General features: G+C 40.3%; 1 protein-coding gene, 1 long non-coding RNA gene and 3 pseudogenes across 4 annotated transcripts; 2 read left to right on the top strand and 3 right to left on the bottom strand.

The window, feature by feature from the left end:
- Positions 1-5,133: 5,133 nt before the first annotated feature.
- On the bottom strand, positions 5,134-9,006 carry LOC143654913 (NADH dehydrogenase [ubiquinone] 1 alpha subcomplex subunit 5-like; annotated as a pseudogene).
- A 3,435-nt stretch (positions 9,007-12,441) lies between these two features.
- On the bottom strand, positions 12,442-16,345 carry RNASE1 (ribonuclease A family member 1, pancreatic). Of its 2 annotated transcripts, none has more exons than XM_077127312.1 (2): positions 16,324-16,345; positions 12,442-13,160 (listed from the first exon to the last, which is right to left on the bottom strand). In XM_077127312.1, exon 2 carries the CDS (start codon positions 13,143-13,145, stop codon positions 12,675-12,677), a length of 471 nt encoding a protein of 156 aa, XP_076983427.1. In that variant the 5' UTR covers positions 13,146-13,160; positions 16,324-16,345; the 3' UTR covers positions 12,442-12,674. The 2 variants fall into 2 exon arrangements, with proteins under 2 accessions (XP_076983427.1, XP_076983426.1); XM_077127311.1 differs by lacking the exon at positions 16,324-16,345 and adding an exon at positions 13,920-14,041.
- On the top strand, positions 14,777-48,528 carry LOC143655820 (uncharacterized). 2 transcript variants are annotated; one of them, XR_013162276.1, is made up of 3 exons: positions 14,777-15,085; positions 34,107-34,273; positions 48,265-48,528. It is a non-coding gene; the product is annotated as an uncharacterized LOC143655820 (long non-coding RNA). The 2 variants fall into 2 exon arrangements; XR_013162275.1 differs by lacking the exon at positions 14,777-15,085 and adding an exon at positions 15,122-15,246.
- Positions 42,804-43,829, bottom strand: LOC143654912 (aldo-keto reductase family 1 member B1-like; annotated as a pseudogene).
- LOC143654911 (high mobility group protein B1 pseudogene) lies at positions 45,480-46,450 on the top strand (annotated as a pseudogene).
- Positions 48,529-72,089: the final 23,561 nt, after the last annotated feature.

The following is a 72,089-nucleotide window of genomic DNA, read 5'->3' as shown; positions in this document are numbered from 1 at the left end:
CCCAATTGGAACCATAATTGAGTTTTCAAAAGGCCATTCTATCAATCCAGCTGCTCCTGGATAATGGGGAAAATGGTAAGACCAGAGAATTCCATGAGCATGTGCCCATTCTCACACTTCATTTGCTGTGAAGTGTGTTCCTTGGTCAGAAGCAATGCTATGTGGAATACCATGATGATAGATAAGGCATTCTGTAAGCCTGCATTGGTAGTTTTGGCAGAAGCACTGTGTGCAGGGAAAGCAAACCCATATCCAGAGTATGTGTCTATTCCAGTTAGAACAAATCACTGCCCCTTCCATGAAGGGAGTGGTCCAATGTAATCAACCTGCCACCATGTAGCTGGCTGGTCACCTCGGGGAATAGTGCCATATCAGGGGCTGAGAGTGGGTTCTCTGCTGCTGGCAGATTGTTCACTCAGCAGTGGCTGTAGCCAAGTCAGCCTTGGTGAGTGGAAGCCCATGTTGCTGAGCCCATGCATAACCTCCATCCCTACCAGCATGACCACTTTGTTCTTGAGCCCACTGGTCAATGACAGGAGTTGCTGAGGAAAGAGGCTGACTGGTATCCACAGAACGGGTCATCTTATCTACTTGATTATTAAAACCTTCCTCTGTTGAAGTCACCCTCTGGTGTGCATTCACATGGAACACAAATATGTTCATGTTTTTAACCTACTCAGAAAGGTCTATCCACGTACTTCTTCCTCAAACCTCTTTGTCACCAATTTTCCAATTATGGTCTTTCCAAGTCTGACCAACCATCCAAACCATTAGCAACAGCCCATGAGTCAGAATACAAATGCACCTCTGGCCAGTTTTCCTTCCAAGCAAAATGAACAACCTGGTGCACTGCTCAAAGTTTTGCCCACTGGGAGGATTTCTCTTCACCACTGTCCTTCAAGGACACCCCAGAAAGGGGTTGCTGTGCTGCAGCCATCCACTTTCAGGTGGTACCTTCATATCATGCTGAACCATCTGTAAACCAGGCCCAAGTTCTCTCTTCCTCAGTCAATTCACTCTAAGGAACTCCCCAAGAAGCCATAGCTCTGGACTAAGAAAGAGAAGGCAGTGTGGCAGAAGTGGAGACCATGGGCATTTGGGCCACTTCTTCTTGTAACTTACTTGTGCCTTCAGGACCTGCTCTGGCCATATCTCATATATACCATTTCCATTTTCCAATGGAGTGCTGCTGTGCATGCCCAACTTTATGGCTTGGTGGGTCAGACAACACCCAGCCCATGATAGGCAACTTAGGTCTCATGGTAACTTGGTGGTCCATGATTAAGCATTCAATCTCTACTAAGGCCCAGTAGCAGGCCAAAAGCTGTTTCTCAAAAGGAGAACAGTTATCTGCAGCAGATGGTAAGGCTTTGCTCCAAAATCCTAAGGGTCTGCATTGTGATTCTCCTATAGGGGCCTGCCAAAAGCTCCAAAAAGCATCTGTATTTGCCACTGACACTTCTTGCACCATTGGATCTGCTGGATCATATGGCCCAAGTGGCAGAGCAGCTTGTACAGCAGCCTAGACTGTCGCAGAGCCTCCTCTTCTTTTTCAGGTCCCCACTCAAAATTAGCAGGTTTTCTGGTCACTCAATAAATGGGCCAGAGTAGCACACCCAAATGAGGGACATGTTGTTGCCAAAATCCAAAGAGACCAACTAGGCATTGTACCTCTTTTTTGGTCATAAGAGGGGCCAGATGCAGCAACTTGTCCTTCACCTTAGAAGGGATGTCTTGACATGCCCCACACCACTGCACACCTAGAAATTTCACTGAGGTGGTAAGCCCCTGTATTTTTGTTGGATTTGTCTCCCATCTTCTGACATACAAATGCCTTATCAATAAGTCCAGAGTAGTTGTTACTTCTTGCTCACTCGGTCCAATCAACATGATATCATCAATATAATGGACCAGTGTGAGGGAGAAATGATCAAGGTCCCTACAGACAAGATTATGACATAGAACTGGAGAATTGATATACCCCTGAGGTAGGACAGTGAAAGTATATTGCTGACCTTGCCAGCTGAAAGCAAACTGTTTCTGGAAGTCTTTACTAATAGCTATTGAGAAAAAAAGCATTTGTCAGATCAATAGCTACATACCAGGTACCAGGGGATGTATTGATTTGTTCAAGCAATGATACCACATCTGTAACAGAAGCTGCAATTGGAGTTACCACCTGGGTGAGCTTATCATAATCCACTGTCATCTTCCAAGACCCAATTGTTTTCTGCACAGGCCAAATAGAGTTGAATGGGGACGTGGTAGGAAACACCACCCCTGCATCCTTCAAGTCCTTAAGAATGGCAGTAATCTCTGCAATCCCTCCAGGAATCCAGTATTGCTTCTGATTTACTATTTTGCTAGGTAGGGGCAGTTTTAGTGGCTTCCACTTGGCCTTTCCAATCATAACAGCCCTCACTGCCTGATTTAGAGAGCCAAAGTGGGGATTCTACCAGTTGCAAACTGGAATTGTCTATTCCAGAATACTGTCTATACTACAGAATGGGTCCCAGGGCCCACTGGACCCACTGTGAGATGGACCTTAGCTAAAATTCCATTGATTGCCTGGCCTCCATAAGCCCCCACTCTGACTGGTGGACCAGAGTGATATTTTGGGTCCCCTGGAATTAATGTCACTTCTGAACCAATGTCTAATAATCCATGAAATATCTGATCATTTCCTTTCCCCCAGTGCACAGTTACCCCAGTAAAAGGCCATCGATCTCCTTGGGGAATGCTTGGAGGAAGATGAACAGTATAAATTTGTGGCAGTGAAACAGGGTTCTCCCCCAAAGGGACCTGGCCTCCCCTTCATTCAAGGAGCTCTGGGTCTGCAAACTGTCTCAAGTCTGGAAATTGATTAAGGGGCTGTGACTCTGTGTTTTTGTAATTTGTGTTAGACTTCTGTTCACTTGACCTAGAACTCTTTTGTTTATACAGCTTGAACAGGAATTTAGTAGATTGCCCTTCTATTGTATTTTTACAATACATGATTTAATAGCCAATGCCACAGATCTCTCTAAGTCGTATAATTTTGACTCCTGCTTTGAGTTTGCTGTCTATTATAATAGCTACATCTACCCTGTCTTTGGTGATTAAGTGCTGCCACCTGACTTCTGCCAATTCAGGATCCCATCATCTCCACTGTGTTTAAGGATTCCAGCTCAGTGACAGCAGTTCCTACAGTAATATCTGACCTACAGAGAAGTACAACTACAGAGCTCTTCAGGCATGATGGTGCTAGTCTCACAAACTTATTTCTCTCTGTTCTGGTAAAATGTGCGTCCTCCAGACATTCCTGGGGTGTAAGATCAGGCTTTGCATGATAAATCCACTCTAACATTCCAATCTCTCTAAGCCTCTGGATCCTCTCATCTACATTATACCAGGGCAGTTCTGGCATTTCAAACCTAGGTGATGTTGGCCACCTTTTGATCCATGTTTCAACCAACCATCCAAACAAATTGTTAATACCTTTTCTAACTGTAACACTGAATGCAGAATCTGTACTAGCGGGCCCATATCAATAAATTCAGCCTGATCTACTCTTATTTTCCTCCTACCACTATCCTACACCCTTAAAATCCATTGCCACACATATTCCCCTAATTTCTGTCTATATAAATTGGAAAATTCACACAGTTCTTTTGAAGTATAACATACCTCCTCATGTATGGTACTTTGTATCTCACCTTTAAGAGCCTGCTGGGACTTTAGTCTAGTTGTAAATTTGGAAGAAATGAGGGGTGGTGGGGGTGGGTCATGAAAAGAATTAGAAATATCTTCCAAGTCATTTGCTTCAGGGCCTTCATTTGCAGTTTCATCTGGTGGAAAAGGATTAATCACTTTAGGGCTAATCCCTTCAGGAGGAGGTTGGGTGGCCAACTCCTCAAGGCAGGCTGGAGGTGGGGTGGTTATGTCTTCAGGGTAGAGTATTACAGGGTTATCTAGAGAAGACTCAGCATGACCTAGAATTTCAACCTCACCCCCGGCATCATTATCAACACATATGTTGCCATCCCTTTTTTCAGGATCCCACTCCTTTCCAGTCAATGCCCTCATTTTAACAGCAGACACCATGCAACATTGAGATTTCAGTTTATGTTGTAAAGTTGCTACTCTACAATAAGATTCTGAGTCTGATTTTCAGAGATCTCAAGTCTACAGCTACAGGAAATAAGATTTTCCTTCAGGACACTCATAGAAGCTTCAACATCTGCCTGACAGCACTTAAGCTTCTCGTTTGAAGCCTTAAACCCTTCCCTTTCATTCCTTAATGTAGCCAGTGTATCTAACAACAACCAGCCAGCATCTCTATACTTCTTATTTCCACAAAACTCTGCAAGGGTATCAAAAATTATCCCCAAGAGCCTGACTTCATACAAGTGAAGCATTAGGAGAATCGAATGGTGATATTTTGACCATCTCTTTTGCCAACTCACTCCATGGATTGGGAGTGTCATTCTGATTATGGGAATCAGAGTCCTTCTTGCCTTTGAGTCCAGTCAGAGTAGAAAACCATTCATAAAAACCCAATTTTACAATTCTGTTTCTTAGGAACCACTTCTAGTACCAAGATGCATTAGTTAGGGTTTTCTAGAGGAACAGAATTAACAGGAAGCACTTGCAAATATAAAATTTATGAAAATGTCTCACATGACTGCAGGAATGCAGAGTCCAAAACCTGCAGGACAGGCTGTGAAGCCAACGATTCTGATGGAGGATCTGGATGAACTAATATTGCAATACTGGTGGTCAATGAGAGGGAGGGATATGGGATGTATGGTTTTTCCTTTTTTCTTTTGATTTTTTTTCTTTCTGTAGTGATGCAAATATTCTAAAATGGTCGTGGTGATGAGTGCACAGCTATATGATGATATTGTGAGCCACTGATTGTATACTTTGGATGGACTACATGATGTGTGAAGATATCTTGATAAAAAATTGGTACACAAGTCCTTATTATCATAATTGTGAAGTAATCACTAATTTTAAGAAGTCCCCTAAATATGTTTTATATCAATTTTCTTGATTCTAAGATGTCAATAATATGGAAACATTTTTAATAATATATCAGGATATTTACTTATATCATTTTTCCATCAACATATCAAAGTCACTTAATAGTGATTATATTGGCCATTTCCCTTGATTGGTGGGAGGTTCTTCCACTGAAGGTTCCCATGGTTTCTACTGTATTATTTTTCTAACCAGACTTAGTTCACCTTCAGCCTGAAGATTCACCTCTTCTATTTGACCATGCTGAAGCTTGTCTTTAGTTTTTTTTTAACATTTGGTTAACAGTATTCAGATTCTCATTTGCAATCTGTTCTGTATACTTTCCATATGCTACATTTTTTTAGAGATTTGCTCAAGAACATCAAAGATCTTTGTGTACAATATTCTTAGCCTTTGATGTGGACTATCACTTACAGCCAATCCCTTAAGGCCAGTGGTCTTCTTCAGAAAAACTTCTATGACAGCACTGACAAGCCAATGAATTGCAGCTCTCTCTCTTCCTTCCATTTCCATGTGAGATTTCCACAATTCCACTCTGAAGACCATAAAATAAAAGCAGTACTCATCAGTTTGTTCCCATTCCTGAAATGAAGAAGGAAAGAATGGAGATTTCTCTTCTGCCTTCGCTGCCACCAAGCTCCAATGCTCTAGTCCAAGATGTATGATGGGACAATGTGTGGTTTAGGAGATTAGGGGATGAGGGGTTGGCACACAGAGCATTGATCCAAGAAATGAGAAGTTTCTATCTAAGAGAAATGCAATAATTGGTTGGAGAGTATAAAGAGAAGGTTTTTAACAGCCTTAAAGACCCGAGCAATGGTATGGGTCATCAACAGATTTAAGTGTCTGTACCCTCTGTTTGGCTACTTTTTGAAAGTGAGAATACAATAGATAAAGTTATTTTTGTACTACTCTATGACAAGTGTTCATGGGATGCCTACTAGTGGTGTTGGGGATTTCACAGACAGAAGTTAAATTAAAAAACATTGCACTGAGGAAAGAATTGATTATTTTACCTCTCTTAGTGTCTTGATTGACTGAAGGAATTGCAAGGAGACGTAGAGGTTGTAAAAACTGCAATGTACATCACACCATTGAGCTTAGGTAAAATACCAAGACTTGCTGTGGAGTGAACCCACCATTCCCAAAAGCACAAGGAAAGAAAATGGAATTCTGGATAAACTGGAGCAACAATTGCTGTGGGGAAAGAAAAAAAAAAGATTTTCCCCCTTCTCCTTAGGAGTGTCCTGAATTGCTTACATCCTTGCAGGCCAGTAGTCAATATTCTCATCACAAACGACCAAAGGAACTATGCACCTAACTGCCATCCTTTCTGATCTTGCTTTTTCATCACTTTTTACATTCGTGTTCCATCCATACTAATTTCTTTGATGCTGTACCCATTCTTCCCTCTACCTTTGTTTTTCTTTCTTCTTTCCCCTCTTCATTGCCTTTCTTAAAGCTTCCTCATTTACTCAGGCTCTGGCTGAGAACAGATCCAACTAGTAGGCCTAGCGCTCAGAGGCATATCACTGATAGGGGAAGAGTAGGAAGGAGAAGGAGGATTTAAGGTCTTAAGTATTATTTGAGGTTGTGTGGTAGGTTTTGTTTGTCTGCTTGTTTTTGCATATGGATGTCCAGTAAGATGCTCCAACACCATTACTGAAAAGTCTGTCCCTTCTTCACTGAAATGCTTTGCACTTTTGTCAAAAATCAATTGTCCTTATTAGTGTGCGTCTGCTGTTACACTCCTTATGCTGTTCCATTGATCTGTCTATCTTTATGCCATAGATGTTTGAAGCAGCTCTACTCATAATGGCCCTGACTGGAGACAAGCCAAATTTTCTTCAATACAAATGGACTACTATTAGTTAGCAATAAAAGGGAACAAATTATCTATACACTCCACAATTTGGATAATTTTAAATGCATTATATTGAGTAAAAAAAGTCATTGTATGCTTTTTTTGAAAAGACAAAATTATAGTGATCGAGGGAGTACTTTGGTGATGAAACTGTGTTGAATTCATCTTTGTGGTCATGGTTATGCAAATCAGTATGTGTATTAAAATTCTAGAATTTTACACCAAAACATTAATTTTACTGTAAAACAATTTTTTTAAATTAAAAAAAGAAGAAAAAACATCTTGGAAGCAAGGCACAAAAGCATACACCCTGGGAATTAACAGACTGGATTTCTTTTCTCCATTCTTGGTTTCAGACCTCAATTTCTCTGTCTTAAGATGAAGATTGTGAACTCAGAAAGAGCCTTTCTATCTTGCTGTTCCTTAATTCCAAAGATCTATAGACGTAATCATGTGCATATTTCTGTGCACACACACTCATGGTCCTAGGCAAACAGATTTTGTCTTTGTATTCCAACAACCCTAGCTCCCTTGACCCCAAAGTCTGTAACTGAGAAGTTAAGATTTACCAAATGATTATGATAACTGAACAATTATATAGAACTTTCTTTTCACTTTCTAGTGTATCAGGATAGCCAGAGGAAAATACCTTAAACTGCTGAGCTTTAATCTGGCTGCCTTGATCTTTGATAATGACTGTATAACTATATACAGCCTTTATCTTGTGATTATAAAAACCCTGTAACTGACCTTCACTTGTACCCCTCTATCTTGTTTTCCAACGTTAGAGTCTTGTGATCAATAAAGACAACCCTAATAAGTCAGCAGAGAACTAATCCACTCCAATTCCAAAAGTATCTTGTGAAATAAAGCTGGGTCTAACCAAAATTGGCCTGTGTGACATGTGCAGTAGCTTAAACTTTAAGCTATAAGTGAACTACACTTCATTATAATACTGAAAATCACACCCATCATCATATTAAGGCCACCATTCTCTTACACACGTTCTGTGACCTATCTTGTAATCAATCTGCACATGCTTACTGGAATTTGGGGAGACAGAGTTTTAGGCCAACAAGCCATCTGATCTGCTTCAAACCTAGCAATTAACTCTTTCTCTCTTGAAATCCCAGTGTCAAGACCTCTGTTAGAAGAAATAAAACAAAGCAGTTTCTTTGTCTAAGAGATTTCAAATGAAGACAGGAAGTCAAACTGGAGGTCACTTTTATGCAATCTCAGCTGAATATCACAAACTACCACAGCCTGTAAAGCCTCAAGCAACAATGTTCCTGAAAACCCTAAGGACACCTGGATATCATACACGAACCACAAGGTAAAGAGTGTCAATACTATCTAATGTGAAAGACAACTGGAGTATTCCAAATATCTAGCAACCAAAGACAACTCGTAGATTGTTTTTCTTTAAAAACCCTCATCTGGAAATGCCAAGGCAGGACATGATTTAAGTTTCTACTTGAATCTGTGCTCCCTGAATTGCAATTCTAAAACCCAAAATAATGCCTCTATTGCCATATAGCATAGTTTTTTATTTCTCAGTTGATACCTCCCCTTAAAAAAATAGCTTGGCAATATTTGTTGTATGGAGAGGGGACGTTGAGGGAGGTGGGGAAGAGAGGGTGCCAAACATGTTGGCCTGATGCACGGCCCAGCTCTCCATCTCCTTTGGGCATCTGTTTCCCATGAAGCTTAGGAAATTCCTGTTGCCTCTTTGCATTAGTCTTTGCTGTCTGTGTGCTCTGAGCCAAGACAGAAACCCCCTGGGCACTCAGAGACCAGGAAGCAGAATGAGCCCAAAGGGAGGCTAGCTGCCAGTTTTGATTCTCAGAGGCTATCTAAAGTTGTCTGAGAACAAAATCTGCCTGAGAATTGTATTTGAAGTTTGCTAGGCTGATCCAGACATCCAAACATGGCTACATGGTCAGAGGATAACACTGAACTAAACCAGAGCTTCTCTGACATGACTTTCTAGCACTGTCTACCCACCCATAGCCAAACCACTGTACAACACTGCTAAATAGAGGTGAAAGCTCATCTAAAGAGTCATTAGTGTACGTGAACTTTGGGATTACCAAATCCACCTTCCCCACTTTACCTCCCATTTCTCAGATTATGAAACTCTGATCTCAGAGAGCGATACAGACTTGCCTTAGGGACACAGGGGTAGTCAATAGTAAGGCTAGGACTAAATCAGGGCCTGGGGCCCTATTGCATGCATCAGGGAAGGTGGAAATGAAAGAAGGAAATGGAGCCTTAGTATAGGTCCTGCCCAGCCTTATAGCAAGAAGAAACTAGAGAAGGAATGATAAATGGGTGTGGTAGTCACTACCTGCACTAGTAAAATGTACCGAGTGACTCTGTCCATTCAGATTAACAATGCCTTCTTATTTATCGTTAAGAAGACAATAAGGGAGTGGGAAGGAGACACCTTCCCCACCTACACTTACTGTAAGCCACACACAAACCAAAAGTACCTATGGATTTACTGAATGATTTGCAGACATACCATGCAATGGATTCCCTTAGAAAGTGGCTCCCAGGAAACAGTTTTGAGATACTTCCAGGACATTGTCTAGTCTTAGGAAGGTACACTTTCCTCCTTTACCTGCCAGTTAGGACCTCCATCAGGAATCAGGAATCGTGCTGATTCTGTGAGACAGAATGTAACTGCCCCATATTAGTGATGGGTTTCCGAAAGTAGTACTGAAGTCTGCTTCCCTGGGGATACAGACCTTGGGCATATGGATTTAGAGCTCCTTAGTGTTCCCACTTGCTGTGTGAGGTGGAATCCATCAAAGGAGGCAAGGGTGGGAATTGGGAGCAACATTTCATTTCACAGTTAGAGAGAAAGTTCAAAGCGTAGTTACTGGCGGAAGCACCATAAGGGAAACAAGAACAGATTGTGACTATCATTTGCTCTGTTAATTAAGAGACTGATTTGTTTTTGATGTAGGGTAGGGCTAGGCTAGGGGACAAGTGATTACTGGGACTGCAGGAGATTAGCCATCCAAAAAGCAAAAAGGCAGAAGACATTATAATTGTGTCAATCTTCATAAAGTGGCCAGGTCCCAGGCATAGCTGAGATGTGTTGACCTGTCCACTGAGTATGTGTAATTCCTGAAGATTGTTTGGTTTGAGGAATCTATTTAAAATTAACATGATTCTTCTTAGAAGAACCACTGGCAATGGTCATTTTGGCCCTCAAGCAGGTACCTACCTTAAGATTTCAGCTATTCAATTTTTAAATTAATCTACTTGGGGTTATTCTCCCAGAGACCCTTTATCTGTGGGGGTAGCAATAGCTCCCAACATTTGTTCTACAGAACAGAGCCTTCTCATCTGCTGCCAGATGACTAAAGAATTCCTCTCCCTGCTTGCACCAAATCCCTATGGGCTAAGGCTCAATCTTTCCTCTCTTAGTGTCCTATTCAGACCGCTTTCTTGTCCACAGCTTCCTGGCTGTGTGCAGTCTGCACCTCTGACCTCACTGTTCCACAGCTGGGAAGGTGTGGGGAGCTGGAAGCCAGAGCTGGTGAACAGCTACAGACACCAGCACAGCTAAACTCCAAGTAAACTTTTTTGAGAACTCCACTAAAGTGTTCCATGGCACTCGCAGGAGCTTTAGGTCTGGGAACAAGAGTGAGATGAACATAAGAAAATTTTGTCTAAAGGAGATACACTTAGAAACTTGAGGTTTCCTTTTTCTCCTCCATCTTCACTTCCTGTTTAGGACTCAGATCCCCATTACCACAGTGCCATAACTATAAACATTTTTGGGTCCTGCCTCAACAACCATCTTACTTTGGCTAAGCCACTTGCCTCAACATTAACGCTTGGCCTAGTTAATAAGCAGCTTTCCAGACCTGGGGAATAAACTTCTCCAGAGCCCAAACCCATGTCTGGGGCCACCACCCATACTCCTCACCCAGAAACCACTCCTGGTCCCAACGATAAGTTAACCATACCCGTCACCCTCAGATGCCTGTTTCCTTTTCTCTTTCATGTGTGTTTGCTTTATACTGACCTCTCCCTAACTCCGGCGGGAAATCGACTAATGCAGTAAGGGCACAAGCCCACCAGTTCCTCTCATTCTCCTTGTGTATTCCCCACCTGCACACCAGGACTGATTGTGCATCCCGTCAACCCCTCAGGGCACCCTCTCTCAGAAACCCATAAGTAACAAACTATCTTTTCTCATGCATGATGGCCTCCGGTTCCCATTATGTCATATCTGACCTCCACTTGGGCCCAGATTTAAAATTCAATTTAACTAATTCAAAAATCCACAGATAATCCCCATTACACAGATCTCCACGACCACAGATATTGGGTACCCTCTCAACCACAGATCCCCTTCCTTAAACTGAAACCCCCAAGGCTAAAGATTCACTTTACCTAAGAAAATCACAGTCACTTCCCAACATCTGTAAATGTGGCATAGAAATACAATGACAGAACTGGACAAACTGGATGGAAGTAGAGTCTTTCTCTGATTCTGTGGCCTCTTCTAGAGTCAGAGGCAGTTGATAACAGGAGGTCAAATGAAATGATTAAGTGGTGAAAGACATCCTGAGTTTATTCCTATTGTAGGAGTTTGTAGTCCATTGGCTACAAAGAAGTGTAGCTAGGAACTGAGCTGAGTCACAGGTCAGGTATATTGGGAACCTCTGAGAGAGTGTGAGTGTGAGAAAGTGTGAGTGAGCTCAGGCAGAGAGCCACGACTCCACAGCACTTAGTGAAGGAGGCAGATGGACATTTTCTTCTTGAGTTCTACTTTCGCAGCAGAGAACACAGTGAATGGAAAGTCAGGGGACCTAGGTTCAAGCCCCAGCTGGGCCGCTAACTAGCCAACTGCCAAAAGCAAGTAACTTACCTTTCCGAGATCCAGGTGGCGCCTGTGTAAAACATGGGCATTGTGTTAGATCAGGGTTGGCAAATCTGTGGCACATTCACCCTTTCCCGTCTTTGTGCCTTCATAGAGGCTATTGCTCAATTACATCAGTATTTAGAATATTTTCTCTAGCATTCTAGGCTGGACTTACAATTAATCAGCATCAGCTCAATTGGAAATCTACTTGCTATGCCTCAATTAGATGATTTCTAATGTCCTTTCTAGCTGTAAAATTTAGGATTCTGAATTTCTAAGTGAGACAGAGCCAAAAAGCCCATTTTTTCTGATTCAGTTACAGCTCACTCAGAAACAGGAAGATGAAAATGTAGGATCCTCCCTATCCCGAGGCTGACCAGAGTCTTCCTGAGGCCAAGCTGGCCTTCCCTCCATGCCAGCGTCTCATAGTCAATCCACCCATGATGATAAGTCCTTGACCATTTTCACCCGTTCTTTCCTTTAAATCTAAAATGCCCCTACTTAACAGCTTTATACTTGGAATCAAGGAATCTATGTCATAGTCAGGAAAGTTACCACCTCAGGTCATTAAAAACCAAGAGTCCAAAGACTCAAATTTATAGTCCCTACCCCTCACAGGAATACAATCACAGAAACAGTACCTGGATAGGGAAATTTTCAGGAATCCAGATAGTTGCAATTGTGTTTTATTGAGAGAAACTGTGAAGGGGTTAATTTATAAGGCCCACTTTACAACCCACACCTCAACCCAAAATCCACCAAGAGGCAAGTTTCAGAATGCGGAAGCACACGTGTATTGGGGCAGAGTCCGAATTTGAATTATTTTTCTCCGGGTAAGGAAGGAAGAGAGGCAAAGCAGATGCTGTAATGATGAGGTGGTGGGGCCATTTCTCCACTCTGGCCTCACGTAGAAACCTCCACGGAAGCATCAAAGTGGACAGGCACATATGGATTCCCCTCACAGGCTATGATGATGGCTCTATTCATTTTGCTGGTCCGGTACAAGCAGTTGGGGTACTTGGAGCCACTGGTTTGGCGGCAGTCTGTGATGTGCATGCTGGAGTCACTCTGGTAGCAGTTATGCTGCCCGTTCTTACAAACAACATTTCTCTGGAGGCAGACAGCCTGGACATCTAGCAGGGGCTCGTGCACAAAGGTGTTTACTGGTTTGCACCTTCCCTGCGTCATATTCCGGTGCTTCATCATTTGGTTGCAGTAGTTGGAGTCACTGTTGGGCGAGCTACCTGAGTCCATGTGCTGCCGCTGGAACTTCATGGCTGGGGACTCCTTACTCAGGGAAGGCTGGGCAATCCCTAGCACCAGCAGCACCAGGACTAGCAGTGGGAACAGGACAAGGGACTTCTCTAGAGCCATGGTAGCCTTGCTAGTCTGGAGGAGTTTATAAAGGAAAGGGAATGAGATGAAAATGCATCCCCTTAGAAACAGAACCCCCAGCTCCCACCAGTGGCTGCTCTGGCTTCAGTCTCCCTTTCAGTTCAGCCAGTTTCAAGCCCTCTTCCTGAAAAATTAACCAAATAATGAGACACTCACACACGACTCTCTCCAAGAGCATTTTACTCCCACTTGCTAGAAAGTCCTCCCATCCCTCTAGGTGAGTTGCCTAAACCTGATACTACTTTACAGAACAAACAAAAATTAGGGAGTGACCTGAAATCCTAGCAGTCCTGTCGTTAGATACTTGAGTTTCTTTAACCTAAAATACATTTGAAAAACGAATGGTTGCACCAGTTCTTAACTGCTCATTAGAAGATAATTTGTAATTAAACCATGAGCCAAAATGTATCCAGGAGGTACCAGCATGACATCCAGGATCATGGCTGACATTGCCTTGTTGTCCTACAGCACAAGGGAAGTTCAGCTCAGTGCCTGACATTGGCATCATAAAGGGATTTCACTGTAATCCAAAGAGAGATGCTCCTATGCACCCACCCTCCCAACCCTGACTTGGGGACTCCCCCTTCTCCAGCTCCACAGATTCTCTGCAGACTGGATACTCCCAAATTTTCCATCCCTGGGTGATGTTTGCCTGGCCCAAACTTTCTCTATCCTAGTCATATCCACCCTGGTTTCCTTCACTCCAACCCTCAAGCAAAAGTAGCTCCTGAGACAAGCTCCTGGGCACTTTACCTGGGTCTCCAGAAGAGAGCAGAAAGAAGGACAGTTTCTGAAGTCACTCAGTCCCGGTGTGTGGACACTTATAAGATTGCAAAGGGGCTTGGCTTCCAAGAAGAGAAAAGTAGGAGGAGCATCTTGAAGTCAGAGAGAAACAAGGACTGAGGAAGGGCTGGGGGTGGGTGGTGGGCAGCAGTCACCAGTCCACCCCCTTCCCAGGGTTGCTGGGGAAAGAATGAGTGTTTGCCTGTGAGGGAGCCAAGTGAAACTTAAATGTTTGCTGGTTCACAAGGAAGAGCAGAGACAGCCACTGGCTACCAGGGCTCATAGCTCAGGCACCATAGCAAAACCCTCATTAACACTGTGGGAATTATTTTCCCCAAATAGCCTTTAGAGGTTAACAAAGGGCGCTGATTCCTTTTTCAGGGTAGAGGTCCTGGACTATTTGTAGGTAACTCCAGGGAGTCAAAGGTCAATTTAGATTGCAGTAATGTGGGAGGTTTTACGATCTTATGGCACTATCTCTTAGGAAACAGTGTAGCCAGTAAAGCCTGTCAAAAGCTGCAACCAAGAAATTAAGAATTAAATGATTATGATTACTGTACCATCATATAGTTATTTTTCTTTCTATATTATAGAAAAGGCAGAAGTTGATATCTGAAATTACTGAAAATCAACTACTCTAATAACCCCTGTTTATACTTTCTATTGTATTGGTTGTTCTAGCTGGTGTCAACCTTCTATACCTACTATTGTAATGGTTATACTTTCTATTGTAATGCTTATTATAGCCTGCTCTCAGCTCTATTTATAGGTACTATTGTAGTGATTATTCTAGCCTGTTTATACTCCCTATTTTAATGACAACTATAGCCTAGTCTCAGGCTTATGCATACTTACTACTGTAATGGTCACAACTCCAACCCCCCATGTTTTATAAAAACCCTGAACTCCTTAGACTTACAAAGACAGATTTTTGAGCCAATAGGCCATCTTCTCTCCTGTTTCATGCATAGCATTAAATTCTTTCTCTTTGAAACCCTGGTGTCATGGATTGACTGTTACATGTATCAAGCACAGAACCCACAGCTTTTGCCTGGTATCAATTTGGCCACCCAAGAAGGGCAAAGATTCCTAAGAAGGAGTTCACCACCTGAAGTTCTGGAACCCTGGCAGGACAGGTAAATAAGTAATCAAGCTGCTTGTGGCCTCTAGACACCTTGTAGTCTGGAGGCTCGATAACCAGGTTTTTCTCTATTCTTCTGGCACTCCAGACCCTCAATGCCTTAAAAAGCTTCAAAGAGAGAAACAGTTCCAATTTCAAGTCCAGACATCTGACTGGGTGAGTGGGTCATCAAGGCAGAAGTGGATTGGGAAGTTAGAATGGTGGTTCATGTTCCCCGGGCCTGGGCTTGAGATCTAAGGCCCTGTTCCCACTACGACCCCCTGCTCTGACCTCTACACTCTTCTGTTTTCTGGGAACCATTCAGTATTGGCTTCAAGGCCCTGAACTGTGTTCGTCTGTATAGGCTCAAGGCCTGAGTCTGTCTGTTGAGTATACTCCTGGAAAATAAGTAATTCAGCACAAACTGGTATTCACTGACTGGGTAAGTGGGTTACCAAGGTAAAAGTGGATCAAAAAGTTAGCACAGAGGTTTAAGTACCCTGGACCTGGATTTTAAGATTCTGGGTCCCACTTCTAGAATGATTCCCCTTTGCTCTGAGCTCCTTTTCTGTTTTCGCTGTCATTCTGTATGGAGTTCATAGCTCTGACCTAAGTTTTTATGTTGCGTACACTCCTGGGAAAGAAGTAATCCAATAAATTAATTGGTACTTATTGAAATTTAGTAAGTGTTTAAACTTGTTTAACTGTTAATTGGTGTGTTACTTAGATATAATAAGATATAATGAGTTTAAGTCCTGTTTAATTGTTAATTGGAGTGTTGGCTTACTTATTAATTGGTGTGTTACTTAAATACATATGTAACATTGCATCTTTTGAATTTTTAGTTGGTTTGTTATTGCATTTGATTGTTCAAGTGTTCCCGGTTGATTACTGTTTATGGAATTCTTTAGAATGGGAAATTTTAATTCTAATAGCATTCCTAAATGTAGCCCTTTGGGCTGTTTTGGAAATTTGGAAAAATTTTAGTTATGCACCTATGAAAAAATAAGGATTAGTTTATTTCTGTAACACAGTCTGGCCTCTATGATTTAGAATCAGTAGAGAAGTGGCCTGAGAATGATTCTACAGAAAAGAATACTGTATTAAAGTTAGGGTCGTGCTGAAAAAGAGCAGATATGGGATAAGATGATATATGTCCAATCCTTTATTTGTCTCTCCCAGCCATCAGTGTTGATGAGAAAATATAAAATTTTACCTGTAAAGATTAATGGAGAAAAAAGAAAAATGTCCTACCTGATTCAAATTCGGAGTATCCTGTAGCACCTTTATTAACCTCCTTCAGCTGCTTCACCTGCACCCTGCATCCAAAGGACCAATAGATCGAGAAAGAAGGAAGCTCCCCTACTTCCTCCTCCTCCTCCTCTGTGTCCCTCCTTAACAAAGGAAAAAGATCCTGAGATAGAAACGGTCCCCCCTTTCATACCTGTACTCAGTTTGGCCAGAGTTCCTCTTTAAAACCAGGAGCAGAGCCACTGGCAAAACTTCTACCCTTCCAGCAAGTGCCTATGGGAATACAACAACAGGGAAGCCCAGGAAGACTTATAAAATGCAAGCATACCAGAAATGGATGAAAAAATAGAGTTCAAATTATAGGTTTATATTTCTATGTTTCTGTTTTTTTCTGTCTTAATTTTCTATTTATGCAATGTATATTTTCCTACCTCCAGATGGTAATACCAAATTGCCAAACAAAATTTCTTGAGAGCTCTATTTGAATTGCTTAAGAATAAATAAGCGTGCGTGTGTGTGTGTGTGTGTGTGTGTGTGTGTGTGTGTGTATAAATTTGTATTCCTGGAGTCCCAGAAAGGAAAAAGAAGAAAAAGGGAAGAAAAGAAAATAGAAAAACCCTCTAGGTACCAGGGTTCAAGGCCTTAGGACCTCTAATCACTAGAATTAGATTAGACATTATGGAAGAAACCGCCCCTAGAATTTCCCTAAAACAGCATAGGGTAGCTTCTGGAAAAGGCAAAAACTTTTCCAAAAATCTGGGTCATGGCTTTAGATGAAGTACATACAATAATTGGAAGCAATTAAAAGAAGGGCAAAGGAACTCTCATCAACACTAAGGCTATTTTAGGGGTCTTAAATCCCATCACCTTCATTTAAAACTTTGGAAACCAGGTCTCATTCTTTCTTTCTCACCTAACCCTGACCCCAGAGCCTAACCAGCCTAACCCTTGTTGGGGCAGAAAGAGGAGGGGAGGACGGACTTGGTTTAGATTTCTTTCTACCAGGCTGGAGAGGAAATGCGGAATAGGCCATGCTCTGAGAGAATTCCCCAATTTAAAATAATTTTTTCTAATAGTAACTTCGCAATGGCTTACAGCAGTAAATAATTTTTTATTAAAATATAAATCACCTTGGAATAGGGATCATTGAATAAGATCTAGCTACCAAATTTCAGTAAAGAAGAGAAAATGTCCTTGAAACTAAGAAAAAGTTTCCTGGATTTATGCTTGGGACAAATTAAACAACTGTTTTATATTTTTCAGCATCTCATGCGTTCAAGGTTGCTCATAGTTTTAGAATATTATGAAAGTAAAGAGGTTATTATTATTTTTATCTCTAATAGAAAAAGGAGCATTATATCTATTAGATCTTTAAGATGGTAAAAAATGCAAGTTTGTATTTGGTGAAATGAAATTATTAGTTTGACAAACCATTTTAAAAATGACTATGTTTTGTAAGATATTTAAAGACAGCATCAAAGATCTTTCTGGCAACTTAAGGAGTGTAAGCTTGTAAAGTATACAGGATGTGTTTAGTTAAAGAAAGGGGTGCAGTTTTGTCCTTGAGAATGTGTAGGACGAAGCCTGGATGTATATGGAAAGTTGTGGAAGTTTGTGGAAGTGAATTTTGTTTGTTGTAGTCAACACTGATTAAATTTGATAAGCTTGTCTAAGGGAGTGCAGGTTTGTAAAAGGCTGGTTTTCATGTGTTAAGACAAAACCTGAATGGAAATGGAAAGTTGTAGAAGGGTTATGAAAAGTTATAAAGTTTTTCTTAATCATCTGAGTATTCTGTCTAGAAGACAAAGATTTTATGTCATGTCAGAATAATGTCCATGTTGACACTTATGTTGACCATATCATTGTTTTAGGAGACTTTTTATTTTCAGTCTGGTTGAATAAGGAACCAAATATTGTTTCACAGTAATCCAGTTTCCTGTTTAGCATAGTGTTCACCCTGATGAGTTTTGACATTTTGCCCTCTCAAAGTCAAATCTTACAGGATGCGTTTTATTTCAAACTGTTGCAAAGGATTTGCTTTTGTTTTTTGCTTTTTTTTTCACCTAAAAGTGAGGTGATATCACATAGGAAGTATTTAGGAGGTATTTCAATAAGTAAAAGGGATTTTCTATTTTTTTGTTAGCTAAATTTGTATCAGCAAGATGCTAGTTACATATCTAGAGATTGCATAAGATTTCTAAAGACATTGTCTCTTAAAAAAGCACTTTAAAAGAGAAGCAAGGCAAATGCAAATTATGTTTTACCTGTTAATTAACATAACCCTGGTAAATGTGTAAAGGTAATACAGGAAAAAACTTCTGCTATGGTTTGTGGTTGATGACTGCAATATAAATCAACTGTCAAATATTTTTATTTCTGAAAATAGCTTTATTTAGAAAATGCTTATAAGAAAATTAGGACCTAGATAGTAAGTTCTTACAGCACTCACATTCCTGAGTTTTAACTGTTATTTCTATATTCTGAGATGCTTTCTCCTTATATATAACCTGGTAGTTCCCAGAAACATTGGGTATCTGAGTTCTCCAGCTCTGAAAGTTAGCATTACTTCATACAGTAACTGTTGAAGAAACTGAAAAAAGATCAGACTTCAATTAAAGATATGAATGAAGCTGATCTGGTTAGGACTAAGGTAAATCATAATGCAGGGTAAAAGATGATTTTGTCTATATATTTAAGACCTTAAATTCTGTGTGAGACCAAAGGAAGAGATATTAATTTTGTTCAAAACTTAAATTTTCTGTGGTGCACCATCTAATTTAACCTTTCTGGCAAGTTCATTTAAACAACTTAATTCAGATTTATGTGCCAGAGAACTTAGACTAGGGAATGAGATCTTAGTATTCTGTACAATTGATGTAATACCCTGATGCATTTCAGGATTTTGGGGGCATAAAATGAAGAAGTATTTCCAAGATCCCTTGAGGAACTGGGGGAAGAAAGTATTAAATTTCCCTACCTAAGGAATTCCTGCTATTCTTTTAAGCAAAAAGAGCTCCCAATTTAATAAGCCAAGCCCCAGATATTGAGGTTTGCCCTAATGAAACTTATTTTTGTAATGGCAAAGCTAAGCCTACTTGTAACTAAGACTAAGAATCCTAAGAGTCACCCTCAGAGAAACACTTTTGTTTCTCAGATGTGGTCTCTCTCTCTCTTTCTCTCTAAGCCAAACTCTGCAAATAAACTCATTACCTTCCCCACTACATGGGACATGACTTCCCAGGGTATAAGACCCCCTAGCAATGTGGGACATGACTCCCAGGGATGAGCCCAGCCCTGGCATCATGGGATTGGTTGACCAAAAGTGGGAAATGAAATAAAACAAAATTTCAGTAGCTATGAGATTTCAAATAGAGTCAAGAAGTCATTTTGGATGTTGCTCTTCTGTCGGTGTAGCCAGATACTACAAAATGCCACAGTATGTCATTCTCCAAGCAACAGGGTTCTATCTGAAATCTACAAAAGGTTATTTACTCAATTTACTTAGTAAGTTTATTTTTCAGAGACTTAAAGTCTCCAGATTGTTCCTATGCCAGTTAAGCTCTGAAACCCAGAGGTACCAGTCTCTTCAAGAACAACAACCAGTTTCATTCCTCTACCCCATAAAGATGATATTCCTTTTCAGCATGAAGAAGTTAGGACTGCTTTGCCCAGATATCTCTCAAGATTGAGGAATGGACAAAAATATAAGGGAGGAATTGTCCTGAGAAATTAAGAATTAGCAAATGATTATGATTATGAAATCATTATATAGATATTTTATGTTCTATATTGCAGAATAAGCAGAAGTTAATACCTGAAATTACTGAAAATCAATTAGTCTAACCTTTGTTTATAGTTTCTTATCATAATGTTATTCTAGTCTAGTCCTATCCCTGTTTATACTTACTATTGTAATGGTTTCTAAAGCCTAGTTTCAGCCTTGTGTATACTTACTATTGTAATGGTCACAACTCCAACCCCCCTTGTTTGAACCCATAAAAACCCTAAGCTCCTTAGACTCAGGGAGACAGATTTTTGAACCAATAGGCCATTTTCTCTCCTCCTTTGCACATAGCATTAAACTCTTGCTCTCTTTGAAACCCCGGTGTTATGGATTGGCTGTTATGTGCATCAAGCAGAGAACCCACCGCTTTTGTCTGATATCAAAGCTGTACCTTTTTATTCAAAACTGTCCCATTTCAGCCTCCTACCCAGGAAGCAACATTTCACCTCACATGATAGATCAATTATAAAAAGGCGAAAAAAAAAGCAAAAAGCTTTCTGGGCAGTGCAGTTTATCATTCCTTTAGAATATTACTGCTTTGTAAGATTTTCCCTCTGTCCATGACCTCCACCGCCATGCACTCAACAGCAAAAACTGGGAGAAAAAGTGTTCCTGACATCTGAGTCTTGTGTGAGGTCACTGAGGCCCAGATTGCACTTTCCCAGAGCATGGCCCCAACGTGCCTGGTGAGACCGCCAGGTGTAGTCAATAGTCTGGCCTTCAGAACACAGAGACGGCCCCAGTCTCCAGCCCCTGCTTCCCTTGGCACCTCCATTCATCTCTCCTGGCACCATCCCAGCTTTTCTCAACCCCAAGGACAGAGAATAGGCATTCTCAATATGTCCTTTCCCACCCTAAGTCCTAGCCCTGGATCTTCTTAAATGGAGGTCAGATATTGCCCAAGTATTTACCCAAGGTGTCTGCAGAAAGATAGAGACTTGGGAGTCTGTGGCTCCTGATTAAAGAAGACTTCATTCCCTTTAGCCTGGATTTGGTGGTCTCTTGATTTTGTAGCCCTAATTTTGGAAATGTACTTGCTATTGTAATGGTTATTTTGATTTAGTCCTAGCTTAGTTCCACCCCTTTACACGGTACTATAGTTATTCATAATTATGATTGAAATGGTAACAACTCTGCCTCCACTTGTTTGAATCCTTAAAAACCCTAAGCTTCTTAGACTGGGGAGACATATTTTAAGCTGAGAGGCTTAAAATTTATTTAGCGATAAACTAAATAGCATAACAATATTCTCACTTTTGAAACTTTGGTGTCATAGATTCACCTTTCTGTGCTTGGGTAGAGAACCCCATGTTTGATCAGTATCAGTTTCATCCATTCTAGAAGAACCTTCCCTGTCTCCCCATCATTCAAGTCTAGAGCAGACACCAGTGTTTCCCATCTCTACCTAAAGGACAGCCCACTTGCCCCAGCTCCTCTGATAACTTATCATGGCAGTATTAATTATTGACCACGTCTATGTGAAAGAAAACAGTTGGTAAGAGAGGAAAGCAGGGCCCTGAGGGAGCTGAAAGCCAGGAATCTGCAGCCTTCACTGCAGTTGCAGTCTTGACCTAGTCTTTCTCTTGAGAAGTGCCATGTGATTAAACCAATGATTTTGTAGAAGACCCTCTACATGCTGAGAATTGTGCTTACCAGGAGCAACCCATAGAATTGTTATACAAACCAGACACTAAGTGCTACAGTAGAGGCAAGGACCGATTTATTAGGAAGGAATAGGAGGAAAGGGATAGAGAGGAGGAGATGAGGGAAGTGCAGTGATTACATTGGGAAGAATTTTTAAAAGATAAGTAAGGTTTTTTCATTTGAGATGGGTAAAGGGCAATTCAGACAGAATAAAGTACATAAAGAGAAATAGAGACAAATGGAAAACCACTGTGTGTTTTGAAACACACATATTCTCCATGTTGCTGGGACAATGTGGGGGTGGGGGTGAGGTTGTGACATAGAAAAAAGAAAATTTAAGTCAGAGTAGAGGAACCTTCAATGCCATTCAAAAGACTTTGAACTTCCATATGTAAAAGATGTAGACACTTACCTTTGAACTTAAGGAATGGAGGAACAACAAACAATGGAAGGGACCTTCTTCAAATCTTCCCATTATACACATGGGGAGACTGAGGACCAGGGCAAGGTCAGACAATGCCTTGGTAGCAAAGGCAAAAGCCAGCATCCAGCTCCCTTCCAAGGCAGCATTCTCATTATTTGAGCATACCTGGTGTGGTGGGGAGCCTGCCTCCCGTATGTGCCCAAAGGATTGCATCTCTCATTATGAAATTTATCTCCTCTTCTTCCAACTCTGGATGTGCCCAGAGTTCTCCTACAGCCCTTCCCAGTGGGAAAAGGAAGAGGGGGCTTTGATGCTGAGGCTGCACATGAAGTTAGAGGAATTGGGGACCTACCATGACGTACAATAGGGACATTCCCATTGGAGCAGCTGGAGTGAGGGGAGATAAGGCAGAAAGGGGATAAGAGGGTTGAGGGTCTCAGGTCTCCAGTCCCTGGGCACATTTGTTGATTCCACTGGGGACGGTGGAGGAAGGGGTGTCTCTTTAAAAGAAAGAGGCTCCCAGGAGAGCAACTACTTTAAGAAGTATCCCTCCCTCTTTTTGAAAAGGCCTCACACTCTGGCTCCATAAGGAAGAAAGGTCTTGAGAAGAGTCATTTGCTTAGATGTAACTTCTGCCACACATCTTCCATCTCCTGTTTTCCTTCTTGTGTTGACCATGAGGGCCGTTATAATAAGTACAACAGGGTGTTTTTCCACAGGTGGGATATTGTCAAGAAACAAACCATGTGGAAAAGGAAATCTACACGGGCATATCGTCGTGAAGAGAGTTCCATTTCATCTGGTAGGTGTTACATCTTCTTAAGGTAGCCTTTTATAGGGTCACTAATTCCAGCCTTCTCCTGTCCACGGTCTGACAAACTTTGAGTTTTGAAATAAAGAGTCCTCCTGTTTGCCTTTCCACATTCCAATCTGATCCAAGGCAGAGTTCCTTCCCCATGAATAGGGTTATTGTTCTCTGTTCTCCAAGAAGGCAACTTCTTTATCCCTCTCAGCCTTTCTGGTTCTGCCCCACTTTGCTTCCTCTTTTTTTCCTTTTCTTTTAACCTCTTTGATCTCTAATAGATGAGTTAGAATAGTAGATGTCAGCAGGGCCACAACTGTGTAGACAGAGCAGGAGAGGGCCTCCCCACTCAGGACACACAGGTTTCAGGAGGAAGCTGGACATCATGGGCAGCTCTGCCCCCTCCACAAGCTGGGCCAGGATGTTTTTGTCAGTAGGTCTTACCGCAGCTGGATGCCAAGTCCTTGATCTCTCTTGGCCTTTGCATTCTTTTCTGCAAGATGAAAGAGTGAGGAAAGATGGTCACTGAGGTCGCTCCCAGTTGGAATATTGTTTTGATCTGTTTTGAAAATATTTTCTTCTCCTAAGGACATTCCTCTCACTGCCTCCCAGCTAGAAAGGTTAGATCGCAATTTAAGGTTTATTTCCTTTAAACTTTTAAGGCTATCTCACAGCCAAACTTACTTTAATTCATCAATTGCCTTTGGTTTAACTGAGAAAGTAACTTTTTCACATACATTAGTCCAGAAACACGGATACGCGTAAAAGGGAGAGGAAGGTTCTCATCTATACCCCCGCCCCTAAATATATATATATGTATATAAAATTAAACGTTAAATTGTGTGTGTGTGTGTTTAAACTGCTTGCTCTCTCTATCCTGAGCGAAGAAAAGGGACTGAAAACACGTTTATCCCTCTGCTTCCACCAGCACCTATTTACAGTTTCCAGGCATACTTAATCAATTTAGGCTTGGGGCTAGATCCTCTTTACAGAAGGCAGAGATGGTATTGGGCCTGGGGGAGAAACTCAGCAGTGAGAGAGCTAAGTATAACTTAAAAGAATAGGAACAGATGGATGAGGTGTTCTGCCAGCATAGCCCTCTTCTTACCTTACAGAAGAGAGAACAGGGGTGTCTTCACCAGAGGCCAGCTATCAGGGTGGGAAAAAATAGCTGGGTCACAAATGGTCCAAGCATCCTATAAATAGCATCTGAAGATGCTACTGAAGTGTTTTGTTTTATGTGTTCAAAAGCATTAAGCCATGTGCTCAGGACACAGCAGCTCTGCCCACAGTGGAGCAGAAAATCAAGGAGTTCTAGAAGAGGATTTGTGTAAGAAAAAGAAAGCATCTTAGTCAAAATGATAGGGCTTGGCAGAAATGGGTAAAAATGGTGTGACCCAAGAGGACTGTCCTGGAGGCAGCTTTGTGAATGTTGAAGCCACATCAGGAGCTAGATGGACCCACTTCTTAACTGGAGGTGAATACACAATGAGAGCAAAAACAGAGTACTGATTTTTCACAGAAAAAGAAGGTCACAAGCTGAGAATACATAGGATCATACAGTAAAAGTTTATACAGAGCTTGGGTCTATGTTTTTATCAGAAGCAGAGAGATTATATAAGCAGATATAGCTCAGGCAGCATCAAATGTCTGGAAGGACGTGTTTTTGTTCCAGCACTGCCAGTTATAACTCAGTGAGAATTTTCACTACATCCCCTGGGAGGCTTTTTGAAAATACCAATGCATGGATCACACCACCGAGATTTTGATATAATTGGTCTAGAATAGCACCTGATAATCACTATTTTTAGAGCTCTCTTGGTAATTTGAATGCTCAGCCACAGTTGAAAACCTCTTTGCCTCAGAGTCATGCAAGACTCTGACACTAGAAGTAAAGCTTCAGAAGTTAATGGAAGAACAGGCTGAAAATAGGTTTTAGATGCATGAAGATCTTTGAGAATGAAAATGATTCATGCCTAGTAAGAAGAAGACAAATATAAATACATTCAAGTTCATTTTTCTTACTTCAAGACTGTTAATCTGTAAGAGTTCTTGAATTGAAAAGAAACTTTAAGCCTCACTTGATATGGCTAATAATCTTGCCATCGAATACAAAAATGGTCTTAAAATTGAACTATGTACATCCCACATGGATCAAATATGGTTCTGCAAATAGAACAGCAACAAGTTTTTCCCCAATTAAATTGAAGTTTACCTGCAACAATGCAGATGAGAAATCCAAGGTACAATGGGACAATTAAATATGGCAATAACTATGGTTTAGATCAGTCTCCATTTTCATTGCCCTACATTGAGACAATAGAAAGGTGTCTGAAATTGTATTCTTAGTGGGTAGAGCTAGGTCGTGTTGATGACATTCCCTGTTAAATTCTCTGAGGTTCCACCTTTGATGAAATTGCTACAAGTTGTACTCAGTTAACAGATATTTCCTACCAATTCTTTAAGGAGATTAGGAAGTCTCCTTAAAGGAGGAATAGGAACATGTTATCTGCCTGAGTTTGTGTAGAAGCCCCTTCTCTTGAAGTATAAAGGTTTTGACTATCTTTTCCCAGGGTTATCTTCCTTTTCATCTTTTATTTTATACCCATTGTTTACATCAGGGCCAGGTGGAGTTCCAGCTGTTTCTGACCACTTCAGACACAGAGTTTCTGGGGTGAATTGGAATTCTTGAAGAACTCAGGTTATTTAGCTCCAATTTACCAGTGGGCTCTCCTTTCCGCTAAAGGAAACATGCATTTAGGTAGGAAAGAGGCTGGTGATTGACAGGGGAAGTCTGAAAACATTAGCTGGAGAAACAAAAGAAGGAACAATAGACAAATGGGGGAAGGGGGAGAGAGGAAGGTCTTGACACAGAGTCTGTGGGAAGGAGCCATGGCCGGGAGGGAAGGGAGAGTAGGGCAGGGGTGACCATGACACCCCCCAGCTTCCAGCCCCAGCAGGCTTCACCTGCTCAGACCAGCTTTGCCCGCGATGCGGCACCGGTCTGTAGGGGGCGCTGCACCCACCTGGAACCCCCATCCCCCACCCTGTTGACTAAGAGGGAACCAGAAACTTCTCTCTTGGTTCTTCTTAGCAAGGCTGAAAGAAACTGGATCTTTCCAAAGACTGCTGTAATTACTGAGAATGTAACATGAAAATAACCGTAGAAGATAAAATAGACATAAGTGCATAGCTCACAAAAGCCTTCGTTTTTTATTTTACAGGGACAAAATGGTCCCCAAGCCCTTGGTGAAAAACACTTTGGGGTGTTGTAGACCCCAAAGAAGAAGAGAAGGGAATTGACATGTCCACTGACCATCTAATATGTTCCCAGTACTTTACATACATCTACAAACTCTGGAGTGAGGATCATGTTTCTGGCTTATCAGTGAATAGACTCTGAAGCCCAGTCCTGACCAATTCAATAAGCTATAAAAGAAAATAGCATATAGTAAACTTAAAAAGAATCTACTACTGCATTATCTGTAAGTGATATTGCTTAATTAGGAAGAAAACGTGGATTAATATAAAACTAAGAATTGTAAGAAGAGTTTAGAAATGGAAGATGAATGTGTGTATATGAGCATCAATGTCATTCCTATATTCCAGTTAGAGATGGGTGTTCCTATCGCATTAAAAATAGCTCTGTATTTGAAATAGTTATTCATCAGTTAACAAGTGTGTTAAGAGGGAGGACAGGATGAAAACACGTACACTTACAAACTTAACATGACCTATATTATAAAAATAACATTTTATTGGGAAATTGCTAATGTTTAAAACAAGCAAGATATTCTAGTTTACTAGCTGCCAGAATGCAACACACCAGAGATGGATTGACTTTTAATAAAACAGGATTTATTTTGTTAGTTCTTCAGAGAAAAGGCAGCTAACTTTCCACTGAGGTTCTTTTTTACGTGGGAAGGCTCAGGATGGTCTCTGCTGGCCTTCTCTCCAGGCCTCTGGGTTCCAGCAACTTTCCCTGGGGTGATTCCTTTTGCATCTCCAAAGGCCTGGGCTGAGCTGCAAGTGCTGAGATGAGGTATGCTGAGCTGCTTGGGCTGTGCTACATTGCGCTCTCTTAGTTAAACACCAGCCAATTAAGTCAAACATCATTCAATGCAGCAGGCACACCTTCTAGCAGACTGCAGATATAATTAGCAACAGATGAGGTTCATGTACCATTGGCTCATGTCCACAGCAACAGAACTAGGCACATTCACCTGGGCAAGTTGACAACTGAATCTAACTACCACACAAGATAAGGAAAGTAAATATAAAAAGTGAGAATATAGAAAATGGTATAGTAAATATAGTATTTCCCTTGGTGAATGTATCACAGACCATGGTGGTCGGGTATGACAATTCAAAGCATGATTTTGTTTTTAAGAAAAAAGTTTAGCCAAATTCATAGATCACCCAAACGTAATCCAGAATTTAATTTTTGGTATGTAAGGAATGATATAACCATTACAGTGGCTAAAATACACGTCGACATACCCTCTAAAGAAGCCAAGTTTTAATTAGATGATTGCTTGTTGAGCATAGAATTAGAGAGAAGGTGTTAATTGAATATTTGAAGTGTTTGTTGGCATTAGACAATAGTAGGAATCTGACTGATCAGATATTTGCAATGGATAGGACTGGAAACCCACTGCCAATTCTGTCTCTCTGAAGCCCAGTCTTTATGTTTCATTGCTGACCATCTTCATCATAGCTTGTCTGATTCACACTTTTTTTTTCATTTAGCAAAAGTTTTTATATTTCTAACAAACTGTAAAGACACTATTTTGTACCTGAGACTGAGAAGCCCCTTTGAAAATAACTCATATTGAGGAAAGCAGTCAGGAACACAGACTTGACAGAGATTAAGACCCGAGTCTTTGGGAAGAAGGAATTGTTCTGACGAAGCACAGCACAGCATCGTTGATGTAAATCTGTTGCAGCTCAGCATCACAGATTTATGTTTGAATCCTTAGAACTGAGAATGCAATAAGTGTAAGCCAAAGGATTTGTCTCATCAAAAACTTGATAAAACATGGGGCATGATTCTTGCAGCTTTTAAATCTAACAGAGTACCACAAAGCAAGTTAGAGGTGTCCCCTGTCCCTACTTCATCACAGACCTCTGTGCAGCTTTGGTACTTTGGAAGCTCTGCTGCTTTGGTGCCCACTGCAAGAGGCAGCAGAGTTGGGTGGAGACAGTTGCACGTCCACCTGGGTCCTGTCCTCACCTGATATATTTTAACAATCTTCAGCTCCATTTACATCAGCTGGTTCATACCCATGGAGAGCCACATGTACACATCACTGGTGACTGTATACGTTACTAAAATGGTTTTTGAAAGAATGTGACATTACACATTAAGTGGTAAAAAATGTGTGCCCCCTAAGACCTACTTATTCTAAACACTGGATTTTTTATAGGCAAATAATTCCCAAACGGAAAACATAATATGTACAAGAGATTCACTATAGTGCAATTTACGGCATTGAAATTAACAACCTGAAACTACAATAATGTGAGGACAACCCATTGCATTTCATCTATTCTAAAATGTGCATTTCTTCAGAATTTAACATCTCCAAAATTGAAATACATATACAGTTAAAGGCATGTCATAGTTTAATTGAAAGTGTGGTTTTTCTACATAGTGGTATATAAAATAATGATGCATCTTACAATCCATGGCATGTCATACTCAACAAAATATATATCAATTTCATAACATTTCAGATCATACAGCCAGTAAATTAAAAATAATAGAGATTGGAAAATAAGCAAGAAAATTATTGTTTGTGTTAAGAAAAGTTAATTAAAAGAGAACACAAAATTGAACTTACAGTGTTGTGACTACGAGAAATAAAAATTCTAAAACTAAGCAATTGATAGACCAAAAGAGAACACAGATAGAAAATATTTATAGGAGAGATTGGAATTTTGAGGTATTTTTAATATTTGGGTGCTATGATGTTTTAAAAATACATGAAACTCTTTAAAAGTAAAGGAAAGTCCAAAGGTCAAGATAGATGAAGAGATCGTGGAGATTTATTTGCTCTAAATAAATAATTTCTTAAAAAATTATTTGCTCCTGGAGTTCTGAGAATGCCATACCCCATTTTGATGACAGATGGAGAGTGGAAAAAATTTTAAAAGGCTGGAGATGGGTCTTTAAGGAGCTGATTTTCAGAAAGGGTATTAAAATCCCTCCTCATCATTCTAGATGCTTAGGGTATATCAGTGAATCAAGGATTCCTGCCTTCATAGGACATAAAACATTCCAGCATGGTGAGATATATAAGAAAAAATAGATATAATTAATAATTTACTTGTTAGGTTAGAAGGTGATGACTATAGGGAAAAGTAAAGCCGAGTAAACGAGTTTGGGATTACAGGAGAATGGGTACAAGAGCGTTTTGCAGTTTTAAATGTCGGATTTCAGTGAGAATGTGACATTTGAGCAAATATTCAGAAGAGGTAGAAGAATGTTCAGGCAGAAGGAACAGCCAGTGCAAAGGCCCTAAGGCAGGAGTGCATACACACACAAAAAATCTTTTAAAAATTTCAAGGTCTTCAAAGTAAAGGAAAGACTGAGGAATTGCTCCAGACTGAAGAAGAATAAAGAGGCATGACAACTAAAACAACATGTGATTCCGTACTGGAATTTTTTCTATAAAACACACCATTGGGGCAATTAGCAACATTTGAATGGGACCTGAGGATTAGAAGACAGTACTTCATTGAAGTTTATTTCTTGATTTTGATGGCTGTGTTGTAGTTAAGGAAGAAGATGCCTTTGTATAACATACACACTATAGTATTTGGCAGTGGCCTGTAATTTGGTTTATGTTTCAATTGGTTAAGGAAAAAGAAACCTCTTAGTATTTCACTTGCAACTTTTAGGTAAATTTGAAGGTTTATTCACAATAAAATAAATCATATTTTAAAATATATTTCTGCAGTAATGTCCAGACAGAGGACTTTTAAATCTAAGGGGACAGAAGTCAAACTTCTGAGTGCAAATGTTTTGCCAAGTATTCAAAAGTACTTCTCGAGAAGTTACCATTCTTGTACTTTTGTCCAAGAATTCCTGTGCTCATTCGCATCTCTGGTTTTGAATACTTAGCAAAACATTTGCATTCAAAAGTTTGGTTCTTGATCCTATCATCTTCATTACTTCCTCTCTCTGACATCATGCCATCAATTAATGTGACATGTTCTCCCACATCTTCACCCACGTCATTTGTAAATATGATGTGCACATCAGGCCTGAGAAGGCAGTTCTGTGTCACAGAGCCCCAAGATCTGGTTTCGCCAGTTGGGAAGGCAGCCATTGTATTGAGAGGCATTATAAAATGCTTTGCTCAGTCAAGTACAGGAGCAAAATATTCCCCGCACTTCTGGCTCTACCTTATCAAGGAAAGAGCTGAGATTAGTCTAACGTGTTTTCCATCTGAATCCATGCTGATGGCTGTTTATCACAACTTTCCTCTCAAGTCCAAATAGTAACTGCAGCTTTAAGAACCCTGCCTGAAATGTTTTCTGAAATAGTCTATTGTTTCTGGACTCCTTCAACTTCCTTTTAACAGGCCAGACCACCCAGGTATCATATCCTGGCCTGTCTTTGCAAGTGAATACTTTAGTTTATCATCTTCCACAGCTCAGCATGGCCCCCAAATATTCCCGACTAAGATGAAAAATAAGCAACACCCAGGAAAATACTGATCCTTATGTCATACCAGTATCTTGAATAAAATAATATGTCACTTAATAAGTTAGGAAATGAAAAGCTCTTAGAACAGTGCACAGTACACACAGTGCTATATAAGTATTTTCTATTTGTATTATTAGCTTTCCTACTCCAAAATTGTTACTCTACACTACAGTTGTGCCTTTATGATGTATTTTTTTCCTCTCCTATTTACCCTGTTTCTCTCCAATGCATAAGGCTATCCTCTTTCTTGCAATACCATATTTTATTCAATGAATAATAAAGCATGCAGGCCTGAGACATGTCCAAAAAACCATCTCTGAGATAATTTCTCTCCCAACATTATTCATTCTGATGAAAAGCTTGTCATTTTCGGTTCATGGTCTAGAGTTGTTAAAGAGTGAGATTGAGTACAGAGGCAGGAGGGAAAATATGAGAGAAACCAGTTACCACTCCTAAACTAAGCTAATAGTCAACTTTGAGGGAGGCACTTGTCTTGCCTTTGAAAGGGCAATGTTGAGATGGGCAGGTAAGTCTTCCTCACAAGCAATATGAATCTGGATCCTGATTTGTCCCTGTATTAGCAGGGGTACCTGAAGTCCCTTCCTTGAGTTTGCAGGTAGTGATCTGGAAAGGTGATTCGATTTTCCTTAAATTACTTCCACAAGATTTTCCAGACTCATTTGGAGAAGCAATCGTCTTAGTTTTCTTCAACTGCTATTACAAATACCACAGAGTGGGTTGGCTTAAACAACAGAAGTTTATTGGCTCACAGTTTCAGAGGCCAGAAAGCTTACCTCTTCCTGGGGTCAATAGTGTCCTGGCTTGCTGGTAATCCTTAGTGTCTTAGCTTTCCTATCATATGGCAATGCTCACTTCTTTCTTTTCTGAGTTCCTGCTGACTTCTGCTTTTTGTTTCCTCTATGTGACTTTCTTTCTCATTATGTCTGATTTTTTCTGCCTATAAAGGACTCCTGTAATCTAGTTTAAGGACCACACTCACTCAGTTGTCAGACCTTAACTAAAATAAAATCTTCAAGGGATGCTATTTACAATGGGTTGATACCCACCGGAATGCAGATTGAAATCCGGAATATGTCTTAATTGGGGTATGTAATCCAATCTACCTAGCAGTCATGATGTTGGAGACATCACCGTGTATAAAGGTGGCCCCTTGGAACTCACCATTTTTTCTAGTTTGCTAGCTGCCAGAATGTAATATACCAGGAACAGAATGGCTTTTAAAAAGGGGAATTTAATGAGTTGCAAGTTTACAGTTCTAAGGCTGGGAAAATGTCCCAATTACAACAAGTCTATAGAAATGTCCAGTCACAGGCATCCAGGGAAAGATACCTTGATTAAGAAGCCCGATGAAGTTCAGGGTCTCTCTCTCTCAAGTGAGAAGGCATGTGGCGAACACAGTCAGGGCTTCTCTCTCAGCTGGAAGGGCACATGGCAAACATGGCATCATCTGCTAGCTTTCTCTCCTGGCTTCTGGTTTCATGAAGCTCCCCAGGAGGCATTTTCCTTCTTCATCACCAAAAGTCCCTGGCTGGTGGACTCTCTGCTTTGTGATGCTGCAGCATTCTCTGCTCCCTCTGAATCTCTCTCTCCAAAATGTTTCCTCTTTTATAGGACTTCAGAAACTAATCAAGACCCACTTAAATGGGTGGAGACATGTCGTCCCTTAATCCAGTTTAAAACCACTCTTGACTAAATCACATCAACCTAGGAGATGATCTCATTACAGTTTCAAATATACAGTATTGAATAGGGATTATTCTACCTTTATGAAATGGGATTTATATTAAAACATGGCTTTTCTTAGGGGGCATACTTCCTTTCAAACCAGCACACCATTGATCACAACTTATTAGAGGTATCTGTTGACTTTTCTGTCTCTCCCAGGAGAATGTAAGCTTCTGGAGGAGATAGATGATCCCTTTTACCTCCTTATGTCCAATGCCTAGGGATGCAGCACATGCCAATGTTCCGTATTATCAGTTGAATAAATTAGAATATGAGCTGTTGGCAAAGACTTTTTATGTTTTATCCACATTAGCTGAGTAACTTCTGATAAATCCCCAAATTTTAGTACCCTAACAAAAAAGTGTTAATATTTTGCTTACATAAATGTCCAAAATCTGCTCCTTGGCAGGCAGCCTTCTTCTGTGTGCTTATTCAGGGACACAGTCTCCTTCCATCTTGTGGTTTTGCCATTCCTTAGTCCACGGCATACAGCTGGTAAACAGGAAGAGAATATGGAGAAATACATAGCCATTTTTTAATTGCCTCAGTCCTCGTGTGACACATAGCACTTTCACTCTCACTCCATGGGCAAGAACTAAATCACATGTCCCTTTACATTCAAGGGGTTGGGGTGAGACCAGGAAGTGTTAGTCTCTAGCTGACCTGTCAGTTCCCAACAACTTTTAGCTATAGGGGACACAAATCTGTGGGCAATTCGCTGTTACTTCTAGAAAATTACATGTGGTGTTGCTCCTCTCAAACTTTGTCACTTTATCGAAGAAAAGGTGCAGTAAATTTGAAATATGAAAGTAGTGGGGGAGCTAATGAAGAGTTCCTGAGTTAGATGAGACACAGGAACATTAGAAAACTATCCATGATTAACACCAATTTGCAACAACCCTACAAGAAGGGGAAAAAAAAGCAATGTAAAAACTGAAAAATAGTTCATCTTCTGAAAAAAACCCCTGACAATATAAAAATATATACCAAAAGATCATATTTATAATACAGATCAAAGAAATAGAATGAGAGAATAAACAATGGGACCTAGAGGGCTTCTGATAATTGGGACTTGGCTGCTCAAGTGAGATTGAGTCCAGAAGAACATCTAACATGTTGGAGAGTCTAAAAACACCACGTGGTCACACATTTCTGGCAGCTCAGCTATACTAGCAAGGAGCTTGAATATGGGATATAATTACCAAGATATAGGCACCTTGCCCTCAGGAACGTTCAGTCCAGTGGCCTTGGTACTAGAGGTGAAAAAGTGAAGGGAAAAATAAAAGAAGGAGTCAAAGCAACAGCTTTGAAATTCATCTGCATACTCAGAACACTGAGACCTGTGGTTTATGATGGAATGTTAACTTCAGAAAACTAAAGTCAGCCAAAGTTGAGAAACATCTGCCTGGCTAACATTCCAGAAAAAGAATGAACAAAAACCTGCTCTTTGTCCCTTAATCATTACCCTCATAAAGAAGGAATAGGCAGTCACTTGGTCTGGACTAATGCTAGAGAACAAATGCATACCAAGAGTTATTTCTGTGCGCTTTCTGCTTCATTGAGGAAAGTAAGTACAGTGCTGAGCAAACACTTGAGGCTCTTGTCCTTTGAGACATGAGTCCCCTGCTCTCATCTTAAAAGACTCTTCTGAATGAATGTCCTTATTTTTCAGATTCATGGTGCCTTCCTTGGCCCCTCTTGCTGAGCTGGTCTCAGCAACTGGCACCCAACGTGGGGCTCAAAGAAGAAGGATCGCTGGAGCGAAAATTGAAACTGCCACGTCACGAATCCCTGAGTGGATTTAGAGACCTTTTGAGTCCAGGAAACAGAAACTAAAAGGTATGGACACTCTCAGATAAAATAAGCAGGGTAATAATGGGGAATAGTGATAGCGCTACTAAATATCGCCCCTGTGTCTGTCTTCTTAAACAATTACTTAAAACAGGAGGAACAAAAGTCGGTGAGCTCGGTTTTTAGAACTTTTGCAAATAATAGAAAATATTGTTCCTGGTTTCCCAATTTTGGCAGCTTAGAGTTAGGTGAATGGGAGAGAGTAGGAAAAAAATTTTAAAAATTACATGTACAGGGTGTGCCACTTCCTGTAACCATTTGGCCCACTTGGACAATAATCAAGTCAGTCCTTGAACCTTTACAGACTGAAGATGAGGAGGAAGATGAGGAAGTAATTGACAACTTAGACAAACTAAAGGAGAACTTGGATGATTCTCTAAAACTCCCCTCTGCCCCCTGGTGAATATCAAGGATATTCAAGATGATGAACTCCTTTTCCCACCTTCTCCTTTTCCTTCTATGGAGGCAGGTAAACATCGATTAACACCTGTTCAACAGCTAATTTTGAAAGGCGATTTAGATGCTCTTCAGATGGCTTTCCCTGTAACAGTCCACGAAAGAGTTGCTCCTGGGCTGGATGCTAACAATCCTGATGGGGTTTACGAAGTCAGGCATAGCCTTTTCCTTCTAAGACTTTAAAGGAACTAAAAAGTGCAGTACAGCAATATGGACCTAATTTTCCCTTTACTTTCGGACTGATACAAGGGTTGGCTGAAGGCTCTCGCTTGCCCCCGGCTGACTGGTATAATTTGGTGAAAATCACTCTTGGGCCAGGAGAATATTTACAGTTCAGACCTTGGTGAGAAGAACATGCAGATACCTTAGCTAACCAAAATTTAGCCCAAAATATTCCTATTTCTTTGGAACAACTAATAAGGAGAGGGCCCTGGGGGAAGAATTGAAAGTCAACTGATCATATCAGACCAAGCCATTTCCCAAGTCCATAAATGAATGCTGTGTTGGGGTGTGGGAAAGGACTGAAAGCAAAGGGGAACATAAAGCCTCTTTTCAAAAAGATAGTTCAGGGAGCTAAAGAAACTTATACTGAATTCATAGCTCCATTGCAAGAAGCTGTAAAAAACAAATTGGTAACTCAGAAGCCACAGATGCTGTTCTACAACTTTGTGCTTATGATAATGCAAATAAAGACAATCAAAAGGCTATAGGTATAATGAAAGAGAAAGTGGATTTAACAGGTTATATTAAACTATGTCAAGATGTTGGGATGGAAAATCATAAAATAGAGATGATGGCTCAAACGATGATAGGATTAAAACTAAGTGCTCCCTTCTCAGGAAAATGTTATAATTGTGGAAAACTAGGTCATGCTAGGAAAGACTGTAGAAAGAAAACAAGAAAAGGATTTGTTACAGAAGATAGACAAAAATTAGACAATCCTAAACCACCTGGACTATGTTCCAGGTGCCAGAAGGGAAATCATGGGTCTATTCAATGTAAATCTATATTTCATAAGAATGGCATGGTACTGCAGGGAAACTACCAGCAGGGCATGCTCCCAGCCCTGAACAAAAAGGGAGTATATTCAGTCCAAGTCAACAATCAAAAGGTGTCGCCACCTAGCCAGTTCTCCGTTGTGCCCTGGACTGATCCCCAGCCACTGCGGTAAGTGCGGCCATAGTCCTCCCTGCTGCAGAGCCTGTTGAGCACCCGTTTGTGTTAGAATAGACATTGTGGGTCCCTTGTCCAAAAGAGTTGTAGGCCTTATATTAGGAAGGAGCAGTCTCACCTCCCAGGGAGTAAGAGTTCATACAGGGGTTATTGATTCCGATTATGAAGGAGAAATCTTGGTTATTATTTCATCATCCACACCATGGAAACTTCACCAGGTGAAAGTATTGCCCAACTTCTTGTTCTTCTTATGTGCCTGTGTGTAAAAGTGATAAGGTACGTGGTAGTCAAGGCTTTGGAAGTACGGGAAAGGCTGGGGTGTTCCTAAATGAAAAAATTTTAGAATCTAGACCCATATATGAAATAACTATTCAGAATAAGGCATTAAAAGGTCTTATTGATACCGGGGCTGAGGTTTCTATTATTAGTACCAAACATTGACCATCTTCTTGGCCCCTACAAGAAGTCCCGATTTCCATAGTAGGACTAGGAACTCCAAGAGGATTGAAACAAAGTGTTAACATTGTCACTGCCAGGACCCGGATGGACAACTGGCTAAATTGCAGCCATATGTTTCTGACTTACCTATTACCTAAGGGGTGGCGATTTGTTGAAACAATGGCAAACTGAAATATGTATCCCTAAGTCTAATGATTATAGTAAGCAGTGCCAACAAACAATGCAAAAACAAGGGCATATTTCCAGATTAGGGTTAGAAAAATATCATCATGGCATAGTGAACCTTATTTCTCTCCTCTCTTATAAAAACCATAAGGGCCTAGGGTATTTGCCTTTTCCATAGTGGCCACTGCTTGAACTAGCCTCTTAAATTCTTTGGGTCCATTGCCACTTACCTGGACCACCTTCACTCCTGTCTGGGTTGTGCAGTGGCCTTTGTCAGCTGAAAAATTTGAGGCCCTTCAGTTACTAGTTAAAGAACAATTAAAACAAACAAAAATTAAATAAATAAAAGAAGAAAAAAAGAACAATTAGACAAAGGACATATTGAGGAGTCCGTTAGCCCATGAAATTCTCTAGTTTTTCCTATTAAAAAGAAATCAGGTAAATGGAGGTTATTAACTGACCTCAGAGCTGTGAATATGGCAATTCAGCCCATGGACACCCTGCAGCCAGGGTTGTCCTCTCCTACAATGATTCCAAAAAATGGCAGTTATTAATTTGAAGGATTGCTTTCTTACCATGTCTTTAGCTGTCCAGGATAGAGAAAAATTTGTCTTCTCCATTCCTTCTCTTACCTTATGAAGTTAAATAAGTTATGAACAGATTTCAATGGAAGGTTATACCCCAAGGGATATTGCACAGTCCTATTTGATACCAAAACTATGTTGCTAAAGTTCTAGAGCCAATAAGACAACAATATTTTAAGTGTTATATAATTCATTATATGGATGATATTCTCTGTGCAGCAGAGATAACTGAGGAGTTAATCTCGTTATACAAGGATCTAGAAGGGCACCTAACAAATTTCGTGTTCAAAATAGCTCCTGAAAAAATTCAGACAGTCACCCCTATGTCCTATTTAGGATATACGGTAAATAGAACAACTATAAAACCACAAAAGATGTAAATTAGAAGAGACTCCATAAAAACTTTAAATGATCTACAGAAGCTTTTAGGAGACATTAATTAGCGTAGACAAAAAGTGGGTACTGCTACTTATGCATTGTCCAATCTTTTTGCTTTACTCCAAGGAGATTCCAGATTAAGTAGCCCTCATTCCATGAGCAAGGATGCCAAAAAGGAGTTAGAGTTGGTTGAGAAAAAATTCAAAATTCTAACTGAAAGCATTAACCCTAATGGTTCATTGCAACTAATAATCGCTCCTTCTAGTCATTCCCCAACAAGATTAATAATGCAAGGTGAAGGAATAGTAGAATGGATTTTTCTTCCTAATAATGTGGTAAAATCTTTATCTCCATATCTTGATCTCATTGCACAAATAATTCTTAAGGGAAGAGAATGTACATGTTCTTTACTAGGAATGGATCCTTCTCATGTGATACTCCCTCTTACAAGGAGGAAAGCTGATGCTTGCTTTCAGAACCATCTGTTAGGGTAGATTGCCTTTGCTGACTTTGTGGGGGAAAACTGACAATCACTACCCAAGTAATCCTATCATACAGTTTCTTAAGAGAACTCAGTGGATATTACCCAACATGATGAAAAAACATCCAATTGTTGATGCTCCTATTATTTTCACTGATCGGATCTAGACATGGCTCTGCAGGATATTCAGGTTTTAAAACAAAGAAAATTCTAACCCCCGGATTTTCAGCACAACAAGCTGAATATTAGCACTAATTACTGCCCTTCAAAATATTTCAGAGCCTGTTCATAGTTTATCTGATTTGGTATATGTGGTGTTTGTGGCGCAATTAATTGAAATTGCTGTTATCAAGCAAAACCTGAATCCTTCTTTATATCAGCTATTTCAAAAATTACAATCTGTGGTGCACCTTCACAGCCGTCCCTTTTGCATCACTCACATTCTCTCATTAAACATAAGAGGAGGCTTTGTTTGACTAGAACTTTACAGCTTAAAATATGTCAGCATCATTCACCATTTATATACAACTGAGCACTGTACATAAAGAAGGAACTAACCACCACTTGGATGCACTTATTTCATTCAAATCAGTTTTATTAAGCTTCATTATGAGACCACTACCTGCTAACCCACTTTCTAGGTAGCCCCTACCCTTAACAGAAAGTTTCCACTTCCCTTGCTTAGAATTTCTCACCTCCTTATCTATATTCACAAGAAGCTTGCTTTACTGCAAGATGAGTTCCTGTTTTTGACCACCTCAGCAGCTCCTGCTATTATTAGCTCTAACCAGTTTTAACTGCTAGAACACGAACAGTTAAATGCAACCCTGGGGCAGGCCACAGTGGCTCAGCAGGCAGAGTTCTCACCTGCCATGCTGGAGAACCGGGTTTGGTTCCCAGTGCCCACCCATGCAAAATAAATAAATAAATAAAATAAATGCAACCCTGACCTGAAGTCACATTTGCTTCATTATAATAGTAAAAATCATGCCCCTAATCATTTGAAGCTGCCATTTTCTGAACATGTGATTTATATTCAGGAATGTTCAGCTACAGCACAGGCTCCACCAACCCAGCCCCTGAACCCATATTACCCCACCACATCCTTAGACACTCCTTCAGACCATCCTTTTCTATGCCAGATAAACCCTCAGCCTCGTCAGCTCAGAGGACTGATTGGAGACTTGCCTTAGGTCTTCTTGTTGGCCAACCACACAATAAATTGAAATCCTGGTGTCACAATATTGACTTTTGTGCACATTGGGCAAAAAAAAGCCCACTTAAGTAATAACTACAAAACCGTCTAGTAGATAATACTCTCCCCACTTCTCAGGTGTGATACAGGTTTCACTTGAGCTCAAGATGCTGAGTTACACACCGTCAGGATTGTTATTTTTGTATTTTTGTGAAAGATTTTAATAATTCTTTGGTGAAAAAGGGAAGGCAAGGCAAGCTACTTATCTGAGCTTATATGGTTGATGAGGAACAGGGTTCTGGCTCAAACTCTGATCTGTCCTTTTTTAATGCAATTTGTTGAGATGAATTCACATACCAAACAATCCATCCAAACTATACAATCAATGGTTCACAATATCATCACACAGTTGTGGGTTCTTCACCACAATCAATTTTTAAATATTTTTATTACTCAAGGAAGTAAAAAACAAAAAAAAGAGGAAACCCAAAATAAACTGTACTTCTTATACTCTCCCCACAATCCTAATTTGTCTTTTTAAAAATTTCATGCAGTCTGGACACATAACCAAGTTTGTCCCTCTGAAAGGAAGCATGTGAAGCAGGCAGGAGACCAAGGTGGAATGAGGGGTGACTCTCGGAAGCAGGAAAATATCCTGGTTCTGGAAGAAGAAGATACAGTGACAGTATAAGAGGCTAAGGATCCCTCTGAAAATCAACAAAGAGTGAACCTCACTTCCTAAAAATATCAGCGGGAGTGACAATTACCATAATTGTTGGGGAACAACTGTTGGGGAACACTGAGAAATCCAGGCAAGTAGGGTCTTGTTGTAGGCAAACACAGCTATTTATCTCAACATTTCCCAGATGTCAGGCATTTCTGCGTGACAGCTCCATTCTATCTGCACTATTACTTGCTATTTTCCTTTTTATTAACTCATGATTTTACACAATTTTTTTCCTAAACAATAATGTACTTGAAATTATAGATTGACATGTTAATTTCTTATTCACACATTCACATTAATAAACACATAACAACACTTTTTTTAAAAGTTTTTAAAATTGTGGTAATCTATATGATAGAGCTTCAGCCGTATCACCTCCTTCTTGTTACATGTATTTCATACCTTTATATACAACTTTATCTAAAGCTGTAACTCGAAAAATTATTTAAAAATATTTGCACAGAAAGATAAAGGACCCAAAGTCAGAAGAAAAGGTGAAGTTAAAATACAGATTTGGCCTTATTTTTCCAATGTGTTCCAAGCTGTCTATTCTCATCATTATGTAAGCTTGTCCTAAGTACTTGCTGGGACAGTTCCTCGGATATTTCATGGAGTTAATGCAAGAAAAAATTAATGTGAACATCTATTTCCCTTTGCTCTGGTTCCATGAGTAAAGCAGTATGTTAACAGGTGATTCCTCTCTCTCAGTTTGGGTAGGAATATCCAAGAAATAAGAGTGATCTCAAAAAGAGTTGCTTTACACCTAAGCAGGACTTGATCAAAATGAGAGGAAACTCTTTTCGTGTGATGAGTTTTCTAAGCAACTCACATCAAAAACAAAACCAAAAAAAGCACACACATACAAAAACAACTTTCAGAGATCTAGAAAAAAGTACAATTTCACTCCATTTACGTGGTAATTACATTCCCATGAAGTCTTCATATTTCAAAATCTTGAATAAGTGATGGGGTTAGGTTTGAGGTTCGGAAGATTACGAACTGGTTTCCCACCCATATGGATACCCAAGAGGACAGTCATACATTGTGCAGGGCGTGGAATGATTCTGACCCATTCCCTTTCCATGTCTGCACTTATGACAAGGTGACCTGCACAGAGAATCCCTTAGTAGGAGTTTACGGCAAATGTCTTAAGGCTGTCTTTCCTCATTGACCTCTAAGATGGTGTAAGAAACAGCCAAAGAGATTAGCAAGACTTTCCTACAAATTTCTCCTGTCATTATATCCTTAGCATTCCTGGGCTAGATGGCCCCCATGAAGAGACCTGAACTCACCTAGAAAAATTTTCATTTTCCCCAGTGTGGATGAGGTCAACCTCAGTTTGTTTTAAAAGTCACAGAAATAGATGCACAGATGTAAACAAAGATAGGCTCTTCTAGACGTAATCTCACATGTTAAAGAGGAATTTTGAACCCAATAATAGCTTAAGTCCCTGAATTTCATTGAAAGAGGGAACAGGAAACTGCAGGACCCTTGCTACCATATACTTTCACTCTCTACAGTGTCTCAAAGGCAATAAAATATATAAAGTCAACATTTTAGTTAAGCACTAAATCTCCCCTCCCCCATCATTGTTCGTCTAGATCCCTGTCTCCACATTTTGCTGATTTTTTTACATTCAACTAAACTCTGCTATGGACATTGATCCTGCCTTGGCCCACCAATGTCAGTTAGCTCTTGGCTTTTCCTTATGGTCTAAACATAATATTGTAGTTAGATAAAATCATGTCAGAGTTTTTGGTAGGTTTTCCAGGGCCCTGGCTCCCCAGGGCAGGTCTCTGACTCATGGGGCTGATTGGCTAGTCATCCTTCAGTCGTTTGTCTTGACATGCTCTCCCTTTTGTGTGACATCCTAGCTCCCGACCTATGCTTTGGCCTCAGCACATGTGCTCCACATTTGCTGACACTTCCTCCTTGGATCCATGTCCTCTGATCTTAGTATGTTTTCTGTACTTACTGGCCTGAGTGACTGTTCTACAAGGATCCTTGGTTTTTCCCTTTCCTGCTCTTCCAGAATCCACTGGACTCTGAGTTCTGATTTCAATACCCACATTTTTGGGGTTAAGGAAAACAAACAAGGATGTTCTTACTCACTGAATTCTCACTACCAGATACCACATGATATACTGACGAAAGGGGCCAATCTTTCTCTGTCTCTCTCAATCTCTGTTTCTCTCCTTCTCATCCTTCCTCTTCTTCCTCCTCCTCTTCCTCTTCCTTCTTCTTCTCTCTCTCTGAATATGGAATTGTCCTTGAGTCATTTAACAAGTGTCCATGAATGAATCTAATGCAACTGGCACATTAATTGGCATTTAGAAATCACAGGTAGAGTGGGAAAAGTATAAAATTTATTAGATCAGATGTCAAGTAAAGTTCTACCACATCCTAGCTATGTGGCTTTAAGAAAATCAATACTAACACTCAGTTTTGTCACTGAAAAGGGGGATATAATCTGTAGTAAAGGGAAAATGGGGAGGCACTTGTTGAGCTTCTGAAATGTAGGGCCAATATACATATACTGGCTCACAAAAGCACTTTTTATCTGAGACAAGGAGAAGTCTGGCTGAAAGAAATATAATTCCAAGTAATCCAAACCCAACTGTTAGTGGCACTATTTTGACATTACAGATTTTTTCTCTTTGATCAGAAAGAGGTATTCAGCTTGGATTTCCTAGTTGGACGAGAAAAAAAAAAAAAAACAGGGCAAAGAAAACTGGAAGAGGACTTCTATCCCACAGATACTGCTCTTCATACCCCATATCCAGCTGGATTAGTCATCAGGCTGCTAATGCACTGCTGAGGCACTTAGATGACACAGCACTTGCAAGAAAAAAGAAAAACAGGAGAGCAGGTCACTTGGGGAAAAGCCGGCATCCATAGCTTCAAAACTCAGTAGTGAAGGGATAATCCTTGTAGGAGGAAGCATTCACCAAGGCAAAAATCCTTTCCATCGTGCTTTAATTGAGTAAGGTAGTCATATCCACACTACTTAGTTCAAAAATCAAAGACCTGGGGCGGGCCATAGTGGCTCAGCAGGCAAGAATGCTTGCCTGCCATGCCCGAGGACCCAGGTTCGATTCCCAGGAAAAAAAAAAAAAAAAAAAAAAAAAAAAATCAAAGACCTGGACATTCTCAGCCATGCATCCAGCTGTCCCAAACTTGGGGATCACCACTATATTCCTCTGCATGGGGAACAGATTGACATCTGTGATTTTATTATGCTTGGCTGCAATTGCTTTGCCCTGGGATCCTCCAGTAGAGAAGGGTCCTCAGGCTTGGCCCAGGGCCTGTCAGGAGAGCCAAGGGGACTATAAGCAGTCACCATGATGCCTTTAAACTGGCAGTACTGGAATAACTTCTCCTCAGTTAGGTATGGGTGGCACTCAATCTGGTTAACCATGGGCTTATATTTTAAGCAAGATTTATTTAAGATCCTCTCAATTTGGAGATGATTGAAGGTAGATACTCCAATAGCTTTGGTCTGCCTTTCATCTACCAGCTCTTTCATGGCCACCCGCATGTCCATAAAATTGGTGTCGCTGGGAATTGCATTGCCCACCTCATCCAACAAGAGAAACTCCTTCCCAGTCTGAAAGCTTGTAGCCCAGTGAATAAGATAGAGGTCTTCTGGCAGGCTCATTTCACCAGGCTTTTCTTGTGCTATGTGCACCAAATCTTGCTGAAGATGAAGAGGTCCTTTCACTTCACCACCTGCTCCTTGAGCTTCTCCTGGATAGCCACCCCTATCTCATTCTTATTCTGGTGCACATGTGGGCAGTCAATGTGGTGGTACCCACATCAATGGCTACCTTCACAGCCTCTGTCACTTTGCTTGGAGGGGTCTTCCAGGTGCCCAGCCCCAGGATGGGCGTCTTAGCACCATTGCAGAGCACGATGTAGTTAGCCATGGCTACTTGGCTTTGTTGACCTCACTGCTTGTGAGAATATCAGAAATTCTCCAAATGGGGAAATTGAGTGTTTTCTCCATTCTCTCTAGTCCCTCGAGGGGACTTTGAAAATACTCCTTTATTCACTGCCCAAATTACTCTGGGATATATTGGTGAATCACGCTAACCTAGACAAACCAACAAGATCTCATGCCCTATTCAAGATTCCATGTACTTATGGTGTTCAACTGAAACTGACCATACAAGTTAAATTAGGTAATGCGCTACCCAAAATATAGATTTTGCACCAAATAAACATCTCTCCCTTTGGTCTCTCACAGAAGTTGATGTTTTAAAATATGGATGATATCATCCTTTACCTTGTGTTCTGATTTGCCTTAGGCCTGTCCAGATCACCTTCTTTCATATCTCTAGTCGAAGTCTGATCCCTTTTTCAACTTTTTAAACAGTTCCTGCATGAAGTAGTGTTGACTTTCATAACTTCAGAGCTCTGACTCTGAGTCTCAGGCATCACACAAATATCCAAAGATCCAGGGCATGACCAAGTTATACAAATAGCTCAGTATCTCAGAGTTTAGAAATAGCAGTTACCACTCCTGAATATATGTGACTGCTGTAAGAGCTTACCATCTAAAACCCTTTAAATAGGTCCCAACCTGATAACTCATGTTCTTGACTTCAGCTCTCTGGGTTTTTATGTTTATGTCCATATTTACATAAGGGTATCAATGATAAAATTACTGCATTTTCAAATGACAGGAATATAGAGATAGAGTAAAAACTTATATAAGGGTGGTGCAATGGTAGCTCAGTGGCAGAATTCTCGACTGCCATGTCAGAGATGCAGGCTCAAGTCCCAAAGCCTGCTCATGCCAAAAAAAATAAAAAATAAAAAATATGTAGATTCATTTCACTGGGAAGTAGCAGCTACCAATTAAGGGTCTAATTTTGATTTTCTAGCCCAGAAGCCGGACCAGTGGTTTACCATCTCTTAGCACACAAGCCTTGCCCATCTGTGATACACTTTTACATCTCTGTACAATTTTCCATGCCCAGAACATTTATCTCTTACCTGAGGTTCTCATAAACTTATTGTATTAGTTAGGGTTCTCTAGAGAAACAGAATCAACAGGGAACACTTGCAAATATAAAATTTATAAAAGTTTCTCACGTTATCGCAGGAATGCAGAGTCCAAAATCCACAGGGCAGGCTGCGAAGCCGCCGCCGCCGATGGATGGCCTGGATGAACTCCGCAGGAGAGGCTCACCAGCCAAAGCAGGAATGGAATCTGTCTCCTCTGAGTCCTCCTTAAAAGGCTTCCCATGATTAGATTTAGCATCACTAATTGCAGAAGACACTCCCCTTTGGCTGGTTACAAATGAAGTCAGCTGTGGATGCAGCTGACGTGATCATGACCTAATCCTATGAAATGTCCTCATTGCAACAGACAGGCCAGCGCTTGCCCAATCAGATAAACAGGTACCACAACTTGGCCAAGTTGACACATGTCCCTCACCATGACACCTATGTTTATTTTCTATGGCTCAACTCAAATGAACCTTTCTTCTGGAAGCCTTCCTTGTCCCATCAGGACAAGTACCTTCCTTGCTCAGTGCCACATAATACTGTGTTCACAAAGGGTTATCACCTCTTTCGCTCTGCAATAAATTTATGCATGTATCATTATTTTCCTCTGCTTCTCCTAAGCTACTTAGAGACCAAAACCGTGTTTCATACATCAAATATACACTGGACTAGTATACTTTAGGGAATACCGTGTCCAGTCCATAAATGGTCATTTCAGAAACAAGGAATAATTACCCTCTTTACATCATGGAATGAAAGTCACGAGAAGGTAAATGACAACCCTACAGCAGACTATTGTGTATGAAATAGTACAGGTCAAAAACAATACAGGGATTGGAGTACACCGAGTTCCATAGAGACAGTGCTGGGGCAAATGCAGGCCAGGTGGGCACTGGGCGACTTGAGCCTCACGGACGAAAAATAACTTGACATGGGCAAAGGAAACCCTAAGAAGCGGAGAGGCAAAATGTCATGTGCCTTCTTCATGCAAACCTGCTGGGAGGAGCACAAGAAGAAGCATCCAGATACTTCAGTCAACTTTTCAGAGTTTTCTAAGGAGACCACAGAGAGGTGGAAGATTACAGCTGCTAAAGAGCAAGGAAAATTTAAAGATAAAGATGGACAAAGGCCTGTTATGAAAGTGAAATGGAAATCTATATCCTTCCTAAAGGGGAAACAACAAATGAAGTTCAAGGATCCCAATGAGGCCTCCTTCAGTCTTTTTCTTGTTTTGTTCTGAGTATTGCCCCCAAATCAAAGGCGAACACCCTGGCCTCTCCATTGGCAATGTTGCAAAGAAATTGGGAGACATGTGGAGTAACTCCTCTGCAGAGGACACGCAGCACTATGCAAAGAAGGCTGCTAAGCTGAAGGAGAAATAGGAAAAGGATTTTTCTGCATACTGGGTAAAGGAAAGCCTGATGCAGCAAAAAATGAAGTCATCAAGGCTGAGAAAAGCAAGAAGAAGAAGGAGGAGGAAGAAGATGAGGAAGAGGAGGAAGATGAAGAAGACAAAAATGATGATGATGAATAAGTTGATTCTAATGCAGTTTTTTTTCCTTGTCTATGAAGCATTTAATGCCCCTGTACATGACACACTCCTTCTAAAGAAGAAATTGAAATGTAAGGCTGTGTAAGATTTGTTTTTAAACTGTACAGTGTCTTTTTTTTTGCATAGTTAAGACACTACCGAACATGTCTTTAGATAGCCCTGCCCTGGTGGTCTTTTCAATAACCACTAACTCTGCTTGGTACAGTGTGGGGGTTGCAAATTGGCATGAAAATTTAAAGCAGTTTCTTGTGGGTGCACAGCACAAATTAGTTATGCATAGGGATGGTAGTTTTTCACCTTCAATTGTCTCTGATGCAGCTTATCCGAAATAATTGTCATGCTGTTAACTTGATACCACTCTGTAATTGCAAAAAAAAAATGTTGCAGCTGTTTTGTTGACATTCTGAATGCTTCAGAATACAATTTTTGTTAGTAAATACATATATGAATACTGAGCCCTAAGTTGGGATTCTTTGTATGAGTGTTTATTCTCTGGCTGATTTTTAAAAAAGACCCTCTTCAGCATGTTTTTAGATTATGTCAACTGAAACAAGATGGAGGTAATAATCAGACCAGGTTTCAAACAAGAAAAAATAAGCCTAATGTAAGTGCAATAGGTAAGAGAAAAAACTCTCAAAGATCCAGATACTAACTGTTTTAATTACCTACAGGATTGTGATGAGCAAGATTCAGAGTTCAGGTCTCTAGCACAGGGAGAAAAGAAATGGATTATATTTGTCACCATAACAAAAGGAGGGTAAGGATACAAACTTAGAACACTCCTTTGCAAACAGCCATTCCTGACTCTTTTTCCAAGTGCTAGGCCTGCCTTTATGTACACGGCCCTTCAGAGTCTGCCTGAGCACAGGTGTAAAGCCTGTGGTGATGATGTGGTCAGTGTGTTTTTTCATGATCTAAGTGTCAAACCTCTTCCCTGCAGCAGGATGCCTTGGACTTAAATGGGTTACAAAAGAAGCAGCAGAGGAAAACCCTTGGGGAGGGGTGGAGTGTCCAATATTACAGAGACACATTGCACATTTGGACCATGCACCAATCTCTAGGTTTCTTCATGGCCAAGACTGAAAACCCTCCTGGCTCTGCCTGCTCCACCCACAGAGGCTGCTCTATATCTACAGTTCCACAGGGTGTGGGAAGCTGCCCCTGAGCCTCAGGACACCAACTGGATCTGTCCCCATAGGAACTGTGGCACAGAGACTGGGTAAGACAATGAGTCCTCATGCTGGGTGAGGAGGGGACAATCACTGAGGGAAAAGGGAGCCCAAGAAAAGCCTGGCGGAGCTAAGATTGGAGAAGGGAGGCGACAGGGAATAGCACCCTCACAGTAACAGCAGACGGCTCAGGGGGTAGGTCCTTAGGAAGCCTGCGGTGACTAGACCAGCAATTAGGAGATAATTGTGTTCTTTCATTACAGACCTGACTAAAGATAAGAGCGACTCCCAACTTTGTCTCCTTGTAATGCTCGGGCTCTTGGCGATGGTGGGCTCGTTCCATGTCCCACCCTAAGGGTTAACCTGGGCTCAGTGGTTTCATATCCAGCACGTGCAAATGGTGCATCCCCAACGTGATGATGCAATGCGGGTAATAAGTGGCTATAGAAGATGATGTAAAGACCTCAATACTTTTCTACATACAACTTTTGATCTTGTAGCTTCTTGTAGATGATGTTTGCATTAATCCAAATATCATCTGTAAGAATAAGCAGACAAATTGACATAAGAGCAATAATTTGGTGTCTTTACCACCTGTGACCTTGTAAATTGTTGTAAACTTTGCAGCTACTATTGGACACATATACAGAAATTTGTAGCCTGTAATTCCAGAGATCTACAGGACCCTCCTGCCTTTCCATGGGTTCCAGTTCACTTGGATAAGCTCATCTAAGTTCCCAGATCAGTACATTGTGCCAGCCTCATCTGTCAAGCACCACAGTCCCAGCCATGCTCTCACACCACTATCCTCCTGGATATCAGCATCTACTTTCAGCACTCCAACTCTCAGCTCTTTCTTATTTTGCTGAGCTGAAGGCCTGTATTCTCCCTTGCAATAAATTCTTTGGTGAAACATCTAAAAGAGTATGGTGTCTGTTTTTGCCCTTCTTCTGTGATTTAGTTGCAATCTGGATTAGAGTTTTTTCCCTTCTTCTATTCTGAGATTGGTGGGAAATAGGGAGATGTGCAGAATAACAGGCTCTTTATATCATGAGCAGCACAGACTTTCCTCTCCCTTCATTCAGCTGAGGGGTTGAGGGCTCAACTGGAGTCTCAAGAAGAAAAGGGGCTCCAGGGAATGGGTAGAGAACACATGTGATTGATTGTCTGAAATATGAACTATAAATTTTATTTAAAAGTTAAAAGTGAATTTGATGCTGTAAAAAAGAAAAGAGAAGTTCAAATGCCACAAATGTAATAAGAACAAGAAGAAAAAATGAAAAAAAATTAGCCTCAGAGGAATTCGTTTAAAAATGGGAACATCAAATCTCCAGGTGTGAAGTTTACAACAGGGGCAGAACCAGGGCTGAATCCATCATGAACTGAAGTACATTGCCCAGTCAGCCATGCAGGCAGATTTTAATAGTGCCTGGTGAAAAGGTGGGCTTCTTTCCTCACAACTTCAATGTCCTGGATAGGGAAGGAAGCTGCTCGGCTTTTGGGTGAGGTTCTGGAAGGAGGACATGGAAGTGGTGAGTCTGTTCTTGCCCATTCTGGTCTCCACAGCTGTCCCCAATCATGAATCAGAGCTATATTCACACTTAGGTCAGGAAGGGGCACAGGCTCTTTCATTAAGAAATCAAAACCGAAAGAAATCAGGGCTGCACTCAGGAAACAGGACAGGAAAGCCCCCTGCTTGCTCTGGTCAGGTGACTCTATTCAAGTGATTGTTTTGATAACAGGGTGGCTCCATTTGGAGTGCCTGGCTCAGAATAAAGCAGAGTGGCATGTCACCAGACCTGCACCTTTGTTCCTGGGCCTGGAATTACTGCTCTCCTCTTACAGCCCCAATTCCAAAGCCTCAGGGAGAGCAAATTTCCCAATTCCCATGTCTCTTTTTGATGACTGTAAATCTTGCTCACTTCTGAACCACAGGCAGCAGCTGCATCAGGGCCTCTCTAGGGATGCCATTGATCAGCATTTTTGTCTTTGTTTTAACCTCCAAGCAAGTCTGTTCACTGAAAGCGTTGCAAGTATACACTGGGTACAGGAAACTTCAATGTGGAACAGAGCAGAACAGAAACCATAGAGTTCAGGCAAAATATTCAGTGACATGAAGAGAGCTCACTCTTTCAGTAGCTTTGGAGCATCGGGAGGAGTTGGGATATAACAAAACTGGAATTACATGCCCTATAAAAGAAAGAATAAATGAACCTTATTCACCTCAGTCATCAGATCAAGTCTATTCCCAGTCAGGGAAGCAGCTCTGCTCACATCCCAGAATAGAGGGATCAATCACCCACCTCCCCCAGGTACTCTTCACCTTGTTTCCTCATCCCTCTTTAATACATTCATTCATGCATGCATTCATTCATCCATTCATCCATTCATCCAGCAGATATATATCAAGCAGGCATAATTTTCCAGGCAATAATCTAAAGTACTGATAATACAACGTGAACAAAGACAACTTTTTGTTCTCATGACAGTCACATTTCCTAGGGGTAAGTTTTAAACATAATAGATTTTTTCCAATGATAATTGGCAGGAGGAATATTAGATAGAACAGTATTATGAGGAAGTCTGGATAGGATCATGGAGGCAGCAGTGGAGAATATATGCAGGAAGGACCCCTCAGCGAGAATGGAACCTGAACAAGATGAGAAGACAACGATCATGCAGAGATCAGGGAGGAAATCATTCCAGTAGAGAGAAAGATCATTCAAGGCCCTGAGATGGACATAAGTTTGGTATATTGGAAAAATGAAAGTCCAGTGAATAAGAAAGAACATTAATAACAATGAGCATCAATGATAGGAACGAATGAGGTCCAGACTTTTCACACTTGCTGAGACATAGGTAACAAAGAGACTTCTAAATAGGAGCAAATGGAATGTTTAAATATTAGTGCTAATTGTTCAGAACATCAGACAAGCTGCCAGGCAAGAAGTGAATCTTATGGGGACAGGGATAAAAGAAATAATACCAGTAAGGAGCTCACAATATCCAAGCTGCACAATAAACCGTGGACATGGGTGAGGATAGTGGAAGAGCAGGAAGGGCACAGATTATGATGCTTTCCCCTGGTAGAGTAAATGGCATGTAGTAGAAGATTGGGAGCAGAGGGAAAAGGGAAATGGAGGCATCTTCCTCAAATCAGTAAGTCACACCACGATTTTCTCACTCTGAAGCTTCATCCTACTACCCCACTGTGACCATATCCTCCCTTCCTGCCCCTCCATGTCTTTCCTATCTTCTTCCTGCCCAATCCTCGTGCTCCTCATCCTTCCCCTGAAGATTCTGCTGGGTCAGAGGAGCTTGTTCCTCCTCTTCCCTGGTGGCCTGAGGATTCAGTGAGGAGGGTTCTGTGCCTTGGGACGGAAGAAACCATGGTGTAGCTCGCAGTTCTCCTGTGCATTGGGCATTCAAGATTTTCTGAGTGAACTGAATCCCTGGCTAGCACAACAACTACCATTGTTAAAGAAGTTAATTTTTAATGTTGGTCTAGTCCAAAGATATATTCTTTGGAATTTACGTTCCTCCTTAAGGCTCACTTTCTGATTTTATAAAATGTTCATAATAATACCTTATTCTCAATATAGTTTTGAAAGGATAAATGCAGTTAATAATTATGACACATTGGTAAAAATCCAAACATGAATGGAAGGTCAATGAATATTGAGATCTATTCACAAATCATTCAAAGTAAACAATCAGTGGCTCATGGTTTCATCACATAGTTGTGCATATATCACTATGATCAATTTTAGAATATTTTTGTTATGTCATAAAGGAAATAAAAGCAAAAAAGGAAACGAAAATCCTCCCATACCCTTTATCTCCCCCTCTCCCCATGATTGACCCCTAACATTGGTGTGGTACATTTGTTATTTTTCATGAAAGAATATTAAATTATTATAGTTAAGTTCATAGTTTGCAATAGGTACATTTTCCCCATATACTCCCTATTTTATTATTAACTCTTTGTAATAGTGTCGTACACTTGCTCTACTTCATGAAAGAACATTTTTATATTTGTATAGTTAATCACAGTCATTGTCCAAGATAAGAGTCACTGACTATATGTTCCCATGTTTTAACCTGCAACTTTCCTCCTGATGATATACATGCCTCTAAACTTCCCCTTTCCTCCACATTCATATATGATTCAGTACTGTTATTCATTCTCACAGTAACGTGCTACCATCACCTCTATTCATTTAAGTTCAATGCAGTTAAATATTCTGTGCATATCAAGCAACTGCTCCCCATCTTTTAGCCTCATTCTATATCTTGTTAACCTATGCTCCATATTTTATGTCTATGAGTTTACATATTGTAATTTGTTCATATTAGTGAGATCATACAATATTTGTCCTTTTGTGTCTGATTTATGTCACTTAACATAATGTCATCAAGATTCACCCATGTTGCTATTCTTTGAATTTCATTTTGAATTTTAAAAATTACCAATGCAAATATATTAAGTCAGGCAGCTCTGGGTGAGGTTAGTGCTGGCAATGTTAAGATAGCAATCCATCAACCTCTGGGAAATCCATTTGTGGGCATCCTGACAGACTTAGGGACCAGGGATGTGAGATCCCATTGGAGGAAAGCCCAAACCTTCAAGGATATCCTAGCAGATCATATATTTCAATTAACCAATAGCAGGATTCATACCGCAGGTAGCACTGCCCTGATCAAGAAGAAAGGGCGCCACTCTCAGGTCAGGGGTGGGTGGGGGTGTAAAACACAAGGAATCTATATCACACACTGAGGCTGTTGGTTTCCAGATACTGAGAATTTATGAGCTGCTTACTTCTGAATTACATAAGGGAGTGAGACAAAGCGTAGGTTTCAGAGCACCCAAATTGTGCCTTTATCCAATTCACATTATCTGGCAGAACCCCTGTTCTTAATTAAACCTTTATTTAGCTTAATAAACTTATTTCTTAAAATGAACATGAATGTGGCAGAGTTTGCTATCATTCACAACTCCAGTCTGATTACTATAATTACATAAGAAGGTCAATGCCTACTTCAAGTATCTCAGTATTTGAAAGGTATGTTAGATGTAAAATTGGGTGGTACAAGAGAAATTAGACAAATAAAGGTAGCAAAATGAGTGCAATGGAGAGGAGAAATTGGATCAAATCCTTATCATATACTGGCATGAGCTAAAAATATGACGTAGGATTTTCATCCTGCAGTACTTAGAAGTTATCAAACAATTCACTCAGACCTAGGAGCCACATACATTAGAATGACTTTCTCAGTTCACCAGAGATTCTTTCTCATTCGGGAATTTGCATTTGCCTTGGATGCCAACATCCAGGCTATAGTTAATAATAAGAAATAATGGAGTTTGTTTGTTTTTAAACTAATGAGAGAGATATTTGCTGAAGTCCCTTTGTCATCAGCAGTTATTTCAAAATCAAAAGTTTCAAAACCAAGCAGAGGACCTAACTGATTCATTTAATAATCTATGTTAACAATTTATACGCAAGAGACAGCACATTTTCTTTTCACACTGGGTATAAAATATCTTGTGGCTAGTCTTGACTAAAGATGTGTCATATAGTGCTCTAGCTGGGCCACATCCCTAGATTACTAAAATTATCTATGTCTCAATTTGCCAGGCTACTATGATGACTAGCATACAATGGGTTGGCTTACACAACAGGGATTTTTGTCTCACAGATTCAGAGGCTAGAAGACTTTCTTCCTCCCAGGGTTGGTAGAGTTCTGGCTCAGGCTTGCCACAATCCTAGTGCATCCTTGGCTTGCATCTCTAACTCCTTTCCTTTTCCTGGTCTTGTGACCTCTCAGTTCTCTTTATAATGTCTCCAGTAATTTGGATCAAGGGTCATGCAGCTTCAGTTGACCATATCTTAGCTAAAAATAACATCTTTGAAAGGTTCTATTTACAATAGGTTCACACACACATGGATGAAAATTAACCTGAAGAATATGTTAGGGTATATAATTCAACCTACCACATGGCCTATCCCAATTCAGGTGATATTTTTGGTTCTCTTTTATTGCAGAGACAGAACAATTCAATTTTGCAATCTAGTGAGAGTTTTGTGTTCTATTGACAGCCAAGCGGAATCTCCTGACACTGGAAGTTATAACAAGATTTATTCGCCATGTAGAAGAAATGTTGAAAGCTAGACTACCAGTACAGAAGGGTATCATAAAGAAAACTGATGTTCATGCTTAGTTAGAATGGAGAAATAGTAGGAAAACATTTCTATAGTTGTCAAATTCATCAATTTTCTAAATGCAGCAGAAACAAAAACCAAGATTCACATTGTAACTAAGACGGACACAAAGATTAGATATCAGTGATCAACACATAGGCTTAGTTTTTTTCTAAGAAACTTCTTCTCAGGGATTTGAATAAATAATACAAACAATTCTTACTGAATTTGTTGTTCTTGGTACAACAGCCTTATTCTGAGGCTCTGAGGAAGGCATTAACTGAGTTACCAATGCAAATGTTTGATGTGACAACTAATATCACCTCCTACTACCTAGAATACAGTGACAGATATTTGGGTAAGTAGCCTCAAAAGTTTTTCAGGTAGTGCAGCAGCTACAGGATTAATATGAGCACAGATGGCAGCATGGGACTTTACCCCAGCTCTCTGCTCAGTAATTTATAGCAGCTGGACTCAAATATTTTGGTCTCAGTATCCCCTTACTATCTAAACATTATTGAGAACCAAAAATAGCTTGTCTTGTGGATTACATCTATTCCAATTTACCACAATAGAAATTAAAATGGAAAAAAAATTAATGTTATTTATTAATCCATTTAGTAATACTAATGAACCTAACACATATCAGCATAAGTTTTTTTTCATAAGAACCCTATTATCTAAAAAACTTAGCAAAAAGATTGTCACTTTCACTCTTTTGAAAATCTCTAATGAATGGCTCAAACAGACAGCTGGATGCATGTATACATGCTTGCATTCAATCTGTTTTGTTTGGCTGAATTTTGTAAAGAAAAATCAGGTCTCACATAGACACATAGTTGGGTAGGTGACCTCATAAAACTCCCCTCAAATCTTGAGAATTTCCAGGCTCTTTGGAACATAAGTTGACAATTACTTTTCTTGAATAACATGAGGATAAACCCAAACAGAAACACTCCTTTCACTATGTAGGATGAATAAGAGAAGCTAAAGAAGTGGCACAGCAGCAAATGTCTATGTTGTGGGAAAACCATTTAACTCAGGTACCCAGAAGTATCACTCGTCAATGTAAATACTTGTCTATAACATTGACAAATATAATTTGATGACAAAAATGGTGTATATGATGTGTTTTTTAAAAAAATTTATCGATAAACAATGTACAAGCACATACATTCTTAACATACAAACATTGCATACATGGTGTACAATCAATGGGTCACAATATCATCAAGTAGTTGTGTATTCATCACCACGATCATTTTTTAGAATATTTGCATATATGATGTGTTTTAACACGAGAGAATTACAGGTTAAATGCAGGCATGAACAGTAAGAAACACTGGAATGGAGACCCATTCCATCTCTCAGGTTTTATGACAATATCTTAAGATAACAATAGTATAAACTAGAAAACAAAACTTTCATTAAGCAGGTAAGGCAGCTGAGATAATTAAGTCCATGTTAGAGATGAGAAATATGAGGCAACATGAATGGGTAGGCTTCATCTTAACCCTACAGCACATCTGGGTACCCTCTGAAAGGAAGCCCAGAATGATGGAAAACACAAAGGCTTTGAAGGGAAACACTCCTGATTCTTCTGTCACTTGCTATTATATCACTCTCTGGGCCTTGGTGTACTAGTCTCTAAAATGGGGATAACAGTACTGTATGCACTGTAGACTTTGGTGATGCTTAAATGAGTCCATTTAAATGAAGTTCTTGGCTCTTCCATACAGCGTGAAAATCAAAGCCTTCAATTTACTCTACCATAATCACAATGTAAAAATGAAAAAAGTTAGTTGTCCTTCCCAGTCTCTCTTTTTTTTTTTATCACATTTAAAGGTAGACATTATACTCACCCTTTCCAGTAATAGAAGACCAACGTTTGATCCAATAATTTGAGTCTTATAGGCAAAGATATTGCCTTGTTCCCCTCACATGGGAAAAGAGATGTTCTTACCCGCAGCTGACATTTTGTGTTGACGGTTTTCACTTTCCCAGGCTTCCTTTGGTCCAGTGACACACATATGCATTGGGAAGAATTTGGGGTTGTCAACCCACAGCATCTCAACCACCCCCCATACACCTGGTAGTTCAATATATCCATCCTGAGAACAAATATATTACATGAGAGAATTTATCAACAAGAAATAGGCTCTGGATAAATACACAGAGCTTATTATTTCCCCTTTATTCAATAATATGCACTCCAGCACTGTTTTTAGTAGTAAACTTGGGAAACAGACAAGATATCCCTCTATATGGATCTGGTTAGAATAAGATGATATATCCTTACAATGGAATACAAAGCAGACATTAAATAGAATAATGAGGTGCATCTCTTGCCTCTAGCAAGGAATATTAAAATATACTTATTAGTGGGAAAGAAATGTGATAAAACACGATGTACAGATGTGAGTGCATGTGTATAAAATGGAGGAAAATTCATATATACATCCATGCACATGCCAACATGCTTCTATATTTGTATATATGTATATACTTTATGTATATATGTACAGATCATGAAAACATTCTCAGAAATTGAGTAAGTATTGTTTCCAGAAAAATAAACTGAGGCCTAATAGATGAGAGTTAGAGGAAGACATTCCTTTCATAGAGAATATACACTTCTAATGTTTGAATTTACTATTTGCCACATGAACGTTCGTTCTATTCGTATACACAAAGAAAAAAATTAAACACGGTCTGCCTCACTGTAGCCCTTTATCAGCCTATCCAGAAAGGTTCCCTGTCGTATAACGTTTAAACGAGAAATTATCACATTACACAACCAATATTACAATGTAGCTTAATTTTAGAATATTTAGAAACTCCAGCAGAAAATCCGAGATCTGCTGCCCGTATCTGCTGACTCCTCGCCCTGCCTTCCTTCTCCACGTCCACTTTCCGTAGCGTTGGAGAGAGATTGTGACACTCAGTGAATGCTCAATCCGTGGCTCTGTCTCCATCTTCACTTTGGAGGAAGAGGGAAAATCTCTCAAGGCGGCTAGTTAGAAGGAGACAGCTTGGGGACCAACTAGCTGAGGAAGGTTAAGAACCTTATGCTCTGGACGCTGATATACATTCAGACAGTAAACTCTTATGTGCTGATTCCCCTGTGGTTTCCTTCAGTGATTTAAGAACACTTGCTGAAACCCAGACTACTTCGGCAACGAATCAGGAGACAAGATTTCTGGTCCACTTAGCCTCAGGGACCAGGAGTCGCAGCGCCCCCTGCCGGCAAGTAAGGTGGAGGTCCGGGCGAGCCTGCCGGTGCAGAGAGAAAAGGCGCCAGACCTGGTCCAGTTCGCCCGTGCTGCGCGTCTCCTCCCTTCTAGGCAGAGGATCTTTTCAGAGCTAAACCGCGAAGTAGCCGGGTTTGTTTACATGAAAACCGGGCGGATTCAGCTCGGCGTGTTGCCTCCGACCGGTGTGAAGGAACTGACTTCCACCCACGCGCTAGCGGAGCCAACAAAAGAGTCAGAGGAGACTAAAGAATGACCTTGAGAGATCAGACACTAGGATATTTAGGGTTAGAACCAGAACGTGTTAGTGCAGTTCCTTCTAAATTCCGCTTTCTGAGTCCAGAGACCGTCCCCATGGCGTGAGAGCACATTCAGCAAGTCTACTCGATGCTTGCAAGGAACTGGGAGATGGAAGAGGTAATTACCAAGATGGTGTACCCTGCCCTCAGGACTTTCAGTTCACTGGACCCGAGGTGAAGCAGAGCAGGGTAGAGGTTGAGAAAGTGCTGCAGAGAGAACTGTGACCTACTCTAGGATGCAGGTACAGAGAGCCGGGCAACGGATTTTGTTTTTTTTTTGGATCCACTCCCTCTCTTGGGAACTGTATCCCAGTTTCCTTTGGGAAACCAACCCTCCGTTTTGTCCCATTCTGTGGTTTGGGTGGACTGTCTGCAATAGTGCGGTCATGAGCAAATCAGTGCTGCTTCCCATTCCGCTGAGACTGGTTCTGAGCCAGACAGCTTACCCAATCAGAGGCATTTGTTAGGAATGTTAGAGGATGCAGGCAGGATCTATTTTCTGCTGAACTTAATCCTAAGAAAATATACGGTCTGGAGTTCCTGTAGCCTTCTGAGAAATAAGGAAGCAACAGCTGCCAGAGGATGGAGTCAAGATAAGGGAGTTGGTAGTAGAACAAGAGCGAGAAACAAGGTTCCGTTTTCATCATCTTTCATGTTCTAAGTGCTCATGAAGCCATAGCGATCTCTTATTGCTGCAGACAGCTAACGGTACATGCAATGCAGGCTGTGATGACACCAGAAACAGCAAGTAAATGGAAAGAAAGGGTTTCAATGGTGCTTAAAAAAAGAAAGATTATAGTAAATAGATTAGAAATCCACGATATGTAACTTATTTTCCACAAGGTAGCATTTCAAAATAAGGTACTCAAAATATTTCTCCTTGAGAAGATGACATTTAAGCAAAGACTTACAGAGGATAATACTAGTTAGCTATACACATATGGGGTAGGGCTGTGGGGGTCCTAAAGTGAGGAGGTGCCTTCTAGAAACAAAAAAGAAGTCAGGGTGCTAGAGTGGCGTGTGTACAGTGAGGGGGGGGATTCGTTTTAAGGGTGTAGAAAGACACGATGTGTAAGGATATATGGACTTTTTAAGAAATTTTCACTTTTACTCCGAGGGACTCTGAGCAGAGTTGCATGATCTAACTTAGTTTTCATAGGATCACTCTGACTGTTGTGTGGGTGATGAAAGCTGGAAGCAGGGAGCTTTTACAGTAATCCCCGAGAGAAGTGATGGGGGAAGTCTTGCAGGAATCAGTGCAGTTAATGATTGTAATACATTCGACAAAAAAACCAGGGATGAAGTGAAAAATCAGTTCTTGTTGCTACTGTTTTGTTGTTTTGTTTGCCTGTCCATTTTGTGCATGGTTTTTTGTTTGTTTGTCTTTTGGGGGTTTTCTCTCTCTCTCTTTTTTTTTTTTTTTTTGAATCAGGAACGTGATTAACTCCTTAGTGTTAAGGAACCTATTTATTTTTAATTTTCATCAACGTACAACATGATGTTGTATGTTCATCAATCAACATACAACACGAACATTCTTAACAAGTGAACATTCCATACTTGGTGTGCAATCAATGGCTCACAATATCCTCACATAGTTGTATATTCTTAACCATGATCATTTCTCAGAACATTTATGTTACTTAAGGAAGCTATTTTAATAGTGGGTCACAGAATTTCTAGTGTTTGCTTTTCAATATGCCAACATTTGTGGTTACTATGACTTTTTTTTCTGTGGACAATCAGGAAGAAGAGTAAAGGGGAATTTGAAAGGATGCTCAGGACAGCGCACTCAGCCAGGTCGGAAGGTAGCAAGAACTGGAGATACGTGCACACCAGTGGTTAGTCAGTTATTTGGGACTAAGTATGATGACCAAAATAGGCATAAATGCATAAGATACAAGAAGAAGGGTGGAAAAAAAAAAGGGCGGGAGAAGATAAGACCAGTGATTCCTCCACAGATCAGATCAGCCTGAACTGAGGCTGAAGCGGGAGTAGGAACTGGGACAAGACCCCAGGCAAGGTAAGGCAGGTGACTACACTTGGGGATAGGACTGGGGCTGTGAAGGTAGCAATAAATTATCCTCAGGGAATCCACCTGCAGGGATCATGATCAGGCTTGGGGATTCACAGTAGGAGACCACAACCAGAAAGTGGCCAAAAAAAAATTGAAGGATATATAATAATTTTAGAATCTCAATTAACCAAAGCAGCATTAGTACCTCAGTGTTGACTAGATTGACCCACAAAAGAAGGCACTGCCTCAGCTTAAAGGAGGTGAGAGATGTGGAATCTAGGAAAAATACTGTGTTTGCTTTTGTCTGATATTGAGATTTTATGAGCCTTGTTTACTTCTGAATTATGCAAGGGAGGGGGGCCACAGGTAGGTATGAGGGCATTGAAATTATGCACTCACCCTCAATTCAAATGATCTAGCAGGACCTCTGTTCTCAATGGAAGTTTTGGTCAATAAATGTCTTTCTTAAAAAGCATGAGAAAAAATGGCAGAATTAACTCTTATTCACATCTCAATTATGAGTTACTACAATTGCATGGAAGACTAATGACTACATCACATATATCTGTACATTTTAAAGATATTTTGGATACAAAATCGGGTAATATGATTTCTCTAGACAAATAGAGGTTAGCGGGGTGACCATCCTGGAGAGCTGGTAAATTGAGTGGGCCACATCTTTTCACATGCTGCTACTGAGCTAGAAAATATGAATTTCTGGCTTCCCAGGTTCAGACTTTCAAAATGAGGGCATGAAAGTTAGTGATTAAGGGTTTAGAGTTTGTGTTTGAAGTGCGGACGGTTTAGTATGGATGGTGGTGTGATTTGCATCCTTAGGCAGGGATGTACCTGGTATCAGGAATTGAGAGAGAATATAATTAATACCACTAATTTGTTTACTTAAAAGTGATTAAATGGGAAAGTTATGTCTGACTATAGAATGAAAATGTAATTAAAAATAAAGAGAGAGGTACTGTCAACAAGTTGATAATACATGAAATAAAGGTCTAGTCAAGCTCCTTGAAGAAAGTGGTGTTTCACAAGGAGTAGGAAACTGACCTGAACATATTGAGAGTGGCATCCCCACTGAAAGAGAAAGGTAAGGAAAGTCTCTAACTTCCAGAAGAGGAAGAGCCAATGTTCGGAAGTGCCAGTGAGTGTTTGGGGGACTGCAAAAACAGACTTTCATTTGACTCTATCTGTCTAACAGAATATTGGAAACCTAAGTTATTCTTAACAATATCTATATATGATTTCACTGTTTTCTTTGGGTACTTAGGCTCACCCCAGATCACTTCTTAGCAGTGGTTACATCCCATTTTTCAGTCCACATTATTGGTTCCGAGATGGGCCTTTGACTCAATCAGAGACATTTGCTAAGAATGTTGTGGAATGAAGACAAGGGCTATTTTCTGAGGGACTTATTTTTGGGAGAATGTAAGGTCTGGAATTGCTGTAGTCATCTTACACATATGTGGGGGATGTCTGCCTGAGAATGGAGCCACATCAGAGGAGAGAGTGAGAGAGAAACAGAGATAAACTGGGTTCTGTTTGCAACATCTGGATCTGGTAAACCACTCATGAAGCCATAACCATCCCTCATTGCCTCATGCCAGCTCTCAGGATACAAAAAGTCCGAGAATGTGGATAGAAGGGGTTTCAGTGGCGCTAACAAACTAAAAGAATATTATAGCGAATTTTGGATTAGAAATTCATGATGTGATTTTATCATTTCACATGGGTAGAATTTTAAAGTAGGTAGACAGAGTAGTTCTTCTTGAGAAGATGACTTTTGAGCAAAGACATTAAGGGGTAAAGAAGTTAGCTATGCATATAGCAGGTCAGGTATTTTGTGGAGGCCATTAGCTAGGGATGTACCTGGTGTCAGGGATTGAGAGAGAAGAATGGAAGGGAATTAATGGTCATAGATAAGAATGTGGGGTGATAAATCATGTAAAGTCATATATTAACTTTTGCAGGGATTTTAGTTTTTGCTTAGATGCTTCTGAGCAGCATTATGTGATCTAACCATTCTTTTAAACCTTAGAAAAATGAGTTTGTAGTTTATAAACTTTTGTTTAAAAAGTTAACACTCTGGCAGCTGTGTGCCTGGTGGAGGGCAGGAGAAGGGTGCAGTGACAAGGGTTTTGCAGTGATCTCTGATGTTGTCTCAGGATGATTCTGAGTAGTGTTCCGATGAACTTGTAGATAACACTGAAGGGGAGAGAGCTTTTCCCTTCTAACCTAAACTGGTGGAGTTCTCCAGTGGGAATTGTAGAGAATTAACTGATGGAGTAAATTGCTACTTCTGCTGTGAAAAATGGCCCTCAAATTATTCTCTAGCTTTTGCAGAGCAATATGGAGAGCTTTTACATGCTGTGCTAGTATTTTTCTAATGTATCTGTGTCACTTTATATTGCATGAAACCAGATATATCCAGAAACAATTAGTAATGGACCTAGACTTTGATTTCTTTATTGTAAAGGATTATCTGTTAGTTGAATCCAAACTTCTCATGTTGATTACAAGTTTAAGGATATGAAGGCATCAGCAGTTATGATTTCCAACCATGAAATGCAAGGCATTCAAAACCCAAATACACTTGTGGAAATTTATACACAGTTTCATTTGCTGGTGGATATATTTTGCTTTGTTTTAATTATAGCAGATGAATATTTACATTTAAAGGTAATATATATGTCCCAAATACATTTAATTGAGGTGTTTAACCTGTTTACAAGCAACACCTTCAAAATGAAAAACAAGGAGGACTGGTAAGGTATGATGATGCCTTTATCATTTTGAAATGCTTGCAATCAGTTGAGTTATGAATAATCAAGTAAAAGTTACTGCTGATGTGGCATGAAAATGACCTTATCAAAAAAAAATGAAATTATAAAAAGTGGTGTGGTAGTTAGATTCGGTTGTTAACTTGGCCAGGTGAAGCTACCTAGTTTTGTTGAGGCAGACATGAGCCAATGGTATGTGAACCTCAGCTGTTGCTAATTACATCTGCAGTTGGCTAGGAGGTGTGCCTACTGCAATGAATGATGTTTGACTTAATTGACTGGTGCTTAAATGAGAGAGCGCAATGTAGCTCAGCCCAAGCAGCTTGGCATTCCTCATCTCAGCACTCACAGCTCAGCCCAGGCCTTTGGAGATGCAGAAGGAAGTCACCCTGGGGAATGTTGTTGGAACCCAGGGGCCTGCAGAGAAGGTCAGCAGAGACCATCTTATGCCTTCCCACGTAAGAAAGAACCTCAGTGGAAAGTTAGCTGCCTTTCCTCTGAAGAACCAACAAAATAAATCCCCTTTTATTAAAAGCCAATCCATTTCTGGTGTGTTGCATTCCGGCAGCTAGCAAACTAGAACAAGTGTCATCCTCTCTTTTAAAATACTGGCCATTGTTTTTAATTTTTGAGTGATACACAGGGTTTGGTCAGCAATTTCTTAAAAGTAATCTTAATAATCTAATTAAACACTTTATACCATTTAAATAAATTCTAATCTCTGTCCCTTCCAACTTTAATCAGGATTAAGCAAATATTCCACAAAGAATGGAGAGACCCATAATCCCTCCAAAATCAAAACCTCACTTAAAAGCTACTAACACGTTTAATCTATTTAAGGTGTTGCTGTAAATTTACACATTATGACATGTTCTACATTTATAAAGAATGTATTCCTGGAAAATTTTGTTTCAGAAAAGTGATTTTGAAAGGGAAAGCTGTTATTGCCTCTATAGGAATAAGACAAAACAAAATAAATTTTTGCATACATCAAAAAACAATCAGATTGCATGGTGTGTGAATAAAACTGTTTAAAAATGAATAAATATTTAGAACTTCACACACTCTTTGCAACCAAAGGAAGAAAGATTTATTTTGCCATTAAACTAAATTTTCAATAGCACATAATCTAACTCAACCTGTCTGGATAGATATTTAAACAATCCAAACACAGGGAGCCCAGAATAAGAATCTGTATAGTTTAATGTAATGCCTGGGTACATCCCAGAGTATATTAAGCAGATAAGGGTGACCCTTTTGCTGTCACTTAGTCACAAGCTGGTTTAGAGACTATTTCCCTTTCTTTATTCTGAGATTTGTGGGAAATAGTGAGCAGATAGAATAAGAGAGCCTGCTTCTTATATCGCAGGCAACACAGGCCTTCCCTCTCCTTCCATTCAGCTGAACCTGAAAATTCCACAGGCATCTGACTCTTTCTCTCTCAAGAAAAAAAATTTGATAACCACTTTGCTGGAGTAAGACTACTATATGACCAAATTTTCAAAAACCTAAGAGAAACACACTTGACCTATTTTAAGGGTGAAGGTGAGAGGCTGACACAAGAGCTGAATATCAGCCTCTTTGCTGGGGTAATGTCACGTAACTCAGAAACTTAGAAGTATCCCTTGATAGAATGCACTTGTCTGATCAATAAACATGACAAAAATAATTTTATTACTTCATAAATATTAGAGTTACAGTTTATGTCTTTCAGTACATTGGTCCCACAGGCAAGAAAAATGGCAAGGGCCTGGAAATATGAAAGGCAAGACCCCTTCCATCCTGCTTGTTCTAAGAACATATTTTAATAAGGAAACATCATTATGAACCAGAAAACAAAGTCTTGATAATGCAGGAATTTAGCCTAGATAATTATGCCCAATTTAGAGAGGAGGAATCAGAGGAACACAAATGGATAGGACTCACCTTAATTCTTCTGTGTGTCCTGCTTCCTCTAACAGGCGGCCCCAAAAGATGGAAAACACACCGGTTTTGGACGAACATTCTCCTAGTCTGTCTCTACTTGGTATTAGCTCACTGTATATGCCTCGGTGTACTCTTCTCTACAATGGAGATGATATTCCTGATACTGTGAGGGTTCAACAAGTCAACTTAAATGCAGTGCTTGGCCCTATGAGATTGCTTTAAAATCAGAGTTTTCCATTTACTCAACAAAAGTCACAATATTAAAAAGAACAAGTCAGTTGTCCTTTCCAGTATCTAAGGTTTTCTACCACATAAAAAGTAAGGGTTACTTAAAACTTCTGCCGTAGTAAAAGATGAGAGCTTAATTCAATATGCTGACTTTTACACCCAAAGATGTTACCAGTTTCCCATTAAGGGGAAAAATGTCTGAGTTTTTTCCCTGCACTTGACATTTTGTGGTGAAAGCTTTCAATCTCTCTGACTTCTTTGGGACCACCCAAGCCTGTGCAGGAGCTTCAGAACCTCAGAGCGTGGAAAATTGAATTAGTACATGGGAGAGAACTTATCAACAGCAGATGCAGTACAGAAGAATACATGGAGGTAGGTGTTGCCACTTTGTTCCAGCACTGTTCATTCCACCACTGTGTAAAGTAGTAAAGTTTGAAAAAAAAAAAAAAAAGGGATGTCCCTCAATATGGGACCAGTTGAAATTTAATGGTATACCCATTGATGGAATATAATTCAACCATTAAAAGGAAAGAGGACAAATTTTGCTACTGCCATAGGTTATTAGCAAAGTGTAGTGTAAAAGATTTAAGTGTTAAATTCTGTGTATCAATGGGGAAAAAAAGGAGGAAACACGCATCTATACACCTGGCAATTAGCTAATATATCTGTGCATTCACACACTAACTCATTGCAAAAGGATAAAAAGAACAGGAATAATTATTGCTTCTGGAAGATAAAAACTGAGGCCTAATAAAAAAAGATTAAAAGAGATTTTCCTTGGACACGGTTTCCTAAGGTTACTGGTACATTTTGCCAAAGGCATGTACAACATATCTGTATTTATAAAGGAGAAAGCAAAACAGACAACCTCACTGTAGCCCATTCTCAGCTGACACAGGAAGGATCCCTGTCACTAGCAACAAAGAAAACATAAAGCTACCATAATAATGCAGCATTAAATGATTAGGAAGTCTGAGGGATGAAGAAACCCATTTGTCTCAAGCCTCACTAGCCCCTCGCAGAGAATTAAAGAGCACTTCAGGTATCCTCTCACTCCTCACCCTCCCCTATTCTATCAGCACATTCAGTCACGAGAGTTCGTGGCACACAGCTGGCACTCATTAAATGTGTCTGTCCTTTGCCTTTCTCACTTCGGGAGAATAGTGCAAATATCCCAAGGCAGAAGCTAGAAGGAGACAGCTTGGAGAGAGTAAGCTGAGGAAGATTAAGAAACTTTGGAAGCTGAATTGCTTTGAGATATTTAAACCTGCGTGCTTATATCCTTATGCTTTCGATCAGTGATTTCACAAGAGTTTTTGACAGTTCAAAACCATCTCAACTGAGAAGAGCCAGGAGAAAAACTGGTCCGCTCTTGGCCGGCGCGCGCCCCCTGCCGTCCGTGCGGTGTCAGCCGCGGGAACCCGCTCCAGCAAGTGAAGGCGCCACACCCCGTCGGGTGCTCTGCTCCTCCGTCGATCATTTCCGGACACAAGTTCCTTCCACGTCTGTGCCGGACACTTCCGGAGTTTGTTTCTATAAAAAAAGGGCAGAATCCCCTACTTATCTCGCCTCTAGGGCCCTCCCCAGAGTCCTTTTATTCTTCCTGGAGGTGGCATAGTGTTTGGGGATAAGGGGTCTTAGGGAACTGGAAAAGGACCTCGAGAGACGGGACACTGAGAAGGTTTAGGATCACCGATCTGGAGTTGTTTTAGAGCATTTCAAGGGAAAAGTCCTTTCGTAAGCTCGGAGAGCTCGGAGAGCATTGCCCCCATGGTGGGTGCACATATTTAGGCACATCTGCTGGGTGCTGACAAGGGACTGGAAATGGGAAGAAAACATACCAAGTTATAACCTCTACGTTAAGGAATTTTCAGTCCACGGTGCTGATACCATAGGTGGGGGAGAGCTGCCTTGTTGTGGGGAAAGAGGTTCTAGGAGATGTGATGCTCAGGAGGATGGACCAAGTACAGAAAGCACGAGGATTTTGGTTGTGATGGCCCAACCTTCACTCCCCATATTGAAAATCATATCTTGGTTTACTTGGAAAACTACCTCCCCATCCTTCCCCAGTCTGCGGTTTGGGTTGGGCACTAGCCCCCACCCCCACCCCTCCATGCACACGCTGCCCATTCCTCAGAACACAGTAGGTGGTTCAGGGAGAAGCACTTGACTCAATCACAGACAAATATGCTGGGGATGTTGCGCAAGTACTGTCTGCTAAACTTAATTTTGAGAAAATATAAATCCTCTCAGTGCTCTTACAAATATGTGAGGGGCATCCCCGTGAGAATAAAGTGAGGAAAGTGGAGAGAAGGGACAGAAAATAGAGAGAAGGCAGGTTCTGTTTTCATCATCTGCGTTCTGATAAGAGTTCATGACACCATAACCGTTCCTTACTGCCTCAGGTAGTTTAACAGTACTTTTATGCTCCTAGAACACCAGAAATACACATATGTGGAGAGAAGGGATTTAAATGGTGCTAAAAGCAGAAGATTAAAGTGAGTTTTAGATTAGAAATCCATGAGTTGTTTCTTATACATCTCCAAGTGGGTAGCATTTCTAAATAGTACTACCAAAGTAGTTCTCTTTGAGAAGATAACATTCAAGCAAAAATTTGGGGAGTGGGGTGGGGGGAGTGCACAGAGGAGCCATGCATTTGGGGGTGGGTTAGGTATAAGAAGATCCTAAGGCAGGAATGTGCCTGGTGTCTTCAAGGGACAGCAAAGAGGTAGGGTAGTAGAGAAAAGTCAGTAAGAGAATAGAAGGGGATTAGTTCTGAAAGGTAAGGGTGTGAGAGGACAGATCATGTAAGAACATAAGGACTTCTGTAGGAATTTTAGCATTCACTTAGAGTGAAATGAATAAGTGCTAGAGGGTTCTGAGCAGAGTTGCATGACCTAAGTTATGTTTTTAAAGGATGGCTCTGGCTGCTGTGTGGGGTGGAGGAGTGTGGAAACAGGGAGCATGGTGATAAGGCTCTTGCAGTAATCCCAGTAGCAAGTGATGGTTGTCTCTGTAGGTGGTGGTAATGGACTCAGAAAATGTAGTCAGATTCCAAAGTGTTTTGAAAGGAGAACAATTGACTTTCCTGATAGAAGGAAGAGGGAAAAAGGAGTGCTCCAAAGTTTTTGCTTGTAAGTGGAAAGTCAGAGATGGGAATGCTGAGGAAGGAACAGGTTGGAAGTGGGAGTGAGACTGGGGAGAATATAACTATATCCATTTGGACATATAAAGTTTGTGGCACATATTAGACATCTGTGAGGAAGTATCAAAGAAACAATTGGATAAACAAGTCCACAGTTCAAGAGAGACCCGTAGTCTTAAGAACTGAGAAATGTTGGTGAGTCAGTGGCATTTAAAATTCTAAGAGCAGATAAAATCATCCAGGGACTGGTGTAAATGGAAAATGACAAACCCCTGGTAAACTACAATGTCAAAAAGCCAGGGAGAATAGGAGGGACTGATGAAGGAGACTGAGAACAAGAGTCCCATAATGTAGTGAGAAAAATTGAGAAAGATAGTGACTAATAACCAACCATGTATCCTTGAAAGAACCAACCATGCATCCTTGAAAGAAGCCCCATTTCCTGGGAAGCCCTCATCATGGAGGAAGGAGTGATCAACATTGTTAAATGTTGCTGATATGTCAGTAAGCTTGAGCACAGGGGATGGACCCTGTTGGGGAAGCATGGTCTTATTCCCAATGCAAGGGGCTCGCCATGACCCAATTATTGGAAAAGGGGAGTCTAGCAAGGCAATTGAGGAGATTTCTAAATTTCTGAGCCTAGAAGAAGTCAGTCTTGTCCAGGAAGTGAGTAGGAAGAGGGTCCACATCAGAGTCTTGTTTTCTGTCCTATAAGAGGAGTGAGGATAAGGAGACTAGCACATTTGTATCTGTAGTCCATGAGATACTGGTGTCTCCTTCCCTATACCCCAACCTTCACTACTTCACATTTTCCCCACCTGTCACCATCTCTCCTCACTCCTCTAATACTCACGACAACCTTCTACTGAGCCATCTGTCTGCAGCTCTGATCTCCTTCCTTCCCTCCATCCCACTGTCCCGGCTCTGCATGTTTCTCCTGGACATCTCAGATTACCCAGCAACCTACCTCGTTTTTTAACTGCCGCAGAATACTAATGGAATCTTCAGAGGAAGAGGACATGTATTAAAGTCCAAGTTCTGTCATTAATTTTCTGAGGGAAGTTGGCAAGTAACCTTACCGTTCTATTTTTCAGCTGGCAAAGGAGGCTTAGAAAAACGAATTTATGAGGACTTCTAGATCAGACAGCTCAAACACTCTGTTTTCTTAGGAGAATAAAGGTAAGTATCTTTGTGTCTGAGTGAGTGTGTGTGTGTGTGTGTGTGTGTGTGTGTGTGTGTGTGTGTGTGTATGTAGAGGAATGTCTGCAGAAAATGCAATCCATATCTGTTAATTTTTAGATGCTGCAAAGAGAACTTTCTTAAAATGCTGATATAGTCAGAAAAGAATGACTTTCTGAAATGAAATTAATATTATTTACAGATTGCCTTATTACTTAAAAATTGTTCACTAAAATTTAGTTAATTTATTCTAGAGAGGACCAACTCTAACATAAACCTCCTTTTATTGCTTTATTGCAGAACTTTTTACCTTCTCTTAGCTGGAAGAAAGAAAGGGATCAGTTAATCCACAATTTATTCTGTGTTACTTGTGTTTCTTAATCTAAAATTTATGTCATTACTTAAAGCACCACAGTTGAAAGTATGAGCATTTCATGTTTAAATGAGTGAAATCCTAAATGTTCCTTTTTTTCCCCTCTGACACAGAAAACATTCCAAATATCTCCAAACAAAATATTCCAAATATCTCCAAATCATGATACTCTAGCCCATTCCTGGTGTGCGTGATCATGAGTTGGAATCCTAGCCAATAAGTGCCTTAGTCTCATTTCACATTAGCCTCACTGGTGGGCAAGTAAAGGGAAGGGAGTATGCACTGAGTCTCACAGACAACCATAAACCAAACATGATCATTTAGCAAATAATGAGCACTTACTCCAGCCCAAGTGCAAAGTGAGGTCCTGGGAATACAGAGATAAAAAACAAGAAACCTTGTATTCTTGCAAGAAACTAAGAATTATTGATAAGCCCAAGAAAGCCTTTTTGAAAGATCGTTCTGCTAGTTATGGACATTTACAGCTGAGATGAAACTTGAGTCTCTTCCCTCCCTCCTCTCTCTTGGAGGACCGATTTGGCAGAAGTCCCTACACAGTCCTTTGGAGGTAAACCATAATAGCAGCACATGAGATCTGGTGATTTTCTAGGACACACCGCCTGTGCAGAAGGCCTTTAAAACCTCCTTTCTGGGGGAAAATTCAACTTCCCCCAGTTGAATTCTTGATATTCTCGCAAGCAGTGTGGACAACCAAAGCTATAGGCTGAGCCCCCAGTCATGGGGTTTGTTCATATGAAACTTAACCCCACAAAGAATAGGTCAAGCTTATTTAAAATTAAGCCTAAGAGTCACCCCCAAGAGAACCTCTTTTGTTGCTCAGATGTGGCCCCTCTCTCCAGCCAACACAACAAGCAAACTCACCACCCTCCCCCTGTCTACGTGGGACATGACTCCCAGGGGTGTGGACCTTCCTGGCAACATGGGACAGAAATCCTAGAAGGAGCTGAGACTCAGCATCAGGGGATTGAGAAAAACCCTAGAATGATCTGAGACTTAACATCAAGGGATTGAGAAAACCTTCTCGACCAAAAGAGGGAAAATGAAATGAGACAAAATAAAGTGTTAATGGCTGAGAGATTCCAAACAGAGTCAAGAGGTTATCCTGGAGGTTATTCTTACACATTAAATAGATATCACCTTGTTATTCAAGATGTTATGGAGAGGCTGGAGGGAACTGCCTGAAAATGTAGAGCTGTGTTCCAGTAGCCATGTTTCCTAAAGATGATTGCATAATGATATAGCTTTCACAATGTGACTGTGTGATTGCAAAAACCTTGTGTCTGATGCTCCTTTTATCCACCTTGTCAACAGACGAGTAGAACATATGGAATAAAAATAAATATTAGGGGGAACAAATATTAAAATGAATTTAGTTTGAAATGCTAGTGATCAATGAAAGGGAGGGGTAAGGGGTATGGTATATATGATTTTTTTTCTGTTTTCTTTTTCTGAATAGATGCAAATGTTCCAAGAAATGATCATGATGATGAATATGCAACTATGTGATCATACTGTGAATTACTGATTATATATGTAGAATGGAATGATCAAAAGTTAAGAATGTTTGCATTTGGTGTTTTTTGATATTTAAAAAAATTTTTTTAATTAAAAAATATGTTTTTAAAAAAACCTCCTTTCTGCTTGAATAATCTCATATTAGTAACTGTCTAGCTATGTGGTGGAGCATGTGTGCCCATAAGTGTGTGTGCACATGTGTGTGTTGGTTCACATGTGCAAATTCAAAGTCAATTTATTTAAATTTGACCTTTTAAAGATTGTCTAGTTTGGAAGAAAAGGAATGATTAGAAACAGAATTTCAGTTATGCTGTTTTACTGCTCTCAATCTCCCTTACTAAAGTCAAAAATATTTTTAATCTGAGGAAGCAGCTATGGTCCCCCAGCACTTTTGCCAGGGTAAGAGAAAATATCAACACTTAGAATGGAGAAGTGAGATATTGGAATTTTTTATACTCCTGGCATAGAATTCTGACAATCAGCAAATATTCATTTCATTCGATCTCTTAGAGGTTTTATAGTGTAGCCAGATTGCTTTTTTCATCCTTAAAGTATCTCTGCTCTAACAGGACTGCACAAGGCCAAAGCCATATTATCCCTTTAGAGAAGCCATGGATGAGAGGATATATGGCATCTGAGATCTCAGCACCATTCACTTTTCATTTGCCACTGGTTTTCCAAAGGAGTAGAAGCGCACAGAAGGAAGGTGCTGCAACTTTGTAGCGTTGACTCTGCATTGGTCACTATAATTTTAAAAATATTGAGTCTCACAGCAAAGCTGTCTAGTAGAAATTACCCTTCATGGAAATGATACAGTTTTTCATCTATTCTCAGGATCCTGAGTACTTAAACCTCAGGCTTATTGTTTCCTTGTTCCTGGAAACATGTTTTCAATATTTTCCTGCTGGACCAGCAATGCAAACATCTTGTCTGAGGCCCCTAGGTTAGTAAGTAAGAGAGTCCTGATTTGATTTATTGCTTGTTCTGCCTCTTTTTTTTTTTAACAAACTCATTCGCTTTGGTCTTTATATAGTCCAAGCATGTGCAACTCAAGAAAAGGATTTGGAGAGACTAGAGGCCGAGATGGAGTGAGAAAATGACTCTTCAAACAGGGAAAGCCCTTGGTTTTGATAACTGAAGGAACTGTGACAGTGTTAGAGGCTGATAAATCCTCTGAACACTAACAAAGAGAGAACCCAATTATTACAAAGAAACAGCTTTTATGACATTGTTAGAAAACACAAGGATTAGCAAATAAAGCTAGTACGGTTAGTCCAGGCCAGGGAAACTCTCAGAAATGTTATCTGAAGGTGGCCTGGATTTCAGACATTTCTAGATGACTTACACAAATTTCATCTTAACCACATACAACTCATCTTACTAATGACACAATATGTTCCTATATCTAAATTTACTGTTTCCCATATCCTTGCAGTAAGCAATAACATGCACGAAAAGACAAGCTTGGTCTGTTGATTTTTCGTTTCTATTAAAAGAATATATAAC

Source organism: Tamandua tetradactyla, chromosome 14, assembly GCF_023851605.1.
Source record: "Tamandua tetradactyla isolate mTamTet1 chromosome 14, mTamTet1.pri, whole genome shotgun sequence".
Taxonomy (NCBI): domain Eukaryota; kingdom Metazoa; phylum Chordata; class Mammalia; order Pilosa; family Myrmecophagidae; genus Tamandua; species Tamandua tetradactyla.
This window is presented reverse-complemented; position numbering and strand designations above follow the sequence as displayed.

What these genes read in the sequence shown, in the direction of transcription:
- RNASE1 (XM_077127312.1), bottom strand. Translation starts at nt 13,145, where the DNA reads ATGGCTCTAGAGAAGTCCCTTGTCCTGTTCCCACTGCTAGTCCTGGTG.